The sequence below is a fragment of the Salmo salar genome, chromosome ssa06, assembly GCF_905237065.1.
Source record: "Salmo salar chromosome ssa06, Ssal_v3.1, whole genome shotgun sequence".
Classification (NCBI taxonomy): Eukaryota; Metazoa; Chordata; class Actinopteri; order Salmoniformes; family Salmonidae; genus Salmo; species Salmo salar.
The window spans coordinates 15,370,053-15,431,000 of record NC_059447.1 but is presented as its reverse complement, the minus strand read 5'-3'; the positions used below and the strand labels follow the sequence as shown (position 1 = coordinate 15,431,000).

General features: G+C 42.8%; 2 protein-coding genes across 5 annotated transcripts in view; both read right to left on the bottom strand.

The window, feature by feature from the left end:
- Window positions 1–4,605: 4,605 nt before the first annotated feature.
- On the bottom strand, window positions 4,606–49,620 carry LOC106606437 (transcription factor MafG). Of its 4 annotated transcripts, none has more exons than XM_014202641.2 (3): window positions 49,465–49,620; window positions 12,568–12,640; window positions 4,606–12,236 (listed from the first exon to the last, which is right to left on the bottom strand). In XM_014202641.2, the coding sequence occupies exons 2-3, from the start codon at window positions 12,601–12,603 to the stop codon at window positions 11,781–11,783; spliced, it is 492 nt and encodes a 163-aa protein (XP_014058116.1). In that variant the 5' UTR covers window positions 12,604–12,640; window positions 49,465–49,620; the 3' UTR covers window positions 4,606–11,780. The 4 variants fall into 4 exon arrangements, with proteins under 4 accessions (XP_014058116.1, XP_014058115.1, XP_014058113.1 ...); XM_014202640.2 differs by lacking the exon at window positions 49,465–49,620 and adding an exon at window positions 48,810–49,125; XM_014202638.2 differs by lacking the exon at window positions 49,465–49,620 and adding an exon at window positions 38,000–40,146.
- Window positions 49,621–54,116: 4,496 nt separating this feature from the next.
- Window positions 54,117–60,948, bottom strand: part of LOC106606436 (pyrroline-5-carboxylate reductase 1, mitochondrial) — an 11,277-nt gene continuing 4,445 nt past the window's right edge. Inside the window, exons 5-8 of the mRNA XM_014202636.2 lie at window positions 59,189–59,410; window positions 58,514–58,606; window positions 57,704–57,867; window positions 54,117–56,908 (exon numbers count right to left, since the gene is read on the bottom strand). Coding sequence (XP_014058111.1) covers window positions 56,743–56,908; window positions 57,704–57,867; window positions 58,514–58,606; window positions 59,189–59,410 — 645 coding nt within the window. The 3' untranslated portion in view covers window positions 54,117–56,742. The remainder of the gene's footprint in view (window positions 56,909–57,703; window positions 57,868–58,513; window positions 58,607–59,188; window positions 59,411–60,948) is intronic.

Genomic DNA, 60,948 nt, shown 5'->3' with positions numbered 1-60,948 from the left:
AGCCAATGTGCGGGAGCACTGGTTGGTCGGCCCAATTGAGGTAGTATGTACATGAATGTATAGTTAAAGTGACTATGCATACATGATAAACAGAGAGTAGCAGCGGGGGGAGGGGGGGGCACACAATGCAAATAGTCCAGGTAGCCATCTGACTACCTGTTCAGGAGTCTTATGGCTTGGGGGTCAAAACTGTTGAGAAGCCTTTTTGTCCTAGACTTGGCACTCCAGTACCGCTTGCTATGCGGTAGTAGAGAGAACAGTCTATGACTGGGGTGGCTGGGGTCTTTGACAATTTTTAGGGCCTTCCTCTGACACCGCCTGGTGTAGAGGTCCTGGATGGCAGGCAGCTTGGCCCCAGTGATGTACTGGGCCGTACGCACTGCCCTCTGAAGTGCCTTGCGGTTAGAGACCGAGCAATTGCCGAACCAGGCAGTGATGCAACCAGTCAGGATGCTCTCGATGTTGCAGCTGTAGAACCTTTTGAGGATCTCAGGACCCATGCCAAATCTTTTTAGTTTCCTGGGGGGGAATAGGCTTTTTCGTGTCCTCTTTACGACTGTCTTGGTGTGTTTGAACATTCTAGTTTGTTGTTGATGTGGACACCAACGAACTGGAAGCTTTCAACCTGCTCTACTACAGCCCCATCGATGAGAATGGGGGCGTGCTCGGTCCTCCTTTTCCTGTAGTCCACAATCATCTCCTTAGTCTTGGTTATGTTGAGGGATAGGTTGTTATTCTGGCACCACCCGGCCAGGTCTCAGACCTCCTCCCTATAGGCTGTCTCGTCGTTGTCGGTGATCAGGCCTACCACTGTTGTGTCGTCTGCAAACTTAATGATGGTGTTGGAGTCGTGCCTGGCCATGCAGTCGTGGGTGAACAGGGAGTACAGCAGGGGACTGAGCACGCACCCCTGGGGAGCTCCAGTGTTGAGGATCAGCGTGGCAGATGTGTTGCTACCTACCCTCACCACCTGGGGGTGGCCCGTCAGGAAGTCCAGGATCCAGTTGCAGAGGGAGATGTTTAGTCCCAGGATCCTTAGCTTAGCGATGAGCTTTGAGGGTACTATGGTGTTGAACACTGAGCTGTAGTCAATGAATAGCATTCTCACATAAGGGTTCCTTTTGCCCAGGTGGGAAAGGGCAGTGTGGAGTGCAATAGAGATTGCGTCATCTGTGGATCTGTTTGGGCGGTATGCAAATTGGAGTGGGTCTAGGGTTTCTGGGATAATGGTGTTGATGTGATCCATTACCAATCTTTCAAAGGACTTCATGGCTACGGACGTGAGTGCTACGGGTCTGTAGTCATTTAGGCAGGTTGCCTTTGTGTTCTTGGGCACAGGGACTATGGTGGTCTGCTTGAAACATGTTGGTATTACATACTCAATCAGGGACATGTTGAAAATGTCAGTGAAGACACCTGCCAATTGGTCAGCACATCCCCGGAGCACACGTCCTGGTAATCCGTCTGGCCCCGGAGCCTTGTGTATGTTGACCTGTTTAAAGGTCTTACTCACGTCGGCTACGGAGAGCATGATCACACAGTCGTCCGGAACAGTTGATGCTCTCATGCATGCCCTAGTGTTGCTTGCCTCGAAGCGAGCATAGAAGTGATTTAGCTCATCTGGTAGGCTTGTGTCACTGGGCAGCTCGCGGCTGTGCTTCCCTTTGTAGTCTGTAATAGTTTGCAAGCCCTGACGAGTGTCAGGGCTTGACACTCGGTCTCAGTGTTATTGACACTCGGTCTCAGTGTTGTACACTGAGTATACTAAACATTAGGAAAACCTTCCTAATATTGAGTTGCAACCCCCTCTTTTTGCCCTCAGAACAGCCTCAATTCATCGGAGCACTCTACAAGGTGTTAAAAGCATTCCACAGGGCCCATGTTGACTCCCACAGCTGTGTCAAATTGGCTGGATGTCCTTTGGGTGGTTAACAATTCTTGGTACGCATGGGAAACGGTTGAGCGTGAAAAAAACAGTAGCATTGCAGTTCTTGACACAAACTGGTGTGCCTGGCACCTACTACCATAGCCAGTTCAAAGGCACTTAATAAATATTTTGTCTTGGTCATTCACCCTCTGAATGGCACACATACACAATCCATGTCTCAATTGTCTCAAGGCTTAAAAATACTCCTTTAACCTGTCTCATCCCCTTCATCTACACTGATTGAAGTGTATTTAACAAGTGACATCAATAAGGGATCATAGCTTTCAACTGGTCAGTCTATGTCATGGAAAGAGTGCTTAATATGTTGTACATTCAGTGGGTACTGCTACAACATGCAGTAATTTCCCTCTCCCTCTCTGCACTTCCTATCCATGTCCAGCAGAGGGAGCAAAGCTCCACCATATAATATTGTACACATGCTATCACACTATGTAGGTACTCAGAGTAGAATGACGATTACTTGAACATATTGTGTTTAGTAAGCACATAGAATAATACATAGCTTTGTCCTTGCCTTTATTAACACAACACATTATGAAAACCGAAATGGTCCATATTTTTTGACTGCTGCATTAGAATAGAATAATATATATTTTCCATGATATCCATTTGCAATGATATAGGTATTGCTGACACAATATCCAACACATTACACACCGAACACGACAAGCTAGGGAGTAGCACAGCTTCAGCCACAGCCCTCCCTAAAAAAAAAATCTGGTTTGCACAGGCATTCGAACCGGCAACCCACTCTAACCTCAAGGCTACCACCACCCCCAAGAGCAGAACCAGACACCATGGGGCTTGAAGTACTGCTCTGAGGTCTACTGCCTGGACTGCTGATGTTTTGTGCAGCTATCCGTCATGCAGCACATTACCAAAATAAGTGGATCCCAATGAGAGAACATTCAAAGAGCTTGTATTATTAAATGTATACTGAATAAAAATATAAACGCAACATGCAACAATTTCAAACATTTTACTGAGTAACAGTTCACATAAGGAAATCAGTCAATTTAAATAAATTCATTAGGCCCTAATCTATGGATTTCATATGACTGGGCAGAGGTGCAGCCATGGGTGAGTTTTTCCCCACAAAATGGCTTTATTACCCCCCACCCCCCCTCGGACGATGCCACTGCCAAATCCTCTAAAATTACGTTGGAGGCAGCTTATGGTAGAGAAATGAACTTTAAATTCTCTGACAAAAGCTCTGGTGGCCCTTCCTGCAGTCAGCGTGCCAATTGCACACTCCCTCAAGACTGGAAACAACTGTGGCTTTGTATTGTCCCCAGCACAAGGTGCACCTGTGTAATGATCATGCTGTTTAATCAGCTTCTTGATATGCCACACCTATCAAGTGGATGGATTATCTTGGCAAAGGAGAAATGCTCACTAACAGGGATATAAACAAATGTGTGCACAACTTTTCAGAGAAATAAGCTTTTTGTGTGCATGGAACATTTCTGGAATCTTTTATTTCAGCTCATGAAACATGGGACCCACACGTTACATGTTACGTTTATATTTTTGTTCAGTGTAGTTTGCCGTTTATGGACAACCCTAATAATAACTATTTTTAATAGATTTGTCCTCTAAAACGATGACATTTGGAGGAAGCGGCACCATGCTAAGCTTTGGCAGAGTCGGGCATGGTGGTAAATTAACACCACGGCTGATGGGGATGGTGGTAACATTAATTGTGCGGTCGGCGGCAGCGGGCATCAGGCGGGTTTAGGATCTAGGACAGTGCACCTGCTACACAAGTGTCCTAGATTGCCCACCAGATCACTTTAACCCAACCCGCCAAATTAATCAAGTCTTCAGAGGCCATAGAGCCCGTTTGGGGCAGCCATCAGGGGAGGGGGGAATGAAGTATCTGATGAGGACAGAGAGACCGTCTGGGGCAGCCATCAGGGGCGGGGAAGGGAAGCATCTGATGAAGACAGAGAGACCGTCTGGGGCAGCCATAAGGGGAGGGGGGAAGGGGAGGGGAAGTGAAGCATCTGATGAGGACAGAGAGACCTGTATGAGCTGATAGGAGGGAATGGTTGTACAAAGAAGCAATGCTGGGTTACACATGACAGTTACAATGTTGGCACAATCTTCCTGACCCCAACCACACTGTGCTGGTGTGGATATGTACCTTTCACTGTGCTTTACGTCACAGTTCCCGCAACTACAGTGGATGGATGTGTAACCAGGCCAGCGCAGTACCAACAGCTCTGCTCGGTTTGGTTCAGCTCAGTAGCCTAGTGGGAAAAAGGTATTAGTCTAGACTCTAGACAGAACCATTAGTTCTTTGCTAACCAGATTACCCACATGAAATATGTTCTGAATGTGAGTCAAGGAATAGGCATTCATGTGATGGGTGATGTCTGATGTGATGAACCATGTGTTAATACACTGAGGGGCCCAGGAGGCCCCGAGGGACAGGGGATGACTAACTCACTACTCTTCCTAATCTAGGACAGCTACGCACACCGCACATCCTTCATGACTCTCATGTTTTAGTCGTGTTGGGCCAAAAATATGTCCGCCGAGGTTAGTCAAACTGGGTCGCCCGCCCGACGGCTTTTTTTGGATCACAAAAAAAAGAGGAAATTGTGCCATCTAAATGATCGCCGCCTCCTGAAAACCCACCCTGGACAGCAAAAAGCCTTCCCCGTCAGTTTATTTTTACTAGCATCAAAGTGGGTCAATGACGCCACAGAAAAACATGACGAAACCTCATTTAAACATTTCAACAGTGTCTGAATGGGCCACCACAGGAAGAGAGGGTCACATTTAATAGTCCTTTTCAAAACCTTTTTATTGGTCATATAGAAAATAAAGTAAGCTGTATCAACAAACATACTATATACACACACATCAATAACTTAGACATTTCAGAGAACCACGGTTAAAACCACAGTCATTATATATGAATACATCATATTACTTATCTACAGATTGCAAAAAAGTACAATAATTTACAAATAGTTACAATTTACTATTCTGTTTTCCATACAAAGTACTGCAATATCTTATTACAACCCATACAGAAAAATAACAAAAACAGATTAATAATAACTTTATATACCATTCAGACACTTCCAACAGCTTTATTTTCAGACTTAATACCTTTGAAACATAGACCTATACTCGAGTGAGAAATACCTGCACAGTCAAATGTTCACCAAGCATAATTTGATTCAAAAAAGCCAACATATCTCTACTAGAGCTAGCAAACCGTCACACAAGTGCTGAGAAGTTCTTCATCCTCTCCAATACAACTCGCTTTTAAACAAAAAGCCATAACCAAGTAAAAACAAGATCCACTGCAGAACAAATTAATTCCAGTGTTAAGATCAATAGCAGATACACATTCAACAAACAAAGACAAACAAATGGACTTTCAGGAGACAATGAGCAGTAATGATTGAATTAGCAGCATGGTAGGAACCAAACTAACCAAACCACAAATGACAACAGAAATTGCAAGTGGCCCTTATGTTACTCAGGATTGTGTTCCTGGTCACGTCTTCTACTTCAGGACATAACTTCAGCCCTGTTTTACAGATTGTATAATCACACATCTATAGACTGCATAATGTAGAATATCTGTAGGTTTAGTCTTTAGGATAGGTAATACCAGTCTTCTAATCTATGGAGTGATATTTCTGACAACAGAAAATCAATTTGTGAATACATATTCAGTTTCTGCTGGTTCTAATATCACTCCATAGTCTTCGGGTTTAGGGGTTTTGGTCAGGGGAAGTCTACTGCTTGAGAAGGGTTTAGTCAGGCGTTGGGCTACTTCCCCTAGACTAGAATCCCTTTAGACAGGCATTACAGTGAGTGAACATCTGGGGTGTGTCCAGTGAGGGTGGAACGCTCAACAACGTTGCAGATAAAAATATGAATGAATGGATCTGACACAATTCCCAATTCTATCATGACAGGTAATCATATCTGTTCTACACAATATATTTATATCTGAACAGTTGTACCCTCTAGCAGTTCCCATGGTTTTCATCTCCTTAACCAACATAAACTAAGGGCCAACTGCAGTTTGGTGTTTGTGGGGTAAAAGAACAACAACGCCACAAAAACCTTAAAAGAATTCCAATCCAAAACACAGGAGCTGTTGGTATAAAAATCATTAGACCACAGTCACGTGTCACTATTACAACAATATAGACTACTCTTCTAGCTTTACTCTCAAGCCTGTCCACTGAGTTTGCATATGTATAAGGGTCACTTTTTCACGACGGGCAACACTACCTACAGTAGCTACCTACTATACACCTTTGTGTGTGTGTGTGTGTGTGTGTGTGTGTGTGTGTGTGTGTGTGTGTGTGTGTTACTCCCTCTTCAGAAGAGATACATGTACAGTGAGCACCATAAATCATTGGACAGTGACCATTTTTTGTTATTTTGGTTCTGTACTCTAGCACTTTGAGTTTGAAAGGATACAATAACAATGAGGGTGAAGTGCAGCCTGTCAGCTTTAATTTGAGTGTATTTTCATACATATTGGATTAATCGTTTAGAAATGACAGCACCTTTTGTACATTGGTCCCCCCATTTTAAGGTACTACAAGTATTTGTTGAATTGGCTTCACAGATGTGTCGTTAGGCAGGTGTATTCATTTGTGTCGTTAGTGAATGCAGGAGAGTTGTTGATGAATAGCATTGATTCTAGACTTTGCTATTGCCTTTGGAGGTTGTTGTTGGGGTGTGACAACATGAGGAAGACAGCAGTGTCGATGCAAATGAAGCTGGCCGTCATAAGGCTCAGAAATGAAAATCAATCAATTAGGAACATTGCAAAAACCCTGGGCATGCCCAGTCAACAGTTTGGTTCATCATTAACAAGACAAAAAACAACCGGTGAACTCAATTATGTCAAAAGACCTGGTAGACTGAGAAAGACCACTGTAGTGGATGACCGGAGAATACTCTCTATGGTGAAGAAATCACCCCTGACAACAGCCCAACAGACCAAAAACACTCTCCTGGATGTAGGTGTAGATGTGTCAAAGTCTACAATACATAGAAGACTACACCAGCAGGACTACAGAGGGTACACTACAAGATGCAAACCACTGATAAGCCTGAAGAACAGAAAGGTGAGATTACAGTTTGCTAAAAAACACCTAATAGAGCCCCAAGAGTTCTGGAAAAAGTATTGTGGACAGATGAGACAAAGATTAACATGTACCAGAGTGATGGAAAGAGGAAAGTGTGGAGGAAAAAAAAGACATGCCCATGATCCAAAGCATACCACCTCATCCGTGAAACATGGTGGAGGGGGTGTTATGGCTTGGGCCTGTTTGGCTGCCAGTGGAACAGGCTCACTTGTCTTCATCGACGATGTGACTGCAGACAGAAGTAGAACAATGAATCCTGAAGTCTACAGAAATATTTTATCTGCTCAGATAAAACCAAATGCCTCCAAACTCATTGGACGGCACTTCATCATGCAACAAGACAATGACCCTAAACATACTGCTAGAGCAACGAAGGGGTTTTTGATGGCCAAAAAGTGGAAAATCCTTGACTGGCCGAGTCAATCACCAGATCTGAATCCAATTGAACATGTATTTTACATGCTGAAGAAGAGATTGAAGGCAATAAGTACCCGAAACAAGCAGGAACTGAAGATGGCTGCAGTACAGGCCTGGCAGAGCATCACCAGGGAAGATACATCGACATCACCAGACGCTGGGTATCGCAGACTGAAGATGGCTGCAGTACAGGCCTGGCAGAGCATCACCAGGGAAGATACCCAGCGTCTGGTGATGTCGATGTTTCGCAGACTGAAGATGGATGCAGTACAGGCCTGGCAGAGCATCACCAAGGAAGATACCCAGCGTCTGGTGATGACGATGCATCGCAGACTTCAAGCAGTCATTGCATGCAAAGGATATGTGACCAAATATTAACAATGATTACTTTATTCTACATTATGTTAAACTGTCCAATGTTTTTTGATGCCTGAAAATGGGGTTGACTATGTACAAAAGCTTCTATAATTTCTAAACAGTTCATCCAATATGTATGAAAATACCCTCAAATTAAAGCTGACAGTCTGCACTTCACCCTCATTGTCATTGTATCCTTTCAAACTCAAAGTGCTAGAGTACAGAACCAAAATAACAAAAAAATGGTCACTGTCCAATGAATTATGGTGCTCACTGTACGTATGCGAGACAGGTCATAGGTCAGGATGCCTTTTTAACATTGTAAAGACACATTAAAGGTTCACTCCACAAGACTGCCACAGCAACAAGAACGACAACACCCATACTGGGAAATGTCTAGAGTCATATATATCCATGGATTATCTTCCAGTCAATGGAAATATCTAAGTGTGTTCAGAAGACATAGTGAGGATGTTTTAGCGTACATACACTATATACTAGGGCTGTGTCTGATGGCACCCTATTCCATAAATAGTGCACCACTTTTGATAATGCAGGGAAGTGTCCATTTCAGATGCCCCCTGATCTGATGTGAGCTCAGAGGTGTGGGGAATAGCATATTCGACACTGGAGTGCAGACCTATTCTCTCCTGTTCAGGTCTACCTACCATACAACTTCATGTGCTCTGGGTTCCTCCTGCCTTCCTTGACTATTCTAGCTATAGGCTAACAGTCTGGATCCTGGATAATTTGGACACATCCAGCTCTCTGCTTCCTAACCTCTTCCTCTCAGCTGCTCTGTTTTAAAAGGATACGTTCAGTAACTCACAACTTAATGCTAGTGGTATCCTGACCCTGATAGAAGTCTATGAGCCAGGAGACACTGGAATGATTGGGTTTTACATTACTTAAAGGTGATTTGGCATCACTTTTTGAACATTTGCCCCCATCACTCCCATTGATTTTTAGCTGACAGAGGATAAAGTTAGCTGAAGTTTATATTGGCTGTTTAAAGAAATTCGAACCATGGAATACAGTTTCTCCAGGCTCATAGACTATATTCAGGGCAAGGAACCATCTGACATGAAGTTGTAAAATACCAAACATATCCCTTAATGTCATTACAAAGATACTGTCACCTTTTAAGGTACAACTGCTTCCTTTAACCCCTCTTAAAGGATCAGAAGACAGGGTTGACACTTGGCACGTAAGCAGCATTACTGGCAGCAGGTTCATCTTCCCACATCTTCATTTGGTGTCTGAACAAAAAGCCCTTTTAGAAAAATTGTAAATGAGCAACTATCAACATAAGTGCCATCCCTAACAGCTTCTTCTCAGAGCTCCTGAGCAGAACAAGCTGGAGGTTAGTGCATGTTTACCCTCACACAAACCATGAACACAACCTGACAGTCAGGAGATGACCTGTTGTTAGTCACCTGTATAAAGCTGCATGCTGAGCCTCCCTTCTCATAGTTAGAATGATAAGTTATTTCTTCAAGGAGAACTTTTACAATGCTTGGATATATGGTAAGAGAGAGTCAAATATTTAGATTTTCTTAGTCTTTGAAAAAGTAAATTGTGAGGCTATTATCCCTTTGCAAATTGCAAGTAGTCCCCTTTGGTAAATGGATAAGACAATAACAGTTTAATCTAAATCAGAGGTGATGTCCCACTAGAATTGAAACCAAAGAGAGGTGAGGAGGGTCACTTAACTGGGATTCAAAATGAACCAAGGGCATTATCTTTCCCCATAAAAATGAACCAAGGGCATTATCTTTCCCCATAAAAATGAACCAAGGGCATTATCTTTCCCCATAAAAATTAACCAAGGGCATTATCTTTCCCCATAAAAATGAACCAAGGGCATTATCTTTCCCCATGAAAATGAACCAAGGGCATTATCTTTCCCCATAAAAATGAACCAAGGGCATTATCTTTCCCCATAAAAATGTACCAAGGGCATTATCTTTCCCCATAAAAATGAACCAAGGGCATTACCTTAGCATTATCTTACCCTACCTATGCCTGCTCGGTTGACAGTAATAACGTCGCAATGACAAAAACATTTGTGAATCACAGCTAGTGGAAAAGATATCACAGATGCCAATATGGATGAAGACAATAGAAGATGTTTACACCAGCTATATTATCTCTATTACAGATTCCTATAGAAAATACCACAGCATGACATCTATACAGTGAACAACACTGCCAACTGTCACTTATACACATCACGTCACGCGCTACCCCACACAGTACGCGCCTAGTCACTAGAAAAAGCTACCAGCCTTCAATAGTAAGCCACTTTTGGTACAATTGCAAAAAGGATATCACAGGTTTTTTTTGTTTGAAGTTTTCTTTTCCAGTGTTTCTATAAACAATGCCAGATGCTCGTCTATGCATCAATACAAATCAAGAGCTCTAAGTCAACGACTTCTAGAATACACACACGTTGACAATTAAACAGTAAAGCTTGTTGTGTGAATATTATTTTGGAATATGTGACCAGCCAGTTCATGTTATTACATACGCACAAAAAACTAGCTACAAAACAGTATCAACTTATTTACTCCATGGAGCACAAATTGAGTTTTAAAATGTTTTGAGGATAAAAAAATATTGTCCCCCCAAAGCATAATCATCACAAGATCTTGTGAAACATTCTGGTTCTGAGATACTGGAGAAAGAAACAATCTTGTAATCCTGGAATGGCATTGTCAACTCCAACATCACACCTATTATCATCATCATCATCATCATCCCATACCAAGTAGGCTATGGTATTATTTTGCCGATCAGATTGACTCATTTCCCTTACATGAAACTATGTAAGAGACATTTCCTATTTTTCAGTGCATGTGTGTATTATTGCATCTCCTGTTGGTAAAATTCTGTGACAGGCTGAACTGAACCTAAATAAATGCTCAACTTAAACAAAACTAAACAGGAAATTCTGTTACCAACTAAAATCACATGAACTGGTCTGATGGTTGAGTTACTAGTCCTTACTGAAGGTTGCTCACAATACATCAATAACATACAGCGCATTTCCCTCTTCTCGTAGTGGTCAGTTCATTCTAACAGGCCCAGGCTTGTTGCTAAGTGCAATCACTCTTTCTCCACTTGTGTTACGGACAGAGGGCTAAGAACTTGACGCATAATGCCAACCGGGTGTGGCTAGACTGTTGGTGGCTAGTAGTTATGAAAGAGTGCATTTCCACATCAAAATCCCGTGTCGGGACGGAAAAGACTCAAAGGGCCATCTGGAGGAAACAAACAAACACTCAAACACTTAGTACCATGTACAAAAACACACAAATCAATCGACAGCTCGACTTCCAACACCAAATGGAGTGACATCAATTATGGATTGGGCTGCGTCGTACGACCTTCCTGGACTCACGTGACGTTTAACCTTTTGGAATCCAGTATGTGAAAATACACTATAGAGGATGTGTATAGTCCAGCGGAGGCTCATTGTAATGACTGGAATGGAATTCATGAAACAGAGTCAAACATGTGGTTTCCATCTATTCCATTCCAGTCATTACAATGAGCCCGTCCTCCTATAGCTCCTCCGACAAGCCTCCTCTGGTGTATGTATTTCTGCTTGTACAGTGCCAAGGCAGAATGGAATAATGGTTTATCCTACTAAAGGCTGTCTGATAAGTGTTGGTGCCAAGGCAGAATGGAAGTATGGTTTATCCTACTAAAGGCTGTCTGATAAGTGTTGGTGTGGCCTCTGCTGCTGGCCAATTGAAAGAGTGTTACTAGCTGGTACAAAGGTCTGGGGGGGGTTGTGTTGTGTGTTCTGGCCCAAAAGACAGACAAGGGAACTAATCCTGTGCTCCGTGATGATACACTGACTATAGTACACGTTGCTTCATTAGTCTGATAACTCTCCACGCCGCCCAGCCCCGATACTACGACCTGGCTCCCGTCTTGGACTTGATGATGGTGATGACGCTGGTGGCCGTGGCCACCTTCCCAGGGACCAGGGGCCCCATGACCCCCCGACCCCCTGGGGTTAAGGCTACGGCCGGGCTGCGCGCCACAGTCCTGGCGAAGCTCTGCAGGGCCTCGTACTTGGAGCGCAGCGAGTCCAGTTCCACCTTCATGGTGGCGTTCTCTGTGGCCAGCTTGTCCACCTCCAGCTGCAGCGCCGTCTTCTGCTTCTCTAGCTCCTCCTTCTGGGTGACCCGCTTGACGCGGCAGCTGGCGGCGTAGCCACGGTTCTTCAGGGTGCGCCGCCGCTGCTTGAGTTGCAGGATTTCGTCCTTGGTGAGGCCGCGGAGGTGAGCGTTGAGCTCCCGGACAGACATGGTCACCAGTTCGTCGTCCGTGAGGCTGGTCCCATTCTCCCCTGGCTCCTTCTTCACCTGAGAGGGAAGTGAAGGGGGGATGATTTGATTTATTTTGGAGGTAAAACATTTTTCAGTAAAAAGTACTAAGCCCAGAGGATAACTCATGAAAGCATTATACAGCCGTTATTTTCAATGTGGTGCAAAGAGCAGGGGAAAGGGGGGGATGTGGTCAGGAGGAGGAGGAAGAAGGGGGGGACAAAGAGAAGGAGGAAGACGAGTGATGACAAACAAACAATTATAACTAGAGTACAGATGGTAAGAAGAACATACCTTTTCTCCCCACACTGACAGTGTGAGAGAGACAAAGGTTAAGGTAGGGGTCTCTGTACTTCTTTGGTAAGTTTACCTTCAAGGCTTTGTTTCCCTTGTTTGTAGTAGTCATGCCACGAGAGCCGCTTCCAACTACACCACTTGTTGGTCTGTGGAAGAGAAGAACTTCAATAAGAATCCATATAGCCAGAGGAGAAGAACAGTGAGTTTTCACTGAGAGTTCACATCAAATATAGAAGAACATGAGAAGAACAGGAAAGGTGCTCAAAAAAATGATGTTCCTCAAACTCAAAATCCATTGAAGGAAAAGGTCAGAGAGGAAGGACCTGGGAAATTCTCTAATACGGTTGAGAAGGAATCGAGGAGATAGATTGTGCGGAATAGAGGAAAGGCACATTGTGACGGAGCCATTAGTTTTCAGAGATGGAGCAGAGACTGCAGATCTTCTGCTAACAGTAACAGGCAGGCAGGCCAATCAGTAACAGGCAGGCCAATCAGTAACAGGCGGCCAATCAGAAACAGGCAGGCCAATCAGAAACAGGCAGGCCAATCATTTGAGCAACTGTGAACTAAAGGACAGTTGGCATTTGACGGTTTGGCACAACTACAGCAGTAGCGACTGTCACTTTGATTTATTAGAAAACAAAACCATCAGCGGGGAACTTCCTCAACGAGCAGCCACCAGACAGGAAACACCAACTGAAAAAGTCACCATCCTACTGTATGTACCTCAGACTAACATCTCAGACAAACAGCTCTAACACACACACCTCAGAAATAACCTACTGTATGTACCAGTCCTGACACCTCAGACTAACAGCTCTAACACACATGGGGAATGTCCATTGTCCACGGAAAATGTTTAAAACATATTTAAAAGACAAGCGTTTATTATTTGACAAGTTCAGGTAGTCCATCCCCATTTGGTGACTAACGAATACGAGATGATTGGGGAGGGAAACTGTATTCTAGTCAAGTCCATCCTATTCAACTATTACTATTCTATCCTACGTATTCTTCAGATATACTATATATTCTATCCACATACTGTCCATAGTGTCTATACATCCCATCACACACACATACAGTGCATTCTGAAAGTATTCAGACTCCTTGACTTTTTCAACATTGTTACATTACAGCCTTATTCTAAACTGGATTAAATAAAATGTAAATCCTCAATCTACACAAAATACCCCATAATGACAAAGCGAAAACAGGTTTTTAGAATTGTTTGCAACTTAAAAAAAAAAAAAATAAAAAAAAATGAAATACCTTATTTACATAAGTATTCAGACCCTTTGCTATGATACTCGAAATTGAGGCCAGGTGCATCCTGTTTCCATTGATCATCATTGATGTTTCTACAACTTGATTGGAGTCCATCTGTGGTCAATTTAAATGATTGGACAGGATTTGGAAAGGCACACACCTGTCTATATAAGGTCCCACAGTTGACAGTGCATGTCAGATCCAAAACCAAGACATGAGGTCGAAGAAATTGTCTGTAGAGCTCCAAGACAGGATTGTGTCGAGGCACAGATCTGGGGAAGGGTACCGAAACATTTCTGCAGCATTGAAGGTCCCTAAGAACCATTCTTAAATGGAAGAAGTGTGGAACCACCAAGAGTCTTCATAGAGCTGGCCACACTGCGCAACGGGGGAGAAGGGCCTTGTCAGGGAGGTGACCAAGAACCCAATGGTCACTGACAGAGCTCCAGAGTTTCTCTGTGGAGATGGGAGAACCTTCCAGAAGGACAACCACCTCTGCAGCACTCCACCAAATCATGCCTTTATGATAAGAGTGGCCAGACGGAGGTTTTTGGACATAAAGAGGGACTTTATCGAAGAAAAAAAACCCGAACATTTATTGTGTAACATGGAGTCTTGTGAGTGCAACCATATGAAGATCAAAGGTAAGTGATTAATTTTATTGCTATTTCTGACTTCTGTTACTGTCACGTCCTGGCCAGTAAGGGTTAATTGTTATTGTAGTTTGGTCAGGACGTGGCAGAGGGTATTTGTTTTATGTGGTTCAGGGTGGTGTTTTTGTAGTTAGGGCATTTGATTTAAGTATTCCGGGGTTTTTGGGCACTGTTCCTTGTTTACGTATTTCTATGTTGATCTAGCTGGTTGTATGTCTATGTTTAGTTAATTGGGGTGGACTTCCAATTGAAGGCAGCTGTGTGGTGTTGCCTTTGATTGGAAGTCCTATATTAGTTGGGTGTGTTTGTGGGAGATTGTTTCTTGTTTAGCGTGTGTGAGCCTAACAGGACTGTCTAGTAATCGTGAGTTAGTTTTGTTATTTTGTTTGTTCATTTTTGAGTTTATTAAATGTTCAAAATGAACTATCTCAACTCTGCTGCATATTGGTCCTCTTTTTCCGACGATGATTTCGCTATATCGTCTGACGACGAAGAAATCCCTGACAGTTACTCCTCTACTTGGCTGGTTACTGGGCGCTGTTCTCAGATAATCGCATGGTTTGCTTTTGCCGTAAAGCCTTTTTGAAATCTGACACAGCAGTTGGATTAACAAGAAGTTTATCTTTAACTTTTTAAGGTATAGGGGGAAGTATTTTCGATTTCGGATGAAAAGCGCGCCCAGAGTAAACTGCCTAATACTCGGGCCCAGAGTCAAATATTTGCATATTGTTAGTAGATTTGGATAGAAAACACTGAAGTTTCTAAAACTGTTTGAATGATGTCTGTGAGTATGACAGAACTCATATGGCAGGCAAAAACCTGAGAAAAATCCAACCAGGAAGTGGGAAATCTGATGCTTGTAGTCTTTTCAAGTCATTGCCTATCTAACACACAGTGACTTAGGGTTCATTTTGCACTTCCTAGGGCTTCCACTAGATGTCAACAGTCTTTAGAACCTTGTTTCAGGCTTTTGCAGTGAACAGAGAGCGAACAAGAAGGCCAGGAATTTGGTGACTCAGAAAATGATATGACTTCGGTGGCGCGCATTCACGTGATGAGGTAGCTGTGTTCCATAACGTTTTTCAAGACACTGGAATCGTCCGGTTGGAATATTATTGAAGATTTATGTTAAAAAGGCCCTAAAGATTGATGCTATACAACGTTTGACATGTTTCTACGAACGTAAATATAACTTTTTTTGACTTTTCATTGTGAAATTTTCGGCACGCTTCCTACATTTGGAGTAGCTTACTGAACGCGCAAACATCAAGGAGGTATTTGGACATAAATGATGGACTTTATCGAACAAAACAACATTTATTGTGGACCTGGAATCCTGGAAGTGCCTTCTGATGAAGATCAAAGGTAAGTGAATATTTATAATGCTATTTATTTACATTTACATTACATTTAAGTCATTTAGCAGACGCTCTTATCCAGAGCGACTTACAAATTGGTGCATTCACCTTATGATATCCAGTGGAACAACCACTTTACAATAGTGCATCTAAATCTTTTAAGGGGGGGGGTTAGAAGGATTACTTTATCCTATCCTAGGTATTCCTTAAAGAGGTGGGGTTTCAGGTGTCTCCGGAAGGTGGTGATTGACTCCGCTGTCCTGGCATCGTGAGGGAGCTTGTTCCACCATTGGGGTGCCAGAGCAGCGAACAGTTTTGACTGGGCTGAGCGGGAACTGTGCTTCCTCAGAGGTAGGGGGGCCAGCAGGCCAGAGGTGGATGAACGCAGTGCCCTTGTTTGGGTGTAGGGCCTGATCAGAGCCTGAAGGTATGGAGGTGCCGTTCCCTTCACAGCTCCGTAGGCAATCACCATGGTCTTGTAGCGGATGCGAGCTTCAACTGGAAGCCAGTGGAGAGAGCGGAGGAGCGGGGTGACGTGAGAGAACTTGGGAAGGTTGAACACCAGACGGGCTGCGGCGTTCTGGATGAGTTGTAGGGGTTTAATGGCACAGGCAGGGAGCCCAGCCAACAGCGAGTTGCAGTAATCCAGACGGGAGATGACAAGTGCCTGGATTAGGACCTGCGCCGCTTCCTGTGTGAGGCAGGGTCGTACTCTGCGAATGTTGTAGAGCATGAACCTACAGGATCGGGTCACCTCCTTGATGTTAGTGGAGAACGACAGGGTGTTGTCCAGGATCACGCCAAGGTTCTTAGCACTCTGGGAGGAGGACACAAGGGAGTTGTCAATCGTGATGGCGAGATCATGGAACGGGCAGTCCTTCCCCGGGAGGAAGAGCAGCTCCGTCTTGCCGAGGTTCAGCTTGAGGTGGTGATCCGTCATCCACACTGATATGTCTGACAGACATGCAGAGATGCGATTCGCCGCCTGGTTATCAGAAGGGGGAAAGGAGAAGATTAATTGTGTGTCGTCTGCATAGCAATGATAGGAGAGACCATGTGAGGATATGACAGAACCAAGTGACTTGGTGTATAGCGAGAATTGGAGAGGGCCTAGAACAGAGCCCTGGGGGACACCAGTGGTTAGTTGGAATTAGTTTCTGGAACGCACGAACAAAACGCCGCTATTCAGATATAACGATGGATTATTTTGGACCAAACCAACATTTGTTATTGAAGTAGCAGTCCTGGGAGTGCATTCTGACGAAGACAACAAAAGGTAATCAAACTTTTGTTATAGTAAATCTGATTTTGGTGAAGGCTAAACTTGCCGGGTGTCTAAATAGCTAGCCCGTGATGGCTGGGCTATGTACTTAGAATATTGCAAAATGTGCTTTCACCAAAAAGCTATTTTAATATCGGACATATCGAGTGCATAGAGGAGTTCTGTATCTATAATTCTTAAAATAATTGTTATGCTTTTTGTGAACGTTTATCGTGAGTAATTTAGTAAATTGTTAGTAAATTCCCGGAAGTTTGCGGGGGGTATGCTAGTTCTGAACGTCACATGCCAATGTAAAAAGCTGGTTTTTGATATAAATATGAACTTGATTGAACAAAACATGCATGTATTGTATAACATAATGTCCTAGGGTTGTCATCTGATGAAGATCATCAAAGGTTAGTGCTGCATTTAGCTGTGGTTTGGGTTTTTGTGACATTATATGCTAGCTTGAAAAATGGGTGTCTAATTATTTCTGGCTGGGTACTCTGCTGACATAATCTAATGTTTTGCTTTCGTTGTAAAGCCTTTTTGAAATTGGACAGTGTGGTTAGATTAACGAGAGTCTTGTCTTTAAATAGCTGTAAAATAGTCATATGTTTGAGAAATTGAAGTAATAGCATTTCTAAGGTATTTGAAAATCGCGCCACTGGATTAGACTGGCTGTTGCGTAGGTGGGACGAATTCGTCCCGCCTAGCCCAGAGAAGTTAAGGAGATGTTTATCTATAATTCTTTGAATAACAGTTTAATATTTTATCAACATTTATGATGAGTATTTTTGTAAATTGTTGTGCTGATTCACCGGCAGTTTGAGGCAAACATCACGCGCCAATGTAAAATGGGATTTTTGGATATAAATATTAACTTTATCGAACAAAACATACATGTATTGTGTAACATTGAGTCCTAGGAGTGTCATCTGATGAAGATCGTCAAAGGTTAGTGCTTAATTTTAGCTGTATTTCTGGTTTTCTAACTTTATGCTTTCGCCGTAAAGCCTTTTTGAAATCGGACAATGTGGTTGGATTAAGGAGAGGTGTATCTTTAAAATGGTGTAAAATAGTTGTATGTTTGAGAAATTTGAATTATGACATTTTGTTGTTTTGAATTTGCCACCCTGATATTTCACTGGTTGTTGAATAGTGTGAACCGTGGGTGGGACGGTAGCGTCCCACGTAGCCCTGAGAAGTTAAGCTGATGTATAACACTTGTATGTTTTAGGAATTTTTATTATGAGATTTCTGTTATTTGAATTTGTCGCTCTGCAATTTCACTGGCTAGCGGAACACCTATCCCTAATAGGTTTTAAACAACTCCTTTTGTAAGATAAAACATTTATCTAACTGCTTAACTATTTATCTGTACATGGAATTGTATTTGTTAGTTTTTTAATCAATTTTTCTAACCTTTACAGGAAAATGCCCCAGGCACTATCTGATGTGTGGAGACATTTCACTGCAGCTAATGTTGAAGGAAAAGCTGAGTACATTTGCAAATACTGTGCCAAATCATATGTGAAGAATGCAACAAAGATGCAGAATCATCTGGCCAAGTGCATAAAGTTCCCTCAGCAATCACAACAAGCAACCTCTTACAAAAGTCCCCTTACTTCTATTTGAGGTGAAAATTATGAATCAGACACCTTATCGATAGCAACAGCCCATGGTCCTCCTGGAATCACAAGTTTATTTGACTCAATGGAGGAATGTAGTCAGAGAAATGCTGCTGAATGTCTTGCTCGAGCTGTGTATGCAACTGGTTCACCTCTGATGCTCACAGGCAATGTGTATTGGAAGAGATTTCTGAATGTTCTTCGCCCAGCATACACCCCTCCAACCAGACATGCTTTATCTACTTATTTGCTGGATGCAGAGTTCAACAGAGATCAAGTGAAGATCAAGCAAATCGTAGAGAAAGCAGACTGTATTGAACTCATCTCTGATGGGTGGTCGAATGTTCGTGGGCAAGGAATAATTAACTACATCATCTCCACCCCTCAACCAGTATTCTACAAGAGCACAGACACAAGGGACAACAGACACACCGGTCTCTACATTGCAGATAAGCTGAAGGCAGTCATCAATGACCTTGGACCACAGAAGGTATTTGCACTGGGGACAGACAATGCAGCGAACATGCAGGCTGCTTGGTCTAAAGTGGAGGAGTCCTAACCTCACATCACACCCATTGGCTGTGCTGCTCATGCATTGAATCTACTCAAGGACATCATGGCACTGAAAACAATGGATGCACTTTACAAGAGAGCCAAGGAAGTGGTTAGGTATGTGAAGGGTCATAAAGTTATAGCAGCAAATCTACCTCACCAAGCAAAGTGAGAAGAATAAGAGCACCACATTGAAGCTGCCCAGCAACACCCATTGGGGTGGTGTTGTCATCATGTTTTACAGTCTCCTGGAGGGGAAGGAGTCTCTCAAAAAAATGGCCATATCACAGTCTGCCGATATGGACAGCCCCACCAGAAGGATCCTCCTGGATGATATATTTTGGGAGAGAGTGGTAAGCAGCCTGAAACTCCTGAAACCTATAGCAGTAGCCATTGCATGGATTGAGGGAGACAATGCCATCCTGTCTGATGTTCAGACTCTACTTGCAGATGTAAGAGAAGAAATCCGTACTGCCCGGCCCACTTCACTGTTGCTCCAAGCAGAGGAAACTGCAGTTCTGAAATACATCAAAAAGCGTGAAGACTTCTGCCTGAAGCCCATACACACCACAGCGTACATGTTGGACCCCAAGTATGCTGGCAAGAGCATCCTGTCTGGTGCAGAGCTCAACAAGTCCTATGGTGCCATCACTACTGTGTCTCGCCACCTTGGCCTGGATGGGGGCAAGGTTCTTGGCAGTCTGGCGAAGTATACTTCCAAGCAAGGGCTTTGGGATGGAGATGCAATATGGTAGTCGTGCCAACATATCTCATCAGCCACCTGGTAAGAAGGGACTTTGTGGATCTGAGGCTCTTTCCCCTGTTGCCTCAATCATCCTCCAAATCCCACCAACATCAGCCACCTCATCACACACACACACACACACCAGGCTGTTATAATACAAGGGTTGAGAAATTGGTGATCATCCAGGAAAATGTGAGGCTTTTTGAGCCTGACAACGAGCCATCCTCAACAAGGTTGGAAAGTGACAGTGAAGGTGAGGCCTCAGAGTTTGATGTTCAAGAGGTGGACATTGAGGAGGTCCAGGGAGAAGACATGGAAGCCTGAGAGGAAGACAACCAAAGCTTTAGTTTCTAGACTATCATTTTACAGATTTATGTTGAAAACATTTTTGGGAGATGTGATGGATCATTGGAGATCATTCAATATTCCCTTTCTTTTGTTGTTCAGTGAAATCATCCCAGGTGAAGAGTCAACTCATTTAATTAAAGTTCGATTCATAACTAAATCGTTTTTTATTTCTATTGAAAGGATTCAATCATTTGCAATTATGTCTACTTATGATAAGATAAAAGGATTCTGTTTCCATATGATATGGTAAATATATCCAATGCAAAAAACATCTTCATTTAAACAGTATTAATATTAATTTGCATATATTTCTGTTAATTCCCATATATTCCTGATAAATCCCATGGAAAGTTTCCACCTATGAATACATCCTAATGTGTAGTATTCCGGAACCCCTTCCAGCTGAGCTGGTCCACAGTGAGTGTGAGCCTTGTCACAGTGTCAGAGGGTAGCAGGACACAAGCTTGTGACTGAGTAGAGCAGTGGCCCTTGACGAACTGCTTTACTCATGCCGAGCACAGCCAACACACACACGTGTGAGAGTAGCGCTTGGCTGCATGTGTGTGCGTGTAATCGTGATGGCTAACACCTCAATTTTGCAAATAGCTGTAAATATGTGAGACGAAGCGTGAGAGGATGTGTAGACTACACACAGCAGAGACGATGGAGAAACAGAAAGACAAACAGAGAGATGAGTAGTCGTACTGAAGTGCGGCCAAGGCGTTGCCATGGCAACAATGGGCGGGGGGCTACAGGTGGAAACGACAGCTCACCTGAGCCAAACGGGATGAGACAGGCCACTTGTTAAAAATGACCTGGATACGACACAATCACACAGGCAGTGGAGGAATGGAACACAGGGTCACATTGTGGCTCGCATTCTTGATGCTTCCCTTTCAAATACCCTCATGGAATAGCCTAACAGTGTTTTCTCTCCGCTAGCTAGTAGGCTAACCCCTAACATTCCATTCCACAGTCAGTACAAATAGATAAGGCATATTTCCATCTAGTTGAGGCTATAAATAATAGACAGTAACACACACCAGTAGTTCCTCTACTGAGTCCCCACCAGATAGCCTTCCAAAATATTACAGAGATAATGGGATATAGAAATATGATTAGGGTTGCAAAGGGTCGGAAACTTTCTGGGAAATTTTCCATGGGAAGTTAAGCCCTGGAAATTTGCTTAAATTCATCAACAACAAAAAAGTTAGCTTATAACAGTGAACCTTTTTTGTGGGATACACATAAGGCAATTCTACAGAAAGTTTCCACCTGAATATTCCCCAAAATGTGCCACCCTAAATATGATGCACAGATAGACTAATGGATGATGAGAGACAGTCAGGTAGCCTATAGTCCTAGTCCCACGGGCCCAGGCTACCTTCTCTTTACAGCTGGTGTAGCTTGGCTATACTAGTAGGGTTAGTGATGAGACTTAAAGTGAAAGGCTGCCAAATCTACAATCTGTGTACTTTGCACAGGTAACATTGTTCAAAAGCAGAGAACAGAGCAGAATTGTCTTGAAGGCAAAACAAGTGGACAACTCTGTCGGCCTGGTTTCCAAGTTGAGGAGAATTTCGTGACACAGCTGTGCAGGGTGACAGGCCAGCACCTCGTTCAGCCACAGAACTGCAGGGTGACAGGCCTGCACCACGTTCAGCCACACAGCTGCAGGGTGACAGGCCAGCACCACGTTCAGCCACACAGCTGCAGGGTAACAGGCCAGCACCTCATTCAGCCACACAGCTGCAGGGTGACAGGCCAGCACCACGTTCAGCCACACAGCCGCAGGGTGACAGGCCAGCACCTCGTTCAGCCACACAGCTGCAGGGTGACAGGCCAGCACCACGTTCAGCCACACAGCTGCAGGGTGACAGGCCAGCACCACGTTCAGCCACACAGCTGCAGGGTGACAGGCCAGCACCACGTTCAGCCACACAGCTGCAGGGTGACAGGCCAGCACCACGAAGATTCATGTCCATTCTAGTTCCAAATGACCTTACATGATAGTGCAAAAAAAGTGCACACACACACACACGGGCCATTCCACTAGCAGGCGCACACAAAAGACAGCAAGTGATTGGACTGGGACTAGGCGGCAACCTTGCATCTGACAGGTTCACCCTCTAACATTCACAGCAGAGGACGGAGCATTGGGCACCAACGTCCTCCTCACACACAAATGATTTACCTCCCATAAACGACTTCACCTTGTGTGTACGCCAAGAGAACGGAGGCAGAGCCACGGCTCAGGAGAAGGGATGGCGGGGGAGGGGGAGGGAGGGACGGATGGGGGACACGGAGCGTCTTTTGTAGGTGCACGCTGCATTTTTATGAATCGCCCTGGAAGAATGCTGACAAAACCAGAGCTGATTGCTTGTTGCTCGTAGAGGAGAGACATTACACCCACAGGAAATGGAAAGCGCTGAGTGTGGCCGCTCAACCCCAGTGAAAGGAGGAGAAAGAGAGATTGGGGAGGAGAGACAGAGACACTGAGCAGAGAGAGCGAGAGAGAGAGAGGTATAAACAGCCTTGTGAAAAATGCACTCTCAACACATTTGGAGGAACTGAAAAGAAGATAAAAACCCTGATCTCAGCAAGGACCGACCAAGGAGCCAATTAGGACAGTTAAAGAAGTTGAACTAGCACGACCAGAGCCATCGCATATATCCCAAATGGCACCCTATTCCCCATGTAGTGCACTACTTTTGACTAGGTCACATAGGGCTCAGTTCAAAAGGAGTACACTGTATAGGGAATAAGGTGCTATTTGGAACACCACCAGTCCAACCTTCAAAACACCCATCAAGACTGTCTGCCTCTCCCTAAATCTCATCATCTCTGCATCGTATGATCACTTCTGTGACAGGAGTTCCAATAACTAACTGAATAGCTGGTTTTACTCCACGGGCCGGCAGGCTGCCTGAGATGTGCAGGAGGATTTCCTCTGCCTACGTTCCAACAGCGCCTACAGGAATCACAACCACGCTTTGTGGGTTGTTTGGGATTAGTACCTGTACCTGTCCCTTTAGCTGCAATAGGAGCTAGTTTGGGTGCTTGGGCCGCTCTCACACCAGAGAGCAGCATGGACACGAACTGCACACCCTTAGGTAGGACTGACTGTGCGTCCGTCATGCTATCCATATGCTAGTCATGTAGAAATTACCAATTTTTTTTAGCGTGAAGTTCAGATTGCAACTTCTCTATTTTGCACTCTGATGTCTGGGACTTCACAGTGGTATCAAGCATATTAGTCGCTAGTTTGCTGTGTCGCAATTCACCCCCCGAGTAAAAACACGACAAGCTCTAGAATTTGTTTCTTAAAATTTTTGCCAATATATTGCCTAATGGAATCTAATGTAAGACCATTCTAGACCTTTTGATCAAATTATTAATACGAGATGATTGCCATAAGTAAAAAAAATATGAATTCCTTGCATATTCGCCATCACGTAAGCTACGTATTTCGTCATCACGTAAGCTACGTATTTCGTCATCACGTAAGCTACGCATTTCGTCATCGCGTAAGCTACGTATTTCGTCATCGCGTAAGCTACGCATTTCGTCATCACGTAAGCTACGCATTTCGTCATCACGTAAGCTACGCATTTCGTCATCGCGTAAGCTACGTATTTCGTCATCGCGTAAGCTACGTATTTCGTCATCGCGTAAGCTACGCATTTCGTCATCGCGTAAGCTACGTATTTCGTCATCGCGTAAGCTACGTATTTCGCCATCGCGTAAGCTACGCATTTCGTCATCACGTAAGCTACGTATTTCGTCATCACGTAAGCTACGTATTTCGTCATCACGTAAGCTACGTATTTCGTCATCACGTAAGCTACGTATTTCGTCATCACGTAAGCTACGTATTTCGTCATCACGTAAGCTACGTATTTCGTCATCACGTAAGCTACGTATTTCGTCATCACGTAAGCTACGCATTTCGTCATCACGTAAGCTACGCATTTCGTCATCACGTAAGCTACGCATTTCGTCATCACGTAAGCTACGCATTTCGTCATCACGTAAGCTACGTATTTCGTTACATAAATCTGTGAATCTACTGGGACAAACTGAAATTTTGTCAAAAATGAAAGCATGTTGTGTTCCTTTGCCTAGCTACCGCAGTAAACAACTATCAAGCAGTAGTCCTGCAGTTGCAGTGCATCTACACATCTGACATTCGCTAACCTAGCATGGATCTCAAAGTCACTACTCATCACTGGGTCTCGGATTCACTTTAGATGTCCACACTCACCAAGAATGACATTTGGTAGTTCATTACAGCAGAGTTGATGGCTTTTAGCATAGTTTTAGCATCTCTGTAAAGCGGATAAAAAAGGTATAGCCAGAGCACTGTGTTTACTAAGCTACAGATCCTGCTAACTTTACAGCAGCAAAGGGAGCATGTTGAAGGAGGAAGGAGATGGAGTCACAGATCCAATTTGTAAGTCGCTCTGGATAAGAGCGTCTGCTAAATGACTTAAATGTAAATTAAGGAAGAAAAACATTTGTTCATAATAGTCCATTTACACTACTGCTATTGGGTATATTTAATATAAAAGGTAATACAAATATTTTCTAAAATGTATTAGAACAGTTATATAAAAAAAGAATGGTCTTCATCCATAAAATTGGCTGTTACACAGTTCTACAATTACAGTGCCAGACCTACAGAGGACAGTGAGTGGTGTGAGGGGGTCGGCCATGTTGATAAACCTACAGAGGACAGTGAGTGGTGTGAGGGGGTCGGCCATGTTGATTAACCTACAGAGGACAGTGTGTGGTGTGAGGGGGGGGTCGGCCATGTTGATAAACCTACAGAGGACAGTGAGTGGTGTGAGGGGGTCGGCCATGTTGATAAACCTACAGAGGACAGTGAGTGGTGTGAGGGGGGTCGGCCATGTTGATAAACCTACAGAGGACAGTGAGTGGTGTGAGGGGGGTCGGCCATGTTGATAAACCTACAGAGGACAGTGAGTGGTGTGAGGGGGTCGGCCATGTTGATAATCCTACAGAGGACAGTGAGTGGTGTGAGGGGGTCGGCCATGTTGATAAACCTACAGAGGACAGTGAGTGGTGTGAGGGGGGGGGTCGGCCATGTTGATAAACCTACAGAGGACAGTGAGTGGTGTGAGGGGGGGTCGGCCATGTTGATAAACCTACAGAGGACAGTGACTGGTGTGAGGGGGGGTCGGCCATGTTGATAAACCTACAGAGGACAGTGAGTGGTGTGAGGGGGGGGTCGGCCATGTTGATAAACCTACAGAGGACAGTGAGTGGTGTGAGGGGGGGGTCGGCCATGTTGATAAACCTACAGAGGACAGTGAGTGGTGTGAGGGGGGGTCGGCCATGTTGATAAACCTACAGAGGACTGTGAGTGGTGTGAGGGGGGGGTCGGCCATGTTGATAAACCTACAGAGGACAGTGAGTGGTGTGAGGGGGGGGTCGGCCATGTTGATAAACCTACAGAGGACAGTGAGTGGTGTGAGGGGGGTCGGCCATGTTGATAAACCTACAGAGGACAGTGAGTGGTGTGAGGGGGGGTCGGCCATGTTGATAAACCTACAGAGGACAGTGAGTGGTGTGAGGGGGTCGGCCATGTTGATAAACCTACAGAGGACAGTGAGTGGTGTGAGGGGGGGGTCGGCCATGTTGATAAACCTACAGAGGACAGTGAGTGGTATGAGAGGGTTGGTTAAGATGAGAAAGAGTCCCAATTCTCTGTCCTTTTTCTAGAAGTGTGCACTTGCACACTCCCCGTCATGGATTTAAAAGCATATGATTGGTGTAAGCATTGGCAGGAGTGAGTTTCCACCATTGTTAGGCTAAAACAAGTGTACACTTTGGGAGAAGGGTGGAGAATCGGGACACAGCCATAAATAAATGCTGATGCGACATGATTGGTCCCCTGTCCGTCTGGCCTTTAGCCCCATGCCTTTAACGATGTCATCCCTTTGTAGGTGGGGCCTGGTTACAGGGACTCTCCAGGGGTGTGTCGAGGCAGAGCGGCATCAGGAGGGAGAGGGGCTTTGTTCAAGGAGCTATTGGTTACCCTACACAGTATCTAGCCTACACCATGGCCCCCTTGATGAATATTTATCACTGTCATTCCCTGAGTGTGTGTGTGTAGGCGCGCGCACGTGTCGCTCAATACGTGTGTGCGCACCTGTGTTATAGTGAGTCAGCTGTATATATATATATATATAGTGTTTATAACTGTCCGCGGAAAAATATATATGGGCGACCGAGAGTCGTCTGTTCTATTAACCAAATCGATTGGTAGAAATTGTTAAACGTGTTTTGTTCCAAATATAGGCACATCCTGTATTTTAATCAGATCAACTACAGTATATGCACAGAGCTTGTCTGACGCTTTAAGCGCACTGTTTGACTAAATCATTAAGACACAAATGACTAGAGGGAGTCCGACCGCAATTGATTTGATTGTGCTCAGACTTGCTGCACTGTGTTAAAAAAAAGAAAAAAGGACAGCGTGACCAGCACCCATTGTCTCTCTCCTCCACACTGCAGAGACCACTACAGAACATCAGTGTTTATCACCATGTCCATGTTGCTGAAGCTGAATAATTACAGCCATTTCTGACTGAAAAGTTCTGTTACCAAAATCCCTCATTTGTTTAGGGAAAAACAGTCCCTATTCCCTCAACCCTTGCTCTTTTTACGTGACACAGGTATGTATCACATGCACATGACCAATAGGGCCTGACCTATAGCATATCATAATCCCATCAATAAATTGTTTATAAACAAACTCTGAACACGCGACAGCCAAATGGATGCAGAAGACATGACAAAAACTGGAAACGGGAATGTTTACTAGTTGCTTAGGAGATAAAAGGGGAAGTCAGATTTGTGGAATAAATGTGACAAGTTGTGGAAATACCGGAGATCAAGAAAAATAAGGTAAGGAGCAAGCGCTGCGTGCATATTAAGTACGCCAAACAGGTGCAGTTATATTACAATATCATTTGTCTGACCATTTGGAACAATGTAAACACTAAATAAATAACGTTACAACAGACTCTCTGGTACGCTTGAGTTTTTTTGTAAAGCCTTTATGACAGCAAAGACTAAAAAACAGTCGCATTCATTCGTGAATGCAATTTACGAAATGGAACGGTTTATTTATTGTTTACGCAAATTATTCAAGGGTTGCTTTAACTTTTTTTGTTATGAAAATGCTTAGATAGCATTTCTAATCATGAATGACTCATATGCTGTGTGATGACATAAACGGATAAATGACTGATTGATACAGTAGCCTATATAAGGCCTATAAGTTATGGTATTTTGAACTACAGCTCGATGGTGGTTATACAAGGCTGCTATACTAAGCCTACTAATGATAACATGACTTATCAACTCAAAATGTATTGGTCACATACACATGGTTAGCAGATGTTATTGCGACAGCCCGACAGGATGCTCTCAACTGTGCATCTGTAAAAGTTTGTGAGTTTTTTACAAGCCAAATTTCTTCAGCCTCTGGGGCCCCACAAGGGTGCGTTCTCAAATTAAACAACTTCTTTGCTCGCTTTGAGGACAACAGTGCCACTGACATGGCCCGCTACCAAAGCCTGTGGGCTCTCCTTCTCCGTGGCCAACATGAGTAAAACATTTAAACATGTTAACCCTCGCAAGGCTGCCGGCCCAGACGACATCCCTAGCCGCCTCCTCAGAGCAAGCGCAGACCAGCTGGCTGGTGTGTTTACGGACATAATCAATCCCTATCCCAGTCTGATGTGCCCACATGCTTCAAGATGGCCACCATTGTTCCTGTTCCCAAGAAAACAAAGGTAACTGAGTTAACCTGTTATGGCTAGGGGGCAGTATTTTCACGGACGGATAAAAAACGTACCCGATTTAATCTGATTAGTACTCCTGCCCAGAAACTAGAATATGCATATAATTATTAGCTTTGGATAGAAAACACTCCAAAGTTTCTAAAACTGTTTGAATGGTGTCTGTGAGTATAACAGAACTCATTTGGCAGGCCAAAACCTGAGAAGATTCTGTACAGGAAGTACCCTGTCTGACCATTTCTTGGCCTTGTTGATTATCTCTATCTATTACAGGGGATCTCTGCTCTTACGTGACACTTTCTACGGCTCACATGGACTCTCAGAAGGCGGCAAAATGCTGAATCGTGGCTTTGCAGGCTCTGGCTGAAACAAAGTAGCGCGTTTGGGTAGTGGCTGGTTACAGTACTGTGAGACTCAGGCTTTCCTCTGTTTAGCTAAACGGAGATTCCCAGTCGGAATATTATCGCTTTTTTACGAGAAAAATGGCATAAAAATGGATTTTAAACAGCGGTTGACATGCTTCGAAGTACGGTAATGGAATATTTAGAAATCTTTTGTCACGAATTGCGCCATGCTCGCGACCCTGATTTACCATTTCGGATAGTGTCTTGGAACGCACGAACAAAACGCCGCAATTTGGATATAACGATGGATTATTTTGGACCAAACCAACATTTGTTATTGAAGTAGCAGTCCTGGGAGTGCATTCTGACGAAGACAACAAAGGTAATGAAACTTTTGTAATAGTAAATCGGAGTTTGATCAGGGCTAAACTTGGTCGGTGTCTAAATGGCTAGCCGTGATGGCTGGGCTATCTACTGAGAATATTGCAAAATGTGCTTTCACCGAAAAGCTATTTTAAAATCGGACATATCGAGTGCATAGAGGAGTTCTGTATCTATAATTCTTAAAATAATTGTTATGTTTTTTGTGAATGTTTATCGTGAGTAATTTAGTAAATTCACCGGATGTTTGCGGGGGGTATGCTAGTTCTGAACGTCACATGCTAATGTAAAAAAGCTGGGTTTTGATATAAATATGAACTTGATTGAACAAAACATTCATGCATTGTATAACAAAATGTCCTAGGGTTGTCATCTGATGAAGATCAACAAAGGTTAGTGCTGCATTTAGCTGTGGTTTTGTTTTTTGTGACATTATATGCTAGCTTGAAAAATGGGTGTCTGATTATTTCTGGCTGGGTACTCTGCTGACATAATCTAATGTTTTGCTTTCGTTGTAAAGCCTTTTTGAAATCGGACAGTGTGGTTAGATTAACGAGAGTCTTGTCTTTAAAATGCTGTAAAATAGTCATATGTTTGAAAAATTGAAGTTTTCGGATTTTAGAAGAATTTGTATTTCGCGCCACGCCCATCATTGGATATTGGAGCAGGTGTTCCGCTAGCGGAACGTCTAGATGTAAGAGGTTAAACGACTATCGCCCCGTAGCACTCAATTCTGTCATCATGAAGTGCTTTGAGAGACTAGTTAAGGACCATATCACCTCCACCCTACCTGATACCCTAGACCCACTCCAAGAGGTCCACAGACGACGCAATCGCTATCACACTGCCCTATCCCATCTGGACAAGAGGAATACCCGTGTAAGAATGCTGTTAATTGACTATGGCTCAGCATTCAACACCATAGTACCCTTCAAGCTCATCGTTAAGCTTGAGGCCTTAGGTCTCAACCCCGCCCTGTGCAACTGGGTCCTGGACTTCCTGACGGGCACCCCCAGGTGCTGAAGGTAGGAAACAACATCACCACCCCGCTGATCCTCAACACTGGGGTGTGTTCTCAGCCCTCTCCTGTACTCCCTGTTCACTCGTGACTGCGTGGCCATGCACGCCTCCAACTCAATCATCAAGTTTGTAGACGACACAATAGTAGTAGGCTTGATTACCAACAACGACGAGACAGCCTGCAGGGAGGAGGTCAGGGCTCTCAGAGTGTGTTGTCAGGAAAATAACCTCTCACTCAACGTCAACAAAAGAAAGTTGATGATCGTGGACTTCAGGAAACAGCAGAGGGAGCACCCCCCTATCCACATCGACGGGATAGCAGAGTGCAGTCTGCACAACGCATCACCGGGGGGAAACTACCTGCCCTCCAGGACACCTACAGTAGAGGTCGACCGATTATGATTTTTCAACGCCGATACAGATTATTGGAGGACCAAAAAAAGACGATACCAATTTAAATCGGCCGATTTTTTAAAATAAATTTATTTATTTGTAATAATGACAATTACAACAATACTGAATGAACACTTATTTTAACTTAATATAATACATCAATAAAATCAATTTAGCCTCAAATAAATAATGAAACATGTTCAATTTGATTTAAATAATGCAAAACAAAGTGTTGGAAGAAAAGTAAAAGTGCAATATGTGCCATGTAAGAAAGCTAACGTTTAAGTTCCTTGCTCAGAACATGGGAACATATGAAAGCTGGTGGTTCTTTTTAACATGAGTCTTCAATATTCCCAGGTAAGAAGTTTTAGGTTGTAGTTATTATAGGAATTCTAGGACTATTTCTCTCTATACGATTTGCATTTCATATACCTTTGACTAATGGATGTTCTTATAGGCACTTTAGTATTGCCAGTGTAACAGTATAGCTTCCGTCCCTCTCCTCGCTCCTACCTGGGCTCGAACCAGGAACACATCGACAACAGCCACCCTCGAAGCAGCGTTACCCATGCAGAGCAAGGGGAACAACTACTCCAAGTCTCAGAACGAGTGATGTTTGAAACGCTATTAGCGCGCACCTCGCTAACTAGCTAGCCATTTCACATCGGTTTCACCAGCCTAATCTCGGGAGTTGATGGGCTTGAAGTCATAAACAGCACAATGCTTGAAGCATTGCGAAGAGCTGCTGGCAAACGCACGAAAGTGCTGTTTGAATGAATGCTTACGAGCGTGCTGGTGCCTACCATCGCTCAGTCAGACTGCTCTATCAAATCATACACTTAATTATAACATAATAACACACAGAAATACAAGCCTTTGGTCATTAAAATGGGCGAATCCGGAAACTATAATTTCGAAAACAAAATGTTTATTGTTTCAGTGAAATACGGAACCGTTCCGTATTTTATCTAACGGGTGGCATCCCTAAGTCTAAATATTGCTGTTACATTGTACAACCTTCAATGTTATGTCATAATTAATTATGGCCTTTGTTAGGAATAAATGGACTTCACACAGTTCGCAATGAGCCAGGCGGCCCAAACTGCTGCATATACCCTGACTGCTTGCACGGAACGCAAGAGAAGTGACACAATTTCCCTAGTTATAAGAAATTCATGATAGCAGGCAATATTAACTAAATATGCAGGTTTAAAAATATATACTTGTGTATTGATTTTAAAGAAAGGCATTGATGTTTATGGTTAGGTACATTGGTGCAACGACAGTTTTTTTTCTCGCAAATGCGCTTGTTAAATCATCACCCGTTTGTCGAAGTAGGCTGTGATTCAATGAGAAATTAACAGGCACCGCATCGATTATATGCAACGCAGGACATGCTAGATAAACTAGTAATATCATCAACCATGTGTAGTTAACTAGTGATTATGTTAAGATTGATCGTTTTTTATAAGATAAGTTTAATGCTAGCTAGCAACTTACCTTGGCTTCTTGCTGCCCTCGCGTAACAGGTAGTCAGCCTGCCACGCAGGCTCCTCGTGGAGTGCAATGTAAGGCAGGTGGTTAGAGCGTTGGACTAGTAAACGGAAGGTTGCAAAAACGAATCCCCAAGCTGACAAGGTAAACATCTGTCGTTCTGCCCCTGAACAAGGCAGTTAACCCACCGTTCCTAGGCCGTCATTGAAAATAAGAATGTGTTCTTAACTGACTTGCCTAGTTAAATAAAGGTGTATAAAAAATATAAAATAAAATAATGGTGTCCAAAAATGCCGATTAACGATTGTTCTGAAAACTTGAAATCGGCCCTAATTAATCGGCCATTCCGATTAATCGGTCGACCTCTAGTTTGAACAGCATGCTAGCCTGGCCACTTTGTTTAGATGTTGAAATCACCTTACCTACCTTATTTCTCAGAATGAGAACGAGTTGCCAATTCCTTTATAATTGTGTTTTTAAGCTTATTGCACGTTCCTACCTGGGCTCGAGCCAGGAACACCGACAACAGCCACCCTCGAAGCAGCGTTACCCATGTAGAGGAAGGGGAACAACTAATCCAAGTCTCAGAGCAAGTGATGTTTGAAACGCTATTAGCGCGCACCCCGCTAACTAGCTAGCCATTTCAGTTACACCAGCCTAATCTTAGGAGTTGATAGGCTTGAAGGGGTGGGTATAATTTGTGGAACGTTCCAACAGGAATCTGGTCCAAAAAACGTAAAGTAAAAGGTTGCCAACCAACAACGCATACAAAGTCGCAACGCATACAAACCTAGCTAACTAGCTGCCGAATAGGCATCAACTCACCACGTAGCTTATTCTTAATGTTTGTCCATAGGCAACCAGAGTGAGGACAGACATTTTTCGGAATAAACGCGATGAGTGAAAAAACGCAATGAAATAGACCACTCCCTACCCGGTATCTTATTCTGCCGCTATACAACTTTGTATGCGTTGTTTTTTGGCAACCTTGTTATTTACGAAGTTTTTGGAATAGATTCCTGTTGGAACGTTCCACAAATTATACCCACCCGGCTTGAAGTCATAAACAGCTTGAAGCACAGCGAAGAGCTGCTGGCAAACGCACGAAAGTGCTGTTTGAATGAATGCTTACGAGCCTGCTGCTGCCTACCACCGCTCAGTCAGACTGCTCTATCAAATCCTAGACTTAATTATAATATAATAAACACACAGAAATACGAGCCTTTGGTCATTAATATGGTCGAATCCGGAAACTATCATCTCGAAAACAAAACGTTTTTTTCCGTCAGTGAAATACGGAACCGGTCCATATTTTATCTAACGGGTGGCATCCCTAAGTCTAAATATTCCTGTTACATTGAACAACCTTCAATGGTATGTCATAATTACGTAAAATTCTTGCAAATTAGTTCGCAACGAGCCAGGCGGCCCAAACTGTTGCATATACCCTGACTCTGCGTGCAATGAATGCTAGAGATGTGACACAATTTCATGTTAGCAGGCAATATTAACTATATACTTGTGTATTGATTTTAAAGAAAGGCATTGATGGTTAGGTACATTGGTGCAACGACAGTGCTTTCTTCGCAAATGCGCTTGTTAAATCAACACCAGTTTGTCGAAGTAGGCTGTGATTCAATGAGAAATTAACAGGCACCGCATCGATTATATGCAACGTAGGACACGCTAGATAAACTAGTAATATCATCAACCATGTGTAGTTGACTAGTGATTATGTTAAGATTGATTGTTTTTTATAAGATAAGTTTAATGCTAGCTAGCAACTTACCTTGGCTTCTTGCTGCCCTCGCGTAACAGGTAGTCAGCCTGCCATGCAGGCTCCTCGTGGAGTGCAATGTAAGGCAGGTGGTTAGAGCGTTGGACTAGTAACCGGAAGGTTGCAAAAACGAATCCCCGAATCCCCCCTGAACAAGGCAGTTAACCCCCTTTCCTAGGGCGTAATTGAAAATAAGAATGTGTTCTTAATCTGACTTGCCTAGTTAAATAAAGGTGTCCAAAAATACCGATTACCGATTGTTATGAAAACTTGAAATCGGCCCTAATTAAATCGGCCATTCCGATTAAATCGGTCGACCTCTAACCTACAGCACCCGATGTCACAGGAAGGCCAAAAAGATCATCAAGGACAACAACCACCCGAGCCACTGCCTGTTCACCCCGCTATCATCCAGAAGGTGAGGTCAGTACAGGTGCATCAAAGCTGGGAACGAGAGACAGAAGCCGTTTTTCAATCTCAAGGCCATCAGACTGTTAAACAACCATCACTAACAGAGTGGCTGCTGCCAACATACAGACTCAAATCTCTTGCCACTTTAATAAATGGATTTAATAAAGCTATCACTAGTCACTTTAAATAAACGCCACTTTAATGTCTACATATCATACATTACTCATCTCATCTGTATATACTGTATTCTAAACCACCTACTGCATCTGGCCTATGCCACACGACCATCGCTCATCCATATATTTATATGTATATATTCTTATTCATCCCTTTACATTTGTGTGTATAAGGTAGTCGTTGTGAATTTGTTAGATATTACTGCACTGTCTGAACCAGAAGCACAAGCATTTCGCTACACTCGCGTTAACATCTGCTAACTATGTGTATGTGACCAAAACAATTTGATTTGAGTTTCCTAAGGACTAGAAGCGAGGCAGCCCTCTGTTGGCGCCATCTTAAATCATTATCATTATAATCATAATAATAACAATAAGGAGATGAAGAAAAAGGAGGGTTATTATTATTAGAAAATGTTGTTTTTCTGAAAATGTGGAAGTGTAAACACTAAATAAGTAATACCAGAGGCTGTTCAAATAATAGTTAAAAAAAAAAAAAGTTAAAGGCTTTATTACACAACAGCAAAGATTAAAAACAGACGAATTTGTGAAATTGTTTATCTGACATATGGTTGTGTGAGGCTTGGTCCTCAGAGAATCAGTAGGCTATTAAACAAACACTCAACCAGCCAACAGAAGCAGGATCTGTCTTATTTCTGTAGATGTACAAGGTACACACAATAACAAAGCAAAAACAGGTTTAGATATGTTTGAACATTTATTAAAAATAAAAACAGAAATACATTATTTACAGAAGTATTCAGACCCTTTGCTATGAGACTCGAAATTGAGGTCAGGTCCATCCTGTTTCCATTGATCATCCTTGAGATGTTCCTACAACTTGATTGGAGAACACCTGTGATTGGACAGGATTCGGAAAAGGCACATCTGTGTATATAAGGTCCCACAGTTGACAGTGCATGTCAGAGCAAAAACCAAGCCATGGGGTCAAAGTAATTGTCCGTAGAGCTCCGAGACAGGATTGTGTCGAGGCACAGATCTGGGGAAGGGTACCAAAACATTTCTGCAGCATTGAAGGTCCCCCAAAACACAGTGGCCTCCATCATTCTTAAAATGGAAGAAGTTTGGAATCACCAAGACTCTTCATAGAGCTGGCCGCCCGGCCAAACAGAGCAATCGGGGGAGAAGGGCCTTGGTCAAAGAGGTGACCAAGAACCTGATGGTCACTCTGACAGAGCTCCAGAGTTCCTCTGTGGAGATGGGAGAACCTTCCAGAAGGACAACCACCTCTACAGCACTCCACCAATCAGGACATTATGGTTGAGTAGCCAGACGGAAGCCACTGCTCCAAAAAAAAATATAAGGCACATGACAGCCCGCTTGGAGTTTGCCAATAGGCACCTAAAGGACTCTCTGACCACGAGAAACAAGATTATCTAGTTTGATGAAACCAAGATTGAACTCTTTGGCCTGAATGCCAAGCATCACGTCTGGAGGAAACCTGGCACCACTCATCACCTGGCCAATACCATCCCTACGCTGAAGCACGTGGTGGCAGCATCATACTGTGGGGGTGTTTTTCAGCGACAGGGACTGGAAACTAGTCAGGATCGAGGGAAAGATGAACGGCGCAAAGTACAGAGAGATCCTTGATGGAAACCTGCTCCAGAGTGCTCAGGACCTCAGACTGGGGCAAAGGTTCACCTTCCAATGCAGGAGTGGCTTTGGGACAAGTCACTAAATGTCCTTGAGTGGCCCAGCCAGAGCCTGGACTTGAACCCGATCGAACATCTCTGGAAAGACCTGAAAACATCTGTGCAGCGACGCTTCCCATTCTACCTGACAGAACTTGAGGATCTGCAGAGAAGAATGGGACAAACTCACCAAATACAGGTGTGCCAAGCTTGTACCCAAGAAGAATCAAGGCTGTAGTCGTTGCCAAAGGTGCTTCAACAAAGTACTGAGTAAAGGGTCTGAAACACTTATGTAAATGTGATATTTCAGTTTAAAATGTTTAATACATTGCAAAAATGTCTAAAAACCTGTTTTTTTCTTTGTCATTATGGGTAGTGTGTGTAGATTTTTTTTTTTAAATCAAAGTCATCAATTTTAGAATAAGGCTGTTTGTGTTTCCCCGCTCCTCACTTCTTAACAGCACATGCCTTAATTGTTTTTCTCATCTCCTATCTCCGCCACATTTTCCTCAACAACAATATGCTAGTTGACTTTGCTATTATACACATGGCAACATGGTCTAGGAAAAGGCGCCAATTCAACAGCGCACTGACGTTTCAGAACCGCGGACAGCGACCGCTATCCAACGAGGGAGAAAGCGCATTCGTTATAGATTTTTTTACATTTTTGTCTTGCACCATTGTTCTTATCTAACCATTTACAATTTCAGCAGCAAATGTCTTAGTGATGGACTGTGCCATCTCCACTGCCTCCACAATGGAGTAGTCTACTCTGACAGGTGTGAATCCGACTGGTGTCTTGAACACCATTCAATTATTATTTTTTGCTTCTGCTCGACTAAAGAAATCCCGATGGACCAACAGCCTATAGCCCGAACATTCGACTAAATGTGATCAGCCCTAGTTGTGTGTCCATTGAGCAGAGACACACCAAGAGACATGCAGGAGGGTCATTCTTCAAGGATACCTCCATCATCTGCTCTGCTGGCTCAAAATGGTGCTACTTGGGATGGGGGGGTTGGGGAGGTGGGGTTGAGTGTTAGGGAGGGGGGGGGATTGAGGTGGTGGGGTTGGAGTTAGAGAGGTGGGGATAGGGTTGTGGGGTTGAAGAGGTTGGGGGAAAGCCACGTCCTCCACTTGACAGCAGTGTAACAAGATTATCAGGGCTGTAAGAGCAAACAAAAACCTGCGGCAACCCGCATTGGAATCCAGATTACAGCAGCACCTCCCTCTCTGAATACTAAGCGACACTGAGGGGGACTATCGTAACGGGGGCGCGGGCTTTGTTCAGATGCTGAGAGAAGACGTTATTCGTAATAGGCCTATACAGACTCAGCCGACGGACTCACCAACACACACACAAAGATATTCACTACAGAAACATGCACTCAGACAAAATGTACTCAGACAAAATGTATTAAAACAAACAGATGACTCACTAAAAACGCACAATGCATGCACACAAACATTACACACACACCCACCCACCCAATGATTTAGCCTGTCACTGCTGATTCCTGAAAGGAAGCGTGGCGGCGGTAGGCATTGGCAGCTCCCTAATGAAGTGGATAAACTAGGCTGTGGAGGTGCATGCTGATGAAAGACCAACAACCAGCGGCACAACAGACCAACAGCCAACGAGCGACACAACAGCCAACGAGCGACACAACAGCCAACGAGCAACACAACAGCCAACGAGCAACACAACAGCCAACGAGCGACAACTACAGAGGCAGTAAAGATCTGAGAAATGAACACCTATCTTAAATGGTAGGCTCTCTCACCTAGTTAGGCTAAATAATGATTCTCCACACCTAGGTAATAAGATCACCTGCTATACTTCATGCTTGTAGATACTTAAAAAGGTACTCAGATATGACGTAGATGCACAAAGTAAACAGTGGGTCAATTTCAACAACAAGTAAGAATGTTGAAGCGCAACGCTAAATTTCACCGCTGTTTTGGTCCGGTTGCTACCACACTGTTACAGGGTGAAGTGAACCCGTGCACATACTGTGTGAGAAGTCTTGCATCTTGCAATATCTGTGGTGCTGCTTGTGGCAACGTCATTTCGGTGAGTCTACCTTCAAGATATAATTATATCTCATCTGCTTAAATTCATGCTCAACACTGAAGATAAAATGATATTGCACCTGGCAGCTGAAAAATCATGCTTCTCCGCATCAAGCTTAAAATAAATCTCACCTGCACAAAATCATGCATTAAGACTAGATGGAATGATCTCACCCGTTTACAACCCCTGCTTCTCCAGTATGTGCACACTAGGCCTAGACCGGGCGGTCTGCTCCACTACATTACTGCTTTTGTTCCTCCCGTACGTCCTCTAAAGCACTCACACAATGTATCTGCAGGTTACCACATGCATCAGGAAGAACTGAGACTATTGCAGCGCGATGCAAGAAGATGCACTAACACAATGTAAACAGGTAGTTGACACTATGCTGCAACAACGTGATAGCTGCCAGACAACAGCAGAGAAGTTTAGCCTCGCGCTTCACGCTCTTAGTTGCTGTAGGAGTCTGTCCGGTACTACTGTTTAGAGAGTCACTGACTTTTCCTTTAAGTATAGTCAACATTACATTCTGATAGGAGTGCCACCAGTTCCACTCCCTCCTTCCTTTGAAGAAAATGATAAGATATTCTGACCTAATCATCCCTCCCTTCAGCTGAGTGAAGTCAATTATCAACCAAGCTGCATGTGTCGAGCGCCATTTAACTGCAAATTAAAAATCTGACTCTGCTGGTAGCTCAGGAAGAGTTACCAGGAGGCTGGCTCAATTTATGCATATAGGAAAGAAAGAGGAAGAGGGGGAGGGAGGGAGAGGCAAAGAGAGAGAGCTGTTATTCAGAGCGTGAAATAAGAGTGACAAAAGAGAGAGGGTAAATCGTTCAGCGGCTTTCAAAGGGAAAATGTGTGAGGCGCTATCAATGGTGGGAAAACATTAAGCCAACACCTTCTCCCATTAAGAGGTTGGAGTGATGATGAGACATTTCCTAACATAACCAGAAATTGTTTGCCGAAATAAAGATGGCACCTTTTACAAGGACTGTCCCTGTAGTAGTGGGCCCTTGTATAATGATATGTCACCTACGCTGCCCTGCTTTCCCATGGGATAGATGACTGGTTGTTTGCAGAGAATAGAAGGGGACATTCTTCCTACTGCCTCTGAAGATCTAAATGAGTTCTAGAACCTGAGCTCGTAGTGGTTTATAAAGCGTCTCAGAGTAAGTTCTGCTGATCTAGGATCAGGTCCATCCCAGTCCTTGACCAATGTAGGCTAATCTTATTCATCATGACGTACAAGGTAAATCTGATCCTACAACAGCACTCTTAGTCTGAGCGACTTTATGAATACAGTCTCTGGAGTCCATCAGGCATGAGGCTCACGTGAGTGGGCGAGGACAGACATTTCAGAATCATAGCCAAGATCTAATCTGATTTCCAAGAAGACTGTTTAATAAGATGTATTTGGATAGCTCTCAAAAGGCTGTCAGAGTTTGTGCATGTGGTGTAGATTAAGGTTATGTCCCCAATGGCACTCTATTCCCTATATAGTGCACTACTTTTGTCCAGAACCCTATGCAGGGAATAGGGTTCCATTAGGGATGAACCCCATGATTACTAGAAACTGAGAACACGTCATCACACTTCAAATTGAGGAATAAGAAACGGGTGAGTTTCTCCACCTGAAAGAGGAACGGCAGTCTGGATACGGAACAAACCTTATCTAGAGTAAAAAGACTTCCTGCATGCTGGTTGTTGCCACAGATTAAAACAAATAAATAGTCAACACGTTATTAAGTCCTAAAGCTTTTTTTACATAGGCTATGCTGTTTTAGCAGAATCAACATGTAGAACAGTTGGAAAAGTAACAGAATGTCAGCCGATATTCTTGTCAGAGGCACTCGGTTGCAATCTGCTGTCCATCATTCAGTGTTGTACTTTAGGCCTACACCCAAGCTACACCACAGGTTAGGCCTAGACAACATTTTTGTGTGAGGAAGCTGTCAGTTGTTAAGCGTATATGTTGACAGAAAATGGGAAAGCAATTTCAGCACACTCTTAGTACCTGTGATTTGGTGTTTTCTAAAATAAGCCAAACTTGGCTAGGCTTATTTCCAAGTTGAATACAGTGCCGCTGTGGTCTATTGAATCGATATTGTGTCGAGAGCCGCAGTGGGACTCGGAGGAGAGCGAGGACTTCATTGGCCTTCAACGCTCTATATGCCTGGAGGACTTGATTAAAAGGGAATCGCTCTTGATACATCAGCAGCCATAGCCTAACGCTGGCAGAGGGAGGCAGGGAGGATAGCAGGCAGCCCACACACACACACACACACACACACACACACACACACACACACACACACACACACACACACACACACACACACACACACACACACACACACACATACACACACACTGGTGAAATGTTTCAATCCATGAACTACCATTACTGGATCCTATATGTATTACTGACCTTAGGACTACAATAGAATACAACTGTACTGTCCATATTGAACAATGGTAATGTGTCCAATTTCTCTACAACATGAGAGTAGGCTTCTCTGGAACAGGAATAATTCAGTCATTTGTAGTTAATTGGCTCTGTATGGTTAAGAGCTCATCAGTGTCGTCACTGTAAGCAAACAGGAGGCTAGGCCTACTCTGTCTGTCCAATCCACTGCTGCTTTGGTAGATTCATTAAACAAGAAGACAATGTTGTTTGGCTACCACTGTAATGTTATGCTACAAAAATCAATACTCTGCTATTTGTAGGGTTTTCAGTGATTTAGTGGACCATAAGACAACTGACTGCATTGAAAACAATTGTCTCATCGTGTAGATAGTAGCCTATGTACTACGTGCATGCGTACACACGCGTGGAAAAAGTACTCAATTGTTATACTTGAGTAAAAGTAAAGATACCTTCATAGAAAATGACTCAAGTAAAAGTAACCCAGAAAAATACTACCTGAGTAAAAAAGTATCTGGTTTTAAATGTACTTAAGTACAGTGGTGGAAAAAGTACACAATTGTCATACTTGAGTAAAAGTAAAAAAAGAAAATGCTTTACATCAAATTTATTTTATCTTGCAAACAAGAGAGCATAATTCTTATATATATATATTTTTTTTTAATTTTTTTTTTATTATTATTTACAGACAGACTGGTGCACACTCCAGCATCATTTAGAAACACCGTTTTTGTGTTTATTGAGTTCGCCAGATCTTAGGCAGTAGGAATGACAATGCATTATTTTGATTGGTGCATGAATTGAACAATAATTCTGTCCTGTCTGAGCATTCTAAATGTAACGAGTGCTTATTGGTGTCAGGGAAAATGTATGGAGTAAAAAGTACATTATTTTCTTTAGGAATGTAGTGATGTAAAAGTATATAAAAAATAAATAGTAAAGTACAGACACCCCAAAATACTACTTAAGTAGTACTTTAAAGTATTTTTACACCACTGCACACACACAAGGCTAAATGTCAGCATTCATAATGAGTGTGAAAACTGGTTCAGAGTGGTTGATGTTCATGTAAATGAAGCACACGTTTTTCATATGTGTCACGTCCTGGCCAGTATAAGGGTTAATTGTTATTGTAGTTTGGTCAGGACGTGGCAGAGGGTATTTGTTTTATGTGGTTCAGGGTGGTGTTTTTCTAGAAGGGCATTTGATTTAAGTATTCCGGGGTTTGTTGGGCACTGTTTGAGATTCATGTATTCTATGTTTAGTCTAGGTAGTCTGTTTCTATGTAGAGTTAATTGGGGTGGACTTCCAATTGAAGGCAGCTGTGTGGTGTTGCCTTTGATTGGAAGTCCTATATTAGTTGGGTGTGTTTGTGGGAGATTGTTCCGTGTATAGCGTCAAGCCTTACAGGACTGTTTATTGTCGGTGTGTTTCTTTTTGTATACGTGTCTATTTTGGGTTTGCCTTCTTTCTTTATAATAAAGAAGATGAGTATACACATACCTGCTGCGTTTTGGTCCTCCATTACCAATGACGACCGTGACAATATGGTACAAGTAACATTGACAAGTAAAATATTGGGAAAGTAACATTGACAAGTAAAATATTGGGAAGTAACATTGACAAAGCCTCATTTGATGTCACAGATGTTGCCTACTTAAAACAGGTCAACCAAGTAAAGCACATGAAAGTCAAAATGACAACGCTTTGCCTGCTGTGCCTGGAGGATGAAAGAACAAAGTGCTACTTTTTCACAAGTCCAGAGAGGTAGCCTATATCGCAACACTCAGCAATCATAATCCCCTTCCGACGACGCTTTGCAAAGAGTTTCATCACCAACAGCCCCTCCTTCCATTAAACAGAAAACCCTATATTCTCTCTCTATGTAGCTACAGCAGCACTTCCGTTTCCCCATGTAGCTACAGCAGCACTTCCGTTTCCCCATGTAGCTACAGCAGCACTTCCGTTTCCCCATGTAGTGAAAGCAGCACATCTGCAGACAAGAAGAAACCCCATAACACATGCTGTGTATTTCCGAAGGGAAATTCATTTCTCCTGATTAGGTATAACTAACTAACTAAATAACTGCTCTGTGTTGAGTCAGCCATACAATACATAGGCATTTGCAGAGGTGTTGGTTCATTGTCTGTGAAGCTGTGCAGCAGTGGATTCTTGCCCAGTGGTTCTTCACGTGGGCTGGGCTGGTCGGCCTGTCCTAAACATTGCCAATGGGTGTTACTGTCAGTAATAGCCCTCAGACGATGGTGCCGACCCAAACTGTACCGACGCGGATGGAGTATCAACGACGGTCCTTTCCAGCACAGAGCCAGCAACTACGATGGATGTAGCCATAACCAGGCCAGCTCCACTCGGCTCAGTAGAGTGACATTTTTTATTTTACCTTTATTTAACTAGGCAAGTCAGTATTTATGCTGCAGTAGTTTATGTGTCGGGGGGCTAGGGTCAGTCTGTTACATCTGGAGTATTTCTCTTGTCTTATCCGGTGTCCTGTGTGAATTTAAATATGCTCTCTCTAATTCTCTCTTTCTCTCGGAGGACCTGAGCCCTAGGACCATGCCTCAGGACTACCTGGTATGATGACTCCTTGCTGTCCCCAGTCCACCTGGCCGTGCTGCTGCTCCAGTTTCAACTGTTCTGCCTGCGGCTATGGAACCCTGACCTGTTCACCGGACGTGCTTGTTGCACCCTCGACAACTACTATGATTATTATTATTTGACCATGCTGGTCATTTATGAACATTTTAACATCTTGACCATGTTCTGTTATAATATCCACCCTGCACAGCCAGAAGAGGACTGGCCACCCCTCATAGCCTGGTTCCTCTCTAGGTTTCTTCCTAGGTTTTTGGCCTTTCTAGGGAGTTTTTCCTAGGGAGTTTTTCCTAGCCACCGTGCTTCTTTCACATGCTTTGCTTGCTGTTTGGGGTTTTAGGCTGGGTTTCTGTACAGCACTTTGAGATATCAGCTGATGTACGAAGGGCTATATAAAAATAAATTTGATTGATTGATTTGATTGATAGATTAAGAACAAATTCTTATTTTCAATGACGGCCTAAGAACAATGGGTTAACTGCCTTGTTCAGGGGCAGAATGACAGATTTTTACCTTGTCAGCTCAGGGATTCGATCTTGCAACCTTCCGGGTACTAGTCCAACGCTCTAACCACTAGGCTACCTGCCGCCCCAAATGGGCTTTACAGTCCAGTAGCTGTGTGCACCATCCAGCCACGTTCACCTCTAACAGTGTCCAGCCTTGTTTTATCTTGGCCACCTCTAGAAGGGCCATAAATCTCTGAGCTGATCTCACCTCACCACACCAATCTCATCCTGCCTGCCACCTGCTGTGGCGCTATACAAGGCCCCCTCATCTGTTCTCGTTACGGGAGACAGGAATTGAGCTTTATTGCAAATCTGGGTCTCTGACATGGGGCTGTAGCTAACTGCGCAGTATGTCTACCCAAACACGCTTTGCTTGCCTGCACCAACCAGGATGATGAAATAACTTGGAAATCGGAGCAAGAGAGAAACTTCAGAGACTCTACGCAGATCCTATCTGTGTACCCCTCCTCGCCCATTTAGGCTACTCAACAGTTTCCAAGGTGACTGGGAAGTAGAGCTGGATGATATATCGAATGAATTTGAATGTATGTTTTTGTGAGATATTACAAATGCCTGCATCACACTAATAATTTTTTTATATTTTTTTATGAGCGTTTATGTCCGCATGTTGTCTTTTTGGTCTTGTCTCCTTCACTCCTTCTGTGCTGTGCAGCTAACCATTTACACCAGAGATCTGTATATAATGACGAGATGCTCATGTTTCCGTCTCTAACAATGGGAATCGTTGTCCCAAAGACACAAAAGTAGGTGACAAGCTTAGGTCCAAAATAAACCCATAGCAACGTATTGGCCTTATTTGACAGATTTTGTTGAGTGAAACTTCTCACGTCGCCTCTTCCTCTCTGTTTACACACACACACACACACACACACACACACACACACACAAAACCCCTCCCCCTCCACTCACAACAACAAAGATGAGAGATCACTTATTCCTCTCTGACAAGAGGCTTCAACTTGCCATTTGGTCCAACAAAATTTGTCATAGGGATACTGAAACAAATTGAGACATTATTTTACTGTAATAGAGGAGAAGTTAACCTTTCTAATGATGCCCTTTTTACATCTCAACTACTCAAATTGCACACAGGGCAGACACCAGTAAAACAGGAGTATCAATGAACATTGATTCTGGAAAATGAATGGTCAGTTTGTCACGTGGAACAGATAGCAGCATCTTAGCCAGACCGTTATACTCGCTGTCTAGTCTGTTTATAATACCACGTACCGCTAGCAGCATCTTAGCCAGACCGTTATACTCGCTGTCTAGTCTGTTTATAATACCACGTACCGCTAGCAGCATCTTAGCCAGACCGTTATACTCGCTGTCTAGTCTGTTTATAATACCACGTACCGCTAGCAGCATCTTAGCCAGACCGTTATACTCGCTGTCTAGTCTGTTTATAATACCACGTACCACCAGCAGCATCTTAGCCAGACCGTTATACTCGCTGTCTAGTCTGTTTATAATACCACGTACCGCTAGCAGCATCTTAGCCAGACCGTTATACTCGCTGTCTAGTCTGTTTATAATACCACGTACCGCTAGCAGCATCTTAGCCAGACCGTTATACTCGCTGTCTAGTCTGTTTTATAAAATGTGCAATAAGCTTAAAAACACAATTATAAAGGAATTGGCAACTCGTTCTCATTCTGAGAAATAAGGTAGGTAAGGTGATTTCAACATCTAAACAAAGTGGCCAGGCTAGCATGCTGTTCAAACTAGAGGTCGACCGATTAATCGGAATGGCCGATTAATTAGGGCCGATTTCAAGTTTTCAGAACAATCGTTAATCAGCATTTTTGGACACCGATTATATATATATTTTATTTTTATTATATATATTTTTTTATACACCTTTATTTAACTAGGCAAGTCAGTTAAGAACACATTCTTATTTTCAATGACGGCCTAGGAACGGTGGGTTAACTGCCTTGTTCAGGGGCAGAACGACAGATGTTTACCTTGTCAGCTTGGGGATTCGTTTTTGCAACCTTCCGTTTACTAGTCCAACGCTCTAACCACCTGCCTTACATTGCACTCCACGAGGAGCCTGCGTGGCAGGCTGACTACCTGTTACGCGAGGGCAGCAAGAAGCCAAGGTAAGTTGCTAGCTAGCATTAAACTTATCTTATAAAAAACGATCAATCTTAACATAATCACTAGTTAACTACACATGGTTGATGATATTACTAGTTTATCTAGCATGTCCTGCGTTGCATATAATCGATGCGGTGCCTGTTAATTTCTCATTGAATCACAGCCTACTTCGACAAACGGGTGATGATTTAACAAGCGCATTTGCTTGTCGTTGCACCAATGTACCTAACCATAAACATCAATGCCTTTCTTTAAAATCAATACACAAGTATATATTTTTAAACCTGCATATTTAGTTAATATTGCCTGCTAACATGAATTTCTTATAACTAGGGAAATTGTGTCACTTCTCTTGCGTTCCGTGCAAGCAGTCAGGGTATATGCAGCAGTTTGGGCCGCCTGGCTCATTGCGAACTGTGTGAAGTGCATTTATTCCTAACAAAGGCCATAATTAATTATGACATAACATTGAAGGTTGTACAATGTAACAGCAATATTTAGACTTAGGGATGCCACCCGTTAGATAAAATACGGAACGGTTCCGTATTTCACTGAAACAATAAACATTTTGTTTTCGAAATTATAGTTTCCGGATTCGCCCATTTTAATGACCAAAGGCTTGTATTTCTGTGTGTTATTATGTTATAATTAAGTGTATGATTTGATAGAGCAGTCTGACTGAGCGATGGTAGGCACCAGCACGCTCGTAAGCATTCATTCAAACAGCACTTTCGTGCGTTTGCCAGCAGCTCTTCGCAATGCTTCAAGCATTGTGCTGTTTATGACTTCAAGCCCATCAACTCCCGAGATTAGGCTGGTGAAACCGATGTGAAATGGCTAGCTAGTTAGCGAGGTGCGCGCTAATAGCGTTTCAAACATCACTCGTTCTGAGACTTGGAGTAGTTGTTCCCCTTGCTCTGCATGGGTAACGCTGCTTCGAGGGTGGCTGTTGTCGATGTGTTCCTGGTTCGAGCCCAGGTAGGAGCGAGGAGAGGTACGGAAGCTATACTGTTACACTGGCAATACTAAAGTGCCTATAAGAACATCCAATAGTCAAAGGTATATGAAATACAAATCGTATAGAGAGAGAAATAGTCCTATAATTCCTATAATAACTACAACCTAAAACTTATTACCTGGGAATATTGAAGACTCATGTTAAAAGGAACCACCAGCTTTCATATGTTCTCATGTTCTGAGCAAGGAACTTAAACGTTAGCTTTTTTACATGGCACATATTGCACTTTTACTTTCTTCTCCAACAGTTTGTTTTTGCATTATTTAAACCAAATTGAACATGTTTCATTATTTATTTGAGGCTAAATTGATTTTATTGATGTATTATATTAAGTTAAAATAAGTGTTCATTCAGTATTGTTGTAATTGTCATTATTACAAATAAATAACATTTAAAAAATATAATAATATATATATATATTTTTTTTTTAAATCGTCCGATTAATCGGTATTGGCTTTTTTGGTCCTCCAATAAATCGGTATCGGCGTTGAAAATTCATAATTGGTCGACCTCTAGTTCAAACAGTTGGAGACAGACAGAAGGGTGTGTTCATAACTGTTCTGCCTTGTTAGCTAGCAAATAGATCCAAGTTGGCTAAACTTGAAATATAAAGATTAGCTGGCTACTCCACTAGCACTTGTTTATGAGACCTGTGTTAATGTTCTATAATGCCTGCTACAAATTAGTCATTATTAGTGAATGTGCATTATGCATGGTTCTGGTTAAAATATGTAACAAAAATGGCATTTTCATTGACTGACTTGAAATCCAGATAAGTGATTATTGCAAAAAAGCAAGTTAAATTATTTTGATAAAATAATACAATTATTAGTGGGTCTTATGGTGGTGGAAGGCTTATATTTTGCCTAGGTATAATTTCACAAGTCCTAAATTCATTAGATTATTCCTGACCGTTTTAAAATGCAGTGTATTTGGCCTTTAAATTGTAAAACAAAGCTTAGAGAATTTTATCGATATGATTTGTCCACAAGTTTGAACATTTTTTTAAATAAGGAGATATGATTTTTAGGCCAAACCGCCCAGCCCTACTGAGAAGTAAATAAGTAACTCAGCCTCTCAGCAACAAAAAAGGCAAAAGCATATTTTCACTGCCCACCACTAAAATAGCACCATGGCACTTATAGTAAAAGCTATTCAAAGTGCACCATTTAGAGTTGCTGGCAACCAATCAAAAAACGGCTACATGTAACACAAATTAACCATCATTACCTAAAATAAGGACATCAGTATTAGATTAGCCTATATGCCACCAAATCATCCCATGTACATCCCATGTCCAAAGCATATAGGCTAACATTATTCAAGCAACATAAAAACATATACAGTAGTGATTGACAGTGCTGGATTATATTTTCTGAAACAAAAGGCATTCACTACAGAACGGCGGGTTTAATCTAAATGTGACCCAGTTTAACATTACTTGACATGGTGAATAGCAAAGCGGGCTGAAAACAGTGGGGATTCTTTATGTATGAAATACATGTTGGTCAATATAATAGATACAGGATATAGCACAAAGAAATCCTATTAAATTACTTTTTTTGAATAGTATTCTTAGAATACTAGATGTTAGAATTGTATGCTAGCACACTTGACTGCTTGCTGGTGGATCCTAAAGAGAGCATTACAATACAGAAAGCTGATCTATTTCTCCTCATCAGAATGCATTGCAGCCAGAGAACATGGCAAATTGAATGATTTATGCTCATCCCCATCATTCCACGAGCAACAAGAGGACTGCAAATCAACACTTGACCATTTCACTACACATAATCTCTAGGATGACGCCTGACGGCTCGCTGATAAATATCAACCATCCTTCTCCGCCCAGACCTTTGTCCGCTGGTGGGGCCATGTTTCGGGTGGTTTCTTTCTCAGACGTCCAAATACATCATTGTGATGATTCAGCAACGTGATAAGAATGCCTAGAATGCGATGTACAATGTGTAACGTTAGCTATCCTGGTGTGTAAGCACTGGACATTGACAGCGGAGGCTTGATAAAACATCGCGGGTGGTTACCACTGGCTAAATGACTTCGGCAGGTGAACCAGTTTGCTAACCTCTACCGCCATCGAACACGATCGGAAATGCCAAGCAATCGACTGTTGAGCAATGCAAACTTGCAGCTATTAGTCACTAAGCTGTGCACATGTATATATATAGTATCACAAAATACTGTCGAGTCCTTGTTTTATCGTGCTGATTTATGTCACAAATTAAGCCACCAACCTGATCGCGCTCCGACAACCGTTGCTTCGGCTCGCGCTTCCCTCAGCTCTGCAAGGCACGCTCGCTACGATATGAAGCAGCAGGTTTGAACAGCTCCAGACCTAGTTACAGTATGTGCATGACTAGGCAAACTACAACAAGCTAAATAAGCAGTTGGATCGCAGGCTATCCATTTAGCAGAAGCCACCTATATCTGGTTACACATTTTCTTTCTCGACAACCCCCAAACTGTCACTACTACTCTACACCACTGCTTGCGCGTGACTAAATACCAGTATACGTGTAGCAGCCTACAGAATCCCGCCTGCTGAACAAGCAAGGGAATCCCCATACTCAGCTACTTAGGAATTACAAGATACGCTTTTTTGGGGGGCAAATTCTAGGATTCAAAAAATAATGTAACATGTTCGTCTAATTACAAACCATGTCGTCATTCACACACAGAGGCTAACAAGAGTTGAGACGTATACTATAATAAAGTACTTGATAGTGAGTTGAGTTCAGCCAGCTGCTGGAAACCTGAGAAATTAGTTTACAGGCTGGCTAGTTAGTTACAGCATAGAAGACACGCATTGAGCAAGCAAAACTCAGCATATCAGAGGTAATGGCATGCACGTACACTCAGCAAAACAACACGTTTCGCTTTTCAACTCACCAAACGTGATGTTTTTCTATAGTTCTTAACGTCCTCTATTGTGTAATAAAAAGGCCAACTTGAATGTAGCTGCTACAATTGTGACTGCCAGACAAGCATGCGTTTTAAATCCCGCTCGTGCTCTCCTTGTTGATTCCTTTCTCTACATTCCCTTGTATCGCGGAGCCAGACGTCATGTTTGGTCACGTGGGTCCATTCATGAAGTATCAACAGAAGGACACAAAAAATCATATTTTCATGTATGCAATCACTTGCATGATGTTGCAACGCATCTGTAAAAAAAAAAGAGGAAAAAAGAGCTTGTTGTAACGCATATGGTTGATTTTGCAAATATGGACACTTTTGGATGTTAAATGTTTTTGGAAATAAAACTTATTGAAACTGCTTTTTATCTATCTGAATTTTTTTCTTTACTCTGTCCGCAAACAAGATCTAATAGTGGCTGAGACCATACTACTTAAGAATATAAAGATTTGTATCGGTTTCCCCAAATACCTGAGTTCCAACGTCATAAAATTTGCTATTTTAGTTGAAAAGGAAGTTACCGAAATTGCGCCTATATAGAGTTGAAGTCGGAAGTTTACATACACCGTAGCCAAATACATTTAAACTCAGTTTTTCCACAATTCCTGACATTTTATCCTAGTAAAATTTAGGTCAGTTTGAATCACCACTTTATTTTAAGAATGTGACATGTCAGAATAATAGTAGAGAGAATGATTTATCTCAGCTTTTATTTCTTTCATCACATTCCCAGTGGGTCAGAAGTTTACATACACTCAATTAGTATTTGGTAGCATTGCCTGTAAATTGTTTAACTTGGGGCAAACGTTTTGGGTAGCCTTCCACAAGCCTCCCACAATAAGTTGGGTGAATTTTGTCCCATTCCTCCTGACAGAGCTGGTGTAACTGAGTCAGGTTTGTAGGACTCCTTGCTCGCACACACTTTTTCAGTTCTGCCCACAAATATTCTATAGGATTCAGTTCAGGGCTTTGTGATGGCCACTCCAATACCTTGACTTTGTTGTCCTTAAGCCATTATGCCACAACTTTGGAAGTATCATTGTCCATTTGCGACCAAGCTTTAACTTCCTGACTGATGTCTTGCTTCAATATATCCACATACTTTTCATTCGTCATGATGCCATCTATTTTGTGAAGTGCACCAGTCCCTCCTGCAGCAAAGCACCCCCACAACATGATGCTGCCACCCCCGTGCTTCACGGTTGGGATGGTGTTGTTCGGCTTGCAAGCCTCCCCCTTTTTCCTCCAAACATAACGATGGCCATTATGGCCAAACAGTTCTATTTTTGTTTCATCAGACCAGAGGACATTTCTCCAAAAAGTACAATCCTTGTCCCCATGTGCAGTTGCAAACCGTAGTCTGGCTTTTTTATGGCGGTTTTGGAGCAGTGGCTTCTTCCTTGCTGAGCGGCCTTTCAGGTTATGTTGATATAGGACTAATTTTACTGTGGACATAGATAATTTTGTCCCTGTTTCCTCCAGCATCTTCACAAGGTCCTTTGCTGTTGTTCTGGGATTGATTTGCACTTTTCGCACCAAAGTACGTTCATCTCTAGGAGACAGAACGTGTCTCCTTCCTGAGTGGTATGGCGGCTGTGTGGTCGCATGGTGTTTATACTTGCGTACTATTGTTTGTACAGATGAAAGTGGTACCTTCAGGTGTTTGGAAATTGCTCCCAAGGATGAACCAGACTTGTGGAGGTCTCAATTTTTTTCTGAGGTCTTCACTGATTTCTTTTGATTTTCCCATGATGTCAAGCAAAGAGGCACTGAGTTTGAAGGTTGGCCTTGAAATACATCCACAGGTACACCTCCAATTGACTCAAATTATGTCAATTAGCCTGTCAGAAGCTTCTAAAGCCATGACATCATTTTCTGGAATTTTCCAAGCTGTTTAAAGGCACAGTCAATTTAGTGTATGTAAACTTCTGACCCACTGGAATTGTGATACAGGGAATTATAAGTGAAAAAATCTGTCTGTAAACAATTGTTGGAAAAATTACTTGTGTCATGCACAAAGTAGATGTCCTAACCGACTTGCCAAAACTATAGTTTTTTATAAGAAATTTGGAGTGGTTGAAGAACAAGTTTTAATGACTCCAACCTACAGTGAGGGAAAAAAAGTATTTGATCCCCTGCTGATTTTGTACATTTGCCCACTGACAAAGAAATGATCAGTCTATAAACCTTAATGACTTGGAGAAGATCTGCAAAGAGGAGTGGGACAAAATCCCTCCTGAGATGTGTGCAAACCTGGTGGCCAACTACAAGAAACGTCTGACCTCTGTGATTGCCAACAAGGGTTTTGCCACCAAGTACTAAGTCATGTTTTGCAGAGGGGTCAAATACTTATTTCCCTCATTAAAATGCAAATCAATTTATAACATTTTTGACATGCATTTTTCTGGATTTTTTTGTTGTTATTCTGTCTCTCACTGTTCAAATAAACCTAACATTAAAATTATAGACTGATCATTTCTTTGTCAGTGGGCAAACATACAAAATCAGCAGGGGATCAAATACTTTTTCCCCCTCACTGTAAGTGTATATAAACTTCAGACTTCAACTGTATATATAACCTTTCACATGAATTACATGTTTTTTTTTTTACTATTTGGAGGGTCTTAATTATATGTATTCATCATATATGTCAATGTCCATATATGTCTTGATGATACTCAGAAACATATATCTACCACATCAAAATCTTCACATTTTACATTGTTCTTAAGGTAATTCCTAAAATAATCACATAAGGTTCACCTATGGGAAAGTTAACAATATCAATTGTAATTTAATACACCTCTGCCTTAAAAATATGTACCGTGATGGTAATGACAGAGTTGTGGTAATAAATAAAGGTTAAATATATATACTTTTAAATGACAGTGTGGTGGAAATTACATTTCATATAAAACTGATGAAAAATACCATTAAATATTTGAATGTCACAGTTGTACATGTTTAATTTTATTGAAGATATAGAACAGACCATTCGTTCCAAATCATCCCAAAGGTGTTCGATGGGGTTGAGGTCAGGGTATTGTGCAGGCCAGTCAAGTTCTTACACACCGATCTCAACAAACCATTTCTGTATGGACCTCGCTTTGTGAACGGGGGCATTGTCATGCTGAAACAGGAAAGGGCCTTCACCAAAAATGTTGCCACAATGTTTAAAGCACAGAATTGTCTAGAATGTTATTGTACGCTGTAGCTTTAAGATTTCCCTTCACTGAAACTAAGGGGCCTAGCCCAAACCATGAAAAACAGCCTCAGACCCTTATTCCTCCTCCACCAAACCTCACAGTTGGCACTCTACATTGGGGCAGATTTCTTTCATCGGACTGTCAAATGGTGAAGCATGATTCATCTCTCCAGAGAACGTATTTCCACTGCCCCAGAGTCCAATGGCAGCGAGCTTTACACCACTACAGCCAACACTTGGTATTGCAAATGGTGATCTTATGCTTGCTACATGCTTCAGCACTCGGAGATCCCATTCTGTGAGCGTGTGTGGCCTACCTCTTCGCAGCTGAGCCATTGTTGCTCCTAGACATTTCCACTTCATAATAACAGCACGTACAGTTGACCGGGGCAGCTCTAGCAGGGCAGAAATTTGACAAACTGACATGTTGGAAAATGTGGCACCCTATGACAGTGCTAAGTTGAAGGTCACTGAGCTCCTCATTACGGGCCATTCTACTGCCAATGTTTGTCTATGGAGATTGCATGGCTGTGTGTTCGATTTTCTACACTTTTTAGCAACGGGTGTTGCTGAAATTGCCGAATCCCCACAGCATGATGCTGTCACCAGCATGCTTTGCCGTAGGGATGGTGCCAGGTTTCCTCCAGATGTGACGCTTGACCTTCAGGCCAAAGAGTTAAATCTTGGTTTCATCAGACCAGAGAATCTTGTTTCTCAGGGTCTGAGTCTTTAGGTGCCTTTTGGCAAACTCCAAGCGGGTTGTCATGTGCCTTTTACTGAGGAGTGGCTGCAGAGATGGTTGTCCTTCTGGAAGGTTCTCCCATCTCCACAGAGGAACTCTCGAGCTCTGTCAGAGTGACCAATCGGGTTCTTGGTCACCTCCCTGACCAAGGCCCTTCTCCCCTGATTGCTCAGTTTGGCCGAGCGGCCAGCTCTAGAAAGAGTCTTGGTGGTTCCAAACTTTTTCCATTTAAGAATGATGGAGGCTACTGTGTTCTTGTGGACCATCAATGACGCAGAAATGTTTTGGTACCCTTCCCCAGATCTGTGCCTCAACACAAATCTGTCTCAGCACTCGACAAACAATTCCTTCAACCTCACGGCTTGGTTTTTGCTCTGACATACACTGTCAACTAGGGGATATAGACACATGCGTGTACCTTTCCAAATCATGTCCAATCAATTGAATTGACCACAGGTGGACTCCAAGTTGTAGGAACGTCTCAAGGATAATCAATGGGAACAGGATGCACCTGAGCTCAATTTCAAGTCTCAGAGCAAAGGGTCTGAATACTTCTGTAAATAAGGTATTTCTGTTTTTTATTTATTTGCAAAAATGTCTAAACCTGTTTTTCACTTTGTCATTGTGGGGTATTGTGTGTAGATTGCTGAGATTTAAAAAAAAAAGTAAAAGGGGTCAGAATACTTTCCGAAGGCACTGTATATAGTTTCCATTTATTTAACTCTTTTTTTAAACAGGTGCATTACATATTTTCTAATTATCAAGACCTTTGTAAGTGTAATGCATAGTAGAATGTCAAACGCCTGGGTGTGAGACAGGACAAAAACAGTGAATTCCAGACATGAAATGCTTTATAAAATAGAAAAGAATATTGAAAGCGGAAAGAAAAAGTTTAGGTTATAATCTCTGGATGTGAAAAAAAAAATCTAAATTAATATTTTATCTTAATCTAACCTTGGGACACAAAAAGGCCAGTATTTGCAAAATCACCCATATTTGCATACAGGCTACAGAAAAATAGTTGAAATATTTAATTAATCATGAAAGTTTTGGAAATAACGTTTAATAAAACAGATCTAGACTTTACACATTTTGTTCACAAAATATATAAACTCTTACACGTTCAGCATATTCATGTATTTCACTTTGTATTGGCCTAATAGTACCACTTCCACCTTGTAACAGTGATATTCCACTGAAATATGTAAAAGGGCTGAACGTAAAATGTCTTATGTAAAATACTGTAGTCTACCTACTGTGTAACAATGATTGCTACCATCTTGACCAAGTCTCTAACACAAAGGAGATTTGTTTGTGTGTAGCAAGTTTGTGTGTAACAAGTCTATCTTGCAAAGGAGATTTATCTACACTGAACAAAAATATAAAAACAACATGTAAAGTGTTTCATGAGCTGAAAAAAAAAAAAATCCCAGAAATGTCCATATGCACAAAAAAGCTTCATTCTCACAAATGTTGTGCAAACATTTGTTTACATCCCTGTTAGTGAGCATTTCTCCTTTGCCAAGATAATTCCTCCACCTGACAGGTGTGATACATCAAGAAGCTGATTAAACAGCATGATCATTATACAGGTGCACCTTGTGCTGGGGACAAAAGGCCACTAAAATGTACAGTTGTCACACAACACAATGCCACAGATGTTTCAAGTTTGAGAGAGCTGCAAATTGGCATGCTGACTGCAGGAATCTGCACCAGAGCTGTTGCCAGAGAATTTAATGGTAATTTCTCTACTGTCGTTTTAGAGAATTTGGCAGTACATCCAACCTGCCTCACAACTGCAGACCATGTGTATGGCGTTGTGTGGGCGAGTGGTTTGCTGATGTCATCATTGTGAACAGTGCCCCATGGTGGCGACCCTGGTTATGGTATGGCTAGGCATAAGCTACGAACAACAAACACAATTGCATTTTATCGATGGCAATTTGAACAAACAAAAATACCATGAGATCCTGAGGCCCATTGTGAGGCCCATTTTTATTAAGGTATCTTTGTCAAACAGATGCATATCTGTATTCCCAGTCATTTAAAATCCATAGACTAGGGCCTAATTAATTTATTTTAATTTACTGATTTCCTCATATGAACTAACTGTAAAATCTTTGAAATTGTTGCATGTTTCATTTATATTTTTGTTCAGTATAGATAGATATATCTATATGTGTGTAACTTTTGTAACATTAATGACTGCTACCATCTTGAACAAGTCTATTTTAAAGAAGATATACATCAACAAGACAAACCTGGATAAAGAAAGGTTCAATAGAATTTCCATTTTGTTGTGGTTTCCTTGTGTGTCTAAACAGTGTTGCTCCTTCTACAAACTGAAAAACAACGTTTTCCCTCAGTCAGGCAAAAATTATTAACGTACTAAAGCTGTAATATAATCTCTCAATCAAGCAAAGAAAATAGCCAGAAAATGAAGAGATAAACAACAATAGAAAACAGGGGCCTTTGCTGTTTAGCAAGACAGACCAAAATAGTTCCAGTAAGACTGTACATAATGTATGACCTAACAATCTGTCTAACGAAACATATAGGCACACATTCTATGAAACAGAAGCTATAGATAGCTAAGCACATAAAACATCCAACTCCACATCGGCCTCTGTGTTTCTACTGAAAGGGAGTGGGCGGCAGATAACCTAGAGGTTAAGTACGTTCGGACAGTAACCGATAGATACCTGGTTCGAGTCCCGAGCTGACTAGGTGAAAAATCTGTTCACGTGCCCTTGAGCAAGGCACTTGACCATAATTGCTCCTGTAAGTCGCTCTGGATGAGAGCGTCTGCTAAATGGCTAAAATGTAAAGGAATTGTGACCTGTTGCTCATCACCATGTTGGTTCATCTTAATTGTCTAGTGTCGTCTTCTTCCCCCGGTCACCTCCTACCTCTTTTCTCCTTCATCTGCACTGATATGACAACACTGGACAGGTGAAAGCCATAATGCCTATTAGGAACTTGCTTTTACCTGTCCAGATGTTTCTAGTCAGTGAATATGGAAGGAGAACAGGAGAAGTGTCCCTTCACCCTATATCCTCTATTGCTGCTCTAAGTTTATCCTCAGGCTATAACCATAACACATTTTTTAGGGTTGAAATAATATGTTCAGCAGTGTTTCATTCTTTTGAGGGTCTCTACCTGGGGCGTATCACTAGGAAGCAAACAGACCGAAACAGGGAGGAACTTGTCCACTAAGAAACTTGTTTTTGCTGCAAAATGTTTTGATATGGTCTGCAATGCACTAATGAATACACCACTGTTCTGTGATCAGAGCCACTCAGTTCAATTACTTCTTATGCCTGGGGTTGCTGCTGCTGAACAGGCTGATCCCAGATCCCGTCCGGACGCCCACCCCTTTTCCCACCCCTGGCTGCTGCAGAACCTTGTCCAGCGTAGTCTTCTTGATGGCCGCAGGAGAGATCTTCTCCTGGTCAGCCAAGAACTGGAGCTCCCTGATTGAAAGAAACAAAGAAAGAAAATAAATGTACATTACCTTTTACTCTTAACAGAGGCTGTTATCTCAAGGGACCTCAAGTCAAATATTCACACACTGACACTCCCGTTTGAGCCACATTATTTAAAAGAGATGGGACTTCGCTCATGGAGTGTGTCTACTATCTGTTAGTTAGAAAAAGTTCAGACATATGCATCTAGCACCCTCTGCTGTCTAAACAATAGCATCCAGCCATACAACAGAGCACTATGACACAGACATTAAACACAAACATTTAAATTATTATTAATTTTACACAAAACATATAGGTCTGATTTCCTGAACCCAGATTTAGATCAGTCCTGGACTAAAAGCACACTCAATGGAGAATCTCCAATAAAAGTGCTTGTAGGTTGGTTGAATCTGGGTTCGGGAAACTCGACCCATAGTGTAACTGCCATCAGTGCTACATCAGCATTATGTGGTTATATCAAAAAGCCATATTTTGTTAAATGCTATGTCCAGAGACCTACTGGCCTCACCATACCACCAGCCAGGGCTTATCCACAAAGATCCAACATATTGAATGTTGCAGATAGAAATGTAACACGGACTTGACATAGTTCTTTATTCTTCACGACAGGGGATCATGTCTTCTCTGCCACACAGATTTCTATCTGCACCTTCCGGTTTGATTTCCAGGACACAGACATAGCCTAGTCCTTGACTAAAAAGCATTTTCTATGGAGATTTTCCATTGGAAGTGCTTTTTAGTCCAGGAAACTGTCCCTCTGTAAAGTGGTGCCCAGCCTACCTGGTCCTAATGCAGGAGGCCTCTACAGCGTTGATGAGCAGGGAGCGGAAGCCCCCACTCTCCATGACGTGCAGGGCGTGAATGGTGGCGCCCCCTGGGGAGCAAACGTTGTCCTTCAGCTGGCCAGGGTGCTGCTCCGAGTCCAACAGCATTTTGGCTGCTCCCTATGGGAAAGACAAAATAGAGACATGAACATACTGTGGTGAATTTGGGCGTAGCCTCGACCGGGGAACTGGAACCCGGGTCCCTGTGAGCGACAGTAACACATCTTAACCGTTACACCAAGAGATCCGAACCCATTGACGAGGTTGCTAGGTATACCAAGGTTGCTTCAATACGGCACACTCTACAGTCAAGCAAACGTTTGCAAGGCTCATGGTTATAAGACGTCAAACTTAAGAGAAGAATTCTCCACATTTTCACTCAGATGCAATAGATTTCTTACAAAATGTTTCCAGATCAAAATCTGATGTATAATAAAAAAAAGAAAACCTTCACAAGCAGTCCTGAAAAGAGATTTCTGACAGATTATATTCAGGGCTTGCCTGATTGCTAGTCTCTGTTCAGCGTTGACATTCCCCTCATTGTACTCTGTGTCATTTGCCAAAGATAGCTGTGGGAGTTATCGAATCAGGATCAAATCCTCTGATCTCCTCAAGCTCATTAATGATAGAATGTTCATATTTGAAGAAAGACCAGTCTCTTTGGTACATGACACGGTGTACAAGGAGTGTAATGTTTCAGAGACTGGTACCAAGACTAATTCTGGGCTAGACGTTCATAGAGAATGCATGTAGATGATGTTCTCACCAGCAGGGCCTGTGCTCCTAGCCGTATAGCCAGTCTCCTGGGCAGACCCATTTTCACTCCCCCGTCAGCAAGCGCTTCCACAGCTGTAAATGCCTATAGGGAGACAAAGACGAACATGCACTTATCATATGCACACTCATCACATGTGTAAAACACAGTTCAAAATGGGCTCTGGAGATTATACAATAGAGAAGAGTTAACAGAAATGACTAGCCAGCCAGTAGTTTAAGCTGCATAGTAGGCGTTCTCCTAGGGGCAAGGCAAGGTCCAGTTCTTATAATTCATTATTTGCATGGATGATCATGAAAATAATGAGCTAAAATTGTTTTACAACCCAAAGGTATGGTTGTAGCCCACTGGGCTAGCCTAGGCATTTGCTTGGGGAGCTAGTCTTCTGGAGTCAGGAGAGGTCAGTCAGCCCACAAGCAGGGTTTACTGAACCAGCTCAGTTACAGTGGCAGACATGCAAAGCACAACTCAAAAAAAGCACATCAGAGTTATCTTGTTGCAGGTGTGTGGGTATAAAGTGGTATCTAAAAAGAAAGGAGAAACCTGCACACTACTACTCCTGCTCGTACTGTATCACTTTTAACCACAGTTTATTCAAGCATGTCGGCCTCTTGGCCGTCAGAGCCTTTGTGATAAAATACAAACTACAATAACGTAACCACTCACATAGGCGGGTCCACTGCCACTGAGTCCGGTGACGGCATCGATCAGGTCCTCCTCCACCTCCGTGCAGTAGCCCACACTGGCCATCAGCTGCTCCAGCAGCCTCCCGTCCTCTAGCTCGGCGTGGGTACCCGTGGCGTAGACCGTGGCTCCCTCCCGAACCACCACCGGGGTGTTGGTCATGCATCGCATCACCTTGGGGAACGGGCGGTACTGGAGCAGCTTCTGCAAAAGGCAGGGGGAGAATAACACAGAAGTTAAGATTACTTGATAGAAACATGAGGAAAAGCTTCATGAAAACGGTCTCTGCAGTGAAACTTCCTTTTTGAATACGTTTTTTTTTTACTTGCAATGACTTGGATATGTGGTTGTGTGGGGGCCAACCCAGATACTTGTATGTGGACACCCCTTCAAATGAGTGAATTTGGCTATTTCAGCCACACCCGTTGCTGACAGGTGTATAAAATCGAGCACACAGCCATGCAATCACCATAGAGTAACATTGGCAGTAGAATGGCGCGTACCGAAGAGGTCAGTCCTTTCCAACAAGTCAGTTCGTCAAATTTCTGCCCTCCTAGAGTTGCCCCAGTCAACTGTAAGTGCTGTTATTGTGAAGTGGAAATGTCTAGGAGCAACAACGGCTCAGCCGCAAAGTGGTAGGCCACACAAGCTCATAGAACGGGACCACCGAGTGCTGAAGCGAGTAGAGTGTAAAAGTCCTCTGTCGCAACACTCACTAACGAGTTCCAAACTGCCTCTGGAAGAAACGTCAGCACAAGAACTGTTCGACGGGCGCTTCATGAAATGGGTTTCCATGGCCGAGCAGCCGCACACAAGCCTAAGATCACCGTGCGCAATGCCAAGCGTCGACTGGAGTGGTTTAAAGCTCGCCGCCATTGGACTCTGGAGCAGTGGAGACGTGTTCTCTGGAGTGATACATCACGCTTCACCATCTGGCAGTCTGACGGACAAATCTGTGGGGGAAATCAACTCCATATTAATACTCATGATTTTGGAATGAGATGTTCGACGAGCAGGTGCCCACATACTTTTGGACATGTAGTGTACATCCTTACTCATCTTTGCTTACAATCATATCATAAATAACCTGCCTAATGACTCACAACTTCAACATGCTCTAAAAGTAGGCAAGTGTTTTTCCATCATTCTCTGTGCCCCAGATTACACAGGACACAGAATTCTCAGAGGCCTCATCTCGTGACAATCCAACCTTGAACAGTCTCAAACTGCTGAATCTCTCTCTATGTACCGAAAGTATCAGATGTCTCACTGTTACCATGTTCAATTGAAAGTTGTATCAGGTTCATATCAACCAACGTCTATAATGATGCATGTACACAGCATTCAGAATGACTATATAATGTTGACACTCAGAAGAATCATTTGCCTTTGAGCCATGCCTTTTCAGCCACCTTGCTATTGGCCTTTTTCACGTGACCACTTGTAACCCAAACCTTTTCAATGTCAACTTACTACTGCAGAATTACAGCTTACGGTTGTTTTTAACCTACTACTCGCACACTGACTGGAAACTGCTCTGGATAAGAGCGTCTGCTAACGGACTAAAATGTAATGTAAATGTCACTAAGACAAGGGTTAACCTCCCTGGGCAAGCGTCCCACCAAGTCAACAGCCAGCGCCAGTGGCGCGAAATACAAATACCTCATAAATGCTATAACTTCAATTTCTCAAACATATGACTATTTTACACCATTTTAAAGACAAGACTCTCGTTAATCTAA

Excerpts from the sequence above, each read along its gene's own strand:
- LOC106606437 (XM_014202638.2), bottom strand. Across the intron at positions 12,237-12,567 it reads AGGGAAACAAAGCCTTGAAG|GTGAAGAAGGAGCCAGGGGA; the intron begins GTAAACTTACCA and ends CTTCCCTCTCAG.